Here is a 72,089-nt window from a genome sequence, read left to right as displayed (position 1 = left end):
AGCGAGATGGTGGGAGGTTAGGGTCCCCTCCTTTGTTCCTCGTAGGCATATGAGAACGTACCTCCTGGGTAGACGCAAGGGTTGTGATTTCGCCCCACTTGCTCTAGGTTGGTTAGTATAGAGGCTCCCCAGGTAGATGCAAGGGTTGTGGTTTCGCCGTATTTGCTCCAGGTTATGATGAGTTATGGATAAAGTACAAAGACATGATGAGTAAGTAATGAATGATTATGAAATATTAATGAATGATTATGGAATGATTATCAGAGATACAAGTCTCCCTGGGTAAAGTATCGTGGCTTGCCACCACGTGCTCCAGGTTGAGACTCGATACTCTGTTGACCCTACGTCGTAAGGGTGACCGGGCACGTATAAATTCCCGGGAATAGTAGCCCCCATTGAGCAAAGTTTTATATATGAAAGTATGAATTATGAATGATTTGAGAAAAAGCTATGCATAGACTCATGGGGATGCGCAACGGGAGATAATCTAAGGTTTTCGGACTTGTCGGGTTGGCTGGATAACCGACAGATGAGCCTCATCATCCATAGGACAGGCATACATCATGTGCATTCTGTTTGTTTTGTTTGCTTTGCATTACTTGGGATTGCCTACCTGAATATATATATATTATGCTAATTGTTATATTTGCTACCTGCACTACCTGTTCTCTACCTGTGCCTGAAATTGTTTGGTTATTTGTCTTTGTTAAATCATTGGTGATGGAGGAGTGGAGGAAGGGTGGACTGGTATAGTGATAAAGTTAGGTTTAAGTATGTAAGTTTAGATTTCCTTAGAACACCTACCTTTTATGGCTTCTGTTTAGAATTTAAGTTTTATAACTGAGTGTCGACATTCTAGGATTGCCTCTGGCATTCCCAGGACCTTGTATATTATATGTGTGGCACCTTTACCATGCTGAGAACATTCGGTTCTCACCCTATACTGTGTTGTTGTTTTCAGACGGGGTCGAGAGGCTCCTCACTAGACGTCTGGATTCCTGAAGCGGAGCAGTTTCTGGGTTCTTTTGCTTTGTAGCCTATGTATATATATGTATTTAGCTTTCTCTCTAAGAACCTAGTTTATTTTGTTCTTCATAGAGGTTAAAGGAGAGTTAGGGTCTTATTTTTGTATTTTGGGTATTTTGGGTATTTTGGGATACTTGTACATGTATATAAATATTCTCCGGCCAGTCTTGGCTTCGCAGGCTGAGTTAGAAGCTAGTTATGCGGTATTTCTTGGCTCTCTACTCACTCTTTCGCTTATTCATAACTATAATCTTTAGGTTTCATCACACGCAAGTTATTCCATTTCCGGAGCGTTGCGCTTTTTATTGCGCGATTTTTGTTTTACCCATTTTTCAAGACTCCTAGTTTATTATATTATTTCACTATTATATGTATGTATTTTATTTTAGCAGTCGTATCGCCTCGCCACCTCTGTTTTATATCCTAGGTGTAAAGCCCTGTGTGGTAGGGTGTTACAGAATGACTTTTTAATTTCGGACAAATTTGAGATAAATTTTGAACAACTTTTAGTAGAGGCATTGGAATATGGTATTTTATCCTAAATTTGTCTAAATTTTGTCCCAAATTTTGACACCAAATTTGTTTTGGATGGCGCCAAAATTTTTATACATATTAGCAACACATTTTGGACAAAAACTATAATTCATCCGTATTCCATCTGAATATGCGTAATAACCTCAGACGGATTTGGGACGCATTTAGAAAAATATTAATTCTATTCTAAATTTGTCTATAATTAGTCTTAAATGCTTTTACTATAACTAACCCTTTAAAGTAGCTAAATTTTTTTTTCCACAAATTTTGGACGAAAATAACATCATTTGTAAATTCCGTTTGAAAGTGCATCAGTTTTCAAACGAATTTCAAATGTTTATTAAAAAATTTTAACATTTAGTATAAAAATATTGTTTATATTTTAATTTAGTCTATGATTTGTCTCAAATATTTTTACTATTCCAAAATAAAGTTTCTTTTCGTAAAATAACCTTAATTATATATAACTTATAAAAAGGTGTATTTTTTCGTAAAATTTTAACATTTCGTATAAAAGTATTGTTTATATTTAATATTAAATTTCTAATACTAATTTTTATATACCATGTTATGTTTAATTTTTTTTTTTTTAGTTACCTCATATTATTTTTTAATTTATTTTTTTAATTATTTAGGTTATAATAATTCAAAATTTAATTTTGTAACAAATTTAAGATAAAGTGTATCTAAAAGAATCACATATATAAAAATTTAAAAATAAATTATATCCAATCTTCTAAAAAAATAGTAAAAATAAAATATAATAAAAAATTACGTAAAATAAAAAAATTATATACTTTTTCATAAGATTAAGGTATATTGAAAATTAAAAAAAAATACAAATGAATACATTTCATAGTGCACTTTTTTATACTATTCATTTTGATCTTCATCCTCATTGTTCTCGTCCTCGTCCTCGTCCTCGTCCTCGTCCATGTCTTCGTCTTCATCCCAAGTGTCTCATTATCATCATCATCATCATCATCATCATCATCATCATCTTCTTCTTCTTCTTCTTCTTCTTCTTCTTCTTCTTCTTCTTCTTCTTCTTCTTCTTCTTCTTCTTCTTCTTCTTCTTCTTCTTCTTCTTCTTCTTCTTCTTCATAATATCTTGTACTATTGGTATTCAATAAATCAACAATAATATCAATATCATTTGAGATATGATTGTTAGATTGGTTTGTGGCATCTTCTTGATATGCAGAATCCTTTGTTGTTTCAATATCAATCTCACCTCTTGCTTTAGTCTTGAATACAAACCACCATTCTGCTTTTTTCCTGGTATTGCTTATTGGATGAGGTACAAAATATACTTGGATTGCTTTATGTGCAATGATAAATGGATCATATTTACCATATCGTCGATTCTTTCGTATCTGATGATTCCATACTCTTTGTTTATCTTTGTTCCTTTGCCAATCGTGGGATCAAACCATTCACATTTAAATAGTATAACTCTTTTTAGTGGTAGTCCAGTATACTCAACTTGAATAATTTCATCAAGCTGGCCATAGAAATCATTTTCATATTCACCATAACCTGTGCCTTTGACACATATTCCATAATTCTGAGTTGACTTTCCACTTGAGTGAGATCTTGTGTGAAATTTGAAGCCATTGACTTTGTAGATAGGCCAACATTTAACAATTCTCAAAAGACCCCATGCCAAGGAATGAATATTCAAATCTGTCACATTATTTAAAGGATCATGAACCTATATTAAATAAGAACCACTATGTTAGAATACAATATGTCATCTACCAAAAAAAAGTGTACAACAAGACTATCATATTATGTTGACTTACATAATTTTTAAACCATTTTGCGAAATTCGCTTCAATAAATTGATCAATTTATTCATCACTTAAAGTATATGATCTTGGCATATGAAGTCCACAAAGATCCTATAGTACATGAATTTTAAAGAAATTAAAATTATTAATATAAAAAAAATATTATTAGCATGTAAGAATATATATAGGAAGATAAATACTCACTCAATATATGGCTTAAATGTCATCACAATTTATTAGAATATGATTCATGGCTGCACTGAATTCTTTGTCATCTAAATAATGAGTTTTGCATTTACTAGTCAAACAACCAGGCTAATTACAAATAGACAAAGTTGGTTGCATTGAATTATCACCCGCATCATTTTGCTTTGTGTCGATGCTAGTTTGGTTATAATAGTACTCACAAAAGTGAGAAATCTCCTCAATTAGGTATGATTCAACAATAGATCCTTCAACATGTGCTTTGTTCTTGACCTTTTTCTTAAGATGATGGAGAAATCTGTCATGAAAAAATTTATAGCAAAAATCAAATAACAAACAATTGACTTAATAAAATAATAAAAAAATTGAGAATAAATATAGAGGTGTGACTAAGGTACCTCTCAAAAGGATACATCTATCTATATTGCACAAGACACCAAGTAATGCTTCAAATGGCAAATGAATAGGTAGATGTTCCGTTGAGTCAAAAAATTCAAGGGGAAAAATACGTTCTAACTTTCATAGCATAATTGGAATATTTTCTTCAAGCTTATTGAGAACATCTTCTCGTAAAAATGTTGAGCACAAATCTCAGAAGAATTGACTTAACTCTGTTATTGGCTTCCATATTTGCTCTGGCAATGAACTAAAAGCAATTGGGAGTAAACGTTCTATAAATATATGACAATCATGACTTTTCATTCCATATAACTTGCTCTCCTTCATGTTAACACATCTCCCTAAATTTGAAACATATCCATCAGGCATCCTTAACTCTTTTACCCATTCACATATTGCTCTCTTTTGCTGGAGAGTAAATGTGTAATTTTTTTTGGGTTTTATAATTTTACCTCCACTTTGTTCTGACAGTTCTAAACTTTTTTGCTTGTAGTATAATGACAGATTCATTCTAGCCTTTACATTATTTTTAGTCTTATCTTTGATATCCATGGCAGTATTAAATATATTATCAAATACATTCTTCTCAATATGCATTACATCAAGGTTATGACGGATTAAATTATGACGCCAATAAGGCAAATCCCAAAATATGCTTCTTTTGGTCCAATTATGCATACTTCCATATCCTTCTATCTCAAGTTGCTCAACATCACTTATCTTATCATAATTCTGAACTTCATCCCTTATTTGCTCTCCAGTCAATCTTGACGGAGGTTCTGATCTCTCAATTCTATTCTTATAGAATGCATCCTTGTTTCTTGTAAACACGTGATTATCTGACAAGAATTGTCTATGGCAGTCAAACTATGATGGCTTTCTACCATTTTTTAATTGAAATGCCTTGGTTCATTCCATACAGTATGAACATGCTAACCTGCCTGCTGTCATCCATCCAGACAACATTCTATATGCAGAAAAATTATTAATAGTCTACAACAATGCAACTCGCATTACAAAATTTGACTTGGAATGAATATCATAAGTTAAAACACTATCTTTCCGTAGTAGTTTTAGCTCATCAATCAAGGGCTGCAGGTATACATCAATCCTAGTTTTGGGATTACGAAGACCAGGAATAATCATAGATAAAAACATGAAAGGAGTTTTCATGCACATAGAAGGAGGTAGGTTATAAGGAGTGACAATTATTGGCCAACATGAATATTATTTCCCAGATTGACCAAAAGTGGTGAATCCATCAGTACATAATCCTAGTCTGACATTGCGTGGTTCTTTAGAAAATTGTAGATGTTTTCTATCAAAATACTTCCATACTTTTGAATCCGATGGATGCTCAAGAACTCCTTTAAACCCGTGCTTAAAATGCCATCGCATGTGAAGTGCTATGTGCATTGAAGCATAAAGTCTTCTTAACCGAGGTATAAGTGGTAAATAGTGCATTCATTTCAAAAGCACTTCTTTACCCTTTTTACCTAACTTATACCTTGGAGAATGACAAAATTTACATTCTTTTCTTGGTATATCATCCTCCTTGTAATATAGCATACAACCATTAATGCAACAATCAATTTTATTTCTTTCCATGCCAAGTTTCAATACTAACTCCTTTGCTTCATAAAAATTTGAGACAAGTAAGTTATCCTTAGGTATCACTTTCTTCATAGCTTTCACGAAATCATCAAAGATTTGTTGAGATACATTCCCTTTAACTTTTATACTCAACATTTTAACTGCCATTGATAATTTTGAATGACCAACACATCCCTCAAATAATGAGCGTTGAGCAGACCGTAATAAATCATAAATTTTTTTAGTTTCTGCATTCGGAGGCTCCTCCATGTGTTCTTTAAATTGACTCATCAATTCTGGTCCAACAGCATCAACCACCATAGATTCATACGAATTTCTTATTGGCACACTAGCATGCGGAGAAGAACATGTGCCTTCTTGATTATCATGATCTACATTCAAATGCAATGGACTCTTTCCATATGAATTCCAACACCAGTATCTTGGCATGAAACCATTTTTATATAAATCTAGTGAAACCTCATCATCCGGAGTTGAGAAAACTTTATTTTTATGTTTGTTGCAAGGACATCTATTTACACCGCCTTCAAGTATAAATTGAGGTTGTTTTGTAACTGTATCAATAAAATGTCGACACCATTGATAAATTCCTATTGTAATCCTCCTTGGTTTGGTAAATTTCTATTGTACATCCACTTTCGATATTCTAGAATTTTTATATCTACATATAAAGCATATTAAAAGTTAGATTAATTAAATTATACTTCTATGAGATTACCAACTATGAGTAGAATCAATTTAATTTTATAAAATTATAATATTATATTTTGATAAATAACAAATCATCTCAAAAAAATATACCACACTTCACCGATAATTTAAATTACTATTAAAAAATTAGTATATCATACTATTAAAATGAACTATTTTGCTATAATTTTTTTGGAAAAAAACTTAAATGTATGTGTTGAAATTTATATTATGAAAAAATGACAATAATAAATAAAATATATACTAATTTTAAAAACGCATGATAAAAATTACACAAAAGTCAAATAAAAAAAATAATATTATTCTATAAAAAAATATATCGATAATAATGATAAAAAAAATTTATATGAACAATGAATAATAAAAATTCATGTAAAAAATTATATAAATATACATCAGTGAACATAAAAAAATTTTAAAAATTCTAAAAAAAATACAAAAATGTAAAAATAAGCTTACAAAAGATCTTGTCTATTAAAAGACTAACATTTTTCAAATTAAAGAGAAGAATTGACAAATTTTCACTTGCCGTGCATACAATGACTGATATTAACTGCATAATTAATAATAAGTTTTTGTTCAATTAAAAAAATATTATCTACAATAGGATCAATAATTCAATCTGTATTGATCTAATATTTAATAGAATTTCAATTATTATAAATCGATCAATTTATCATCGGGAAAAAATTTGTTTACATACAGATTTATATTTGACGTAAATTTAATGGAGAATGTTAAAAAATTAAAATTTTTATTTAATATAAAAAATATGAAAATTAAATAGTAAATAGTATTGGTTTATATATAAGATTAAAACAATAAAAAATATTAGCCACTTCGAATTTTTTTTCCAGTACTTAATTTTTTTTATTACATTACTTTCTCAAATAGTTCAATCATAAAATCTTAAAGAGATCTATTGGAACTTTGCTAAATTATACCAACTCTGGTATTATAAATCTCATCGTTTTGAATATGACAGTTCATTATTTCAAGTTTTTAACATTATTTAATTTAAAACTTAAAAAGTATTCCATCTGTATATATTTTTAAAAAGATAAAAAATAAATATTTTTTTAAAAATCAATTTAAACTTATTCTTTATAATTCTACTCTTTATTTTTTTTTCATAAAGAGACACAAATAACCTTTTATCTTAAGAATTATTAATCCAACTAAACAAGATAAATTAAATAAAGAATTAATCTTAAAATAATAATAAAATTATTAATAATAAAAAATTATAGTAATGAACATTATTAAACCACATAATGATAGTTTTTTTAAAAAAATTTATCTATATATGTAGAATTTTTTTTAGGAGATCCCTTAGCACACTAATACAGTAGCTCAAAAGAAGAATTTATCGTAATCTCTACAATAAGATTTTATATATATGTAAGTGTAGCTTCATACATTAATTTATATTATCTATTGATCAACTAATTGTGTCACGCATACAAGAATTATATAAACACGGTAAAGAATTTGGAGAAAATTTTACTTGGGATCTTAATTGAAACTTACCGACATGTGTACTAGAAGTATCTTGTACGAGTTGTGAGATGGATCAAAAACTTGCGAGTCGAGACGGTTGTTAGATTTTCTGACTCGAGTGACGGGGTGGGTACTTGCAAAGATACTCCGACACTTAAGTTAGAATAGATTTAGGAAGTATATGTGTGTAGAATGAGTAACATAACTGAGGGATCTCTGGCTCCTCTTTATATAATTTGAGACAGTTATCTTATCTTATCTTATCTTATCTTATCTTATCTATCTTATCCATTAATATAAAAGTTGTATTTGATTTTAAATATTGAACTTACTAAATATTTATTTTTTAAGATTATTATGTAACGAAAATTTAAAAACATAATTTAATTCAAATATTTTAAAATTAATATTAGATATAATTTTTTTAAATATCTATCTTTTAGAAATCAATACTCCGTAACTTATTTTTAAATATTTTCGTTATAATATTATCTTTTTTTAATTTGATAATAAAAATTAGATACAATATTAATTTGAAATGTTTTCGTTATAATTTTATCTTTTTTTAATTTGATAGTAAAAATTAGATATAATATTAATTTTAAAAGTTATTATATGTAGTTATTTTAAAGCAACTTATTTACCTTGCGCCAAAAATCAAAATTTTAATTAAAATCGCCTTTTTTGTTTCAGGGATTTCAGATTTAGAGTGCCTTCTCCCTCCTCATATCACAGCTAGGGTCAGTTCTTGATCTCCTTCTCCCTCCTTCTGCGTGCTCTGCCTCCTGCCTGTGGCCGTCGCTGATCTTCCGAGACGAACTCTAGGCAAGCTAAGCCTCGGACCTCACACCTCAGGCAACCTCCATGCTCGTGCGTCGCGCTCAATTAAGGCTACAACCCTCACTCACTCACACTGCTTTGCTCACACCGTTCTGCCTCCTGCATGTGGCCACCTCCTCCGGTCTCAGAACTCGCACCCCCGCCAGCCTCAGACACCGCACCTGAGGCAACTTCCACCCTCGTACTTAGCTAGATTGCCCTTGCCTCCTTCTTTCTGTGAATCTTCTATTAGATTCTAATTTTTATGAGTAATGATTGTTAATTTACTTTTTTCATTATTAATTTGATTGTTACTCAACTTTGTTCATTGTTAATTTAGTTGCTTATTTTTGTGCGTCCTCTGCCAGCTTGATTTGTGTTTTTTTTTTCTTTTTATTTATGCATAATTTACCTGTTTTTAATGTTAATTTCAATAATATTTCAATCTTTGTTTGCGAGTAACCAAGCAATTCAATGTGTGTATATGCTGAGACTGAGATTGAAAAGATGTATCTATGTAGATTGTGTATCATTCATCAGTTATATAAAATAATAAAAAGTAAAGATGTTGCTATATTTAGATTTATGGATCAGTGTTTAAATGATGTTGGTGGATATATTGTGTTATTCAATATTCATTTGGTAATCTCCCCAATACAACACTACAAGTGATTGGCAATGCTATAGATTGCTAATAAGTTTCTTAAACATTCTTCTAAATAACAAGTTTAAAAATTGATATAATGTTAATATGTTAGAGTAGTCTTAAAATTGTACCTTCTTTCTCTGAAACAATTAAGATTATTAAAAAATTTAGCATGATAAATCTTATATCCATTAAGATTTTATGATTTTGAAAAAAGAAAAAGGAGCTAATTAATGACTTTAATTTGCTATTTTTTTATAGTCAATAATTCAGTGTGGTCTTTATTTGTAGAAGTTTTTATAGGCAATAAATAACAAATAATTAGTAGGAATTAAAGGCTGTGGTCTTGTTTTTATTTTTTTAGTCATATAGTGTGTGTGGTCCTTATACAATTTTAAGATTTGTGAACCCCTTCATGAATTATTTAAGTTTGTTAACTTTTTTATTGTATTCTTTATATGGCTTCCTTTTAGGAAAGTGAGAGTCAGTAACAAGCTCTACGCACTACAATTCAGAGCTATTCAGGCGATTCCTAGAGGTTTAGGACAGTTTGTAATTATCGAAAAGGTAATAATTTCTCTCGAGGCAACATGCACACGTACATACTTTGGTGGAGACTACGACATAAATATGTATTCCTATGAAAAAAGGAGTAAAAAGGTATTTATAACTGGAATTTTGTTGCTAGAACACCTAACATTATATTATGTGATTATTTGATGTGATTGAATTTGGTTTTTGGCTATGAATTATAATTCTTTGATATTATTGTGATTATGGTTTAATAGTTGGATTTACTTTGATTGTGGCTGTGTTGAGATTATTGTTTTGGTTGAGTTGAGTGTTTGTGAATGAACCATGTTGCTGCCTTCTTGTTGAATTGGTAAATTAAAAACTAGGAGAGAATAATTGAGGATTCGGTGCAGATGAGGATTGAGGTTGTTATACTTGTTCCGTACACATGGATGCACGTATGAGGGTCCAAAAGAAAATTGAATTTGTATGTACACTTTTGATTGAGTGAGTAATAAGACTTTGTGTTGGAGTATGTGAAAAGCAATAGTTTCTTGAAAGGGTATTAAAATGATGCAATGAATTAATGAAATTTTCACTAGGATACGTAAGGCATGGTAACTTTACATTCCTTTCTTGTTTGTGGAGTAAGTGAACAACTATAATACTATATTTTTAACATAAATAAGTGATAAATTAATTACTAGTATTTTTTGTTTCCACTTTTTATACAATCTGTCCCTTTCACACATGAAAGCGTAAAATGACATATGATGCAGACAACTAGCAATGATGATTATAAAATTAAAACAATGAATAATAATGGAGTTTCCTTTGGTGTTTTATTTGGATGCCTAAAACTAAAAGTCATGAAGGAGAATATATATTCAAATGAAAGAGAATGGAATTTATTAGGACAATCTTGTTTATAATTTTTTTTTTTTTTACATAAACATATCATAATGTAATGTCCAGTACTTATAGATTCTTATGCAAAATACTTGGACCCGTAGATGTACCTTTCATTAGCTTTTCGCCCTATATAAATATTTTCCTAGCTATGAATGATTCAAATGCTCATATATATATATATATATATATATTAGTAGTTTAGTACTAAAGTATAGTAGTACTTTATTTTATATTCTAATTGATTATTTTGGTAGTTAAATATTATTTTATATTGTTATTATTTTAATTCTTTTGATGATGTACATATTATTGAAATTTAAATGTAATGTGTTACTAATTTTATAAATTTTTGTTGTTTTAGATATCAGGTTCTAAAAAAAATAAAAATATTTGTCAATTAAAGTACAAAAATCTGTTAGTAAGAAAGTGATTAGTGTAGATAAAACTAAGCTTTTACACCCTAAACCTACAAAATCACGAGCTACAATTCCTTCACATGTATCTAAAAAGTCTTCAACATTACCACCATCACCACAAAAATTCAAGAGAATGCTATCATCCCATGCCAATTATACACTATCACCATCACCATCACCATCACCATCACCATCACCAGCTAAATCACCATACTGTTCACTTATCCAACCTCAATCATTTGATCATGCTCCTAATATTGAACGAAATTTACATCGTGCTCACTCATCAGATAAAAATCATCAAGATGAATCTCTTACTCAAGAAGGTGAACTTGTCACTCAAGAAGGGCTCGTGAAAATAGTGCCTTTTGAAAATGAGTAAGTACAACAATCACTTTTGTGTTTTAACGTCCTCTCTATATTGCTTTTATTGTGAAATGCATGTGTAATTACTCTTTATTTGACCTGCTTATAGGTTTAATCCATGCACTACTGTTCCTTATGTAACAACTGCCATTAAAAGTAAATTTTCAGAATTTTGCCCTGCATGGGGACATGCCAGTGTTCAAATGCGAGATTTTTGGTTTACTAAATTTAAGGTAAGTATTTATTATCATTTTTTTTTGCATATTTTGATATTATACATAGTGGATAATTCATTGTATATGTTTGTTTTCTTTTATAGAAATATTGTATGTGGGATCCTCAACACAATGCAAGAGTTCGTCAAATTCTTGAGACTAAAGGGAGTGCTCGATTAAGAGGGTTGATGAAACAGGAGAGAGTCAATTATTCAAAAGACTCTAATTATGTACCAAAATATATTCCTACACCAGTTTGGCGTCAACTATTGCATTATTGGGCTACAAATCTGCATTTTAAGAACTGGTCAGCAACAAATACTGTGAATTGAGCGTCAATTGCTGGAAGTTCCATGCACACTGGTGGTTCCATATCTATGAGTGAACATGCACGCAGAATGGTAAGATAAAAATAGTTTAATTTTAGTCTTGTTTTTATTATTTGTAATGTTTTCTTATTCTTTTTTCTTTTTTGTGGATTAAAATTATGATATTATAGGAGAAAGTTACGGGAGTAAAACCTTCTATAGAGGAGGTTTATACTAAATGCCACACCAAAAAGGACAAAAATTGGATTGACGAAAGATTTGAGAAAGTCATTGTATGTGATGCTAATTTGTTTTTCTTTTGTCTTTTTCAAAAATAATTTTCATTATATGTTAGTATTTGTTCATGGCATATTGAGTTGCGATTAAAATGAATTGATTTTGTAGGGTAAATTCAAAAAGCGAAAGACATAAATTTCTCAAGTAGCTTTATCCTTGGATAATGAGGGAGATGTTGAAGCATCTAAGGAAGGCCTAGATATACCAGATGATTATACTATTTGGAACGAAGTTGTGACAAAGGAAAAAAAGAAAGCTGCTTTTGGTTTAGGTTCATTTTGTTTAGATCTCTCTTCAAAGTTGGATTCTAGAAATTGTTCAGAGACATCCAAAGACAGTCTAAATATTGAGCAAGAATTTCACATGTGGAAAGAAAAGGCAAAGGAGCAAGAAATGATCCATGAAGAGCAAAAGGTTAAGTTGAATGATGCTGAGTACAGGTTAAGTACCTGGAGGTCCAAGACTCAAAAAGTCTCTAGGGACGGGTCCTGAAAGCACCCCAACCACCTGTCCGCCATCCTCAGGCATCTGTGTCCCGTGTACACCAGCTGGTGGGCTCACAGAATCTCTATTGCGGCAGCCCCCTGCCTCCCTCTCCCTCTCCCTCCACCTCCTCTATCTCTACCTCTCCCATCCTAAAGCCGCACCTCTGGAAGCTTACCATTCTCTGGCTGATGGAGCTCTGGAGCATCCGGGTTGTGAATTGGGAGATCATCTGGCACAACCTCGCTCGGCATTAAGTGCTGATCGCCCTGGCCAACATGCTCTATGTGCGCCCACTGAAAGTACCATGTCAAATATGCTCGTGATGAGCGCAGGTTTATGGCATGATGCACCTGGAGCATATGGTCTCTGCGAGCATACCACAACTCATGCCATCCCTCTAAGAACTCAGGAGACCACTCGCTTCGGCCGAGCCTCCCATCATGCCCATGCATATCATCGTTGTTCAACGGCTTGGTTGGAATGTGCTGGAGGCCACCGAACTGACGCATGGCACGGTCAATTTGATGCCACTCGATTACGGCAAAGAGCAGGAGCGGGAATACAACTGCAGCAGAGGCTTCAGCCTCAGCGATTCCCGGTGGAATGATAGGCTGGATTTCTGGGTCAGCGTACGGCGTCCAGTCAACCTGTTCAAACACACCAACAAGCATGATATACAAGTTCAAAAGTTAATTGATACACAATTATAATCACTAAATGTTTATCACTTACATTAAGGATCCCGAGTCCATTAAGGAGACTCTTGTAAGTACGAAGCCTGTTGTCACCTCTATCATTATCTAGCTGCAATCCCGCCCACCTATAATCTCACAATAGTTAAGACACCACAAAAATATTTCAGTAACTTATGAAAAAGATGCAAAAAAAAAAAATAATTATACCTCTCAGCAAGGGAAAATTGATGCGTGACATATCCCTCCGGCCACAGCAGTGGTATGGTGATATGCCCAAGAGAGTAGCAAATTGTCGCATCCATCCAGATTCTGCTGATGATAGTCTGTGGCCCAACACATCTGGCAGTAAAGTTAGGTCAACACTGCTGAGCCCCATGATAACCTCCCATATTGATCAAGGTCCTCTAAAAGAGGCAACCACCTAATGTGCACCCGAGAGTCAGAGGCATCCGAAAACAGAATGCATCCGATCATCTGCATGATATATCTTCTGGTATAACGCATTAGACACTCCTCCGTCGGGTGCTCCTCCAACTCTCTACAAACAGTATTTTGAAACCAGGTCAGCTTGACAGTCCACTTGGTCTGTGACTGTTTATAATCGGGGCCCGGAACAACACCCAATAGCTGCTGACACAAGTCCTTAATGGATCATCCCTGATAGAACTGCTCCTACTCACCGATGTAGCCATTGAGTGGATCTCCATCAGTGACGAGTCCCAGCTAGTATGCCACGTTATGCAGGGTGATAGTCATCTCCCCACATGACAAGTAAAATGTATGGGACTCGGGCCGCCATCTCTCGATTAAAGCCGAGACTAACGGCCATCCATGCTCCCACTCCACCATGTAGTAACATGCTCGAATCCTGCACGTCTAAGATGTAACCTAATTTGTTCGGAAAAACGTCTTTATAAATTTCTCCTAGTACGCAAGACCCGAGGCGCCTAACAAATAAAATAAATTAGTAAAACAAAAAAGAGTCAACAAGTAACAACACAAATTTAAATTTCAAATATATAAACGACATGAGTTATAAAGTATACCACTCGATCAAGTCTGCCTGCAATGTGGTCTACTTGATCTAGTATATAAAGGATATCCTCGTACCCCAATAATTCTTGCTCCATGAAACTACACTCAAATAGAACAAATTAGAATAAAATAATTTTAAATTAACTAATTTTTTGTCAGACATATTCAAAATAAATCTAAATAACATAATCAAATGGTCGTAAACTATAATCTATATAAAATAATAATTTAAAATTAACTATATTATATTACTAACCACATTTGGCAATAATCAAATGAAAGGAAAAATAGAAGAACGGCATTACTAAAATTAACTGTAATTAGTTCAAACGAAACAATAATCAAAATAAATTCTTTTCTTACCTAACATCTATTCATAACCACATGATCGTTTTACATACTCTAAACTAACAACACATATATAATCATGTAAACTAAATGTATTATCTACTTATCAAACTAATTAACATAACTAATAACTTAATTTAACTTGCTAAAGAAACATATTCAAATAATAAACAATAATAAATCAATTAAAAAAAATAAACATAACAACAGAATTATTTAAAACTGACGAATTAAAGAAATTAATAACTTTAACGATGCCCAAAGAAATAACCTTGACAAGATAAGAGAGGAAGAAAGCAAATAGAGTAAAAAGGTGAAATGGAAACGTGAAAAATGAGAAAGATAACAACAATAAATTGAATAGAAAAGAAAAATAGAATAATAGAATTACTTAAAACTGGCGAACTAAATGAACCAAAAACTTTAACAATGTCCAAAAAAATAACCTTGACAAGGAAAGGGAGGATGAGAGTGAAGAGAGTTAAAAAGGTAAAATAAAAATGTGAAAAATAAAGTGGTCCCCCACCACTTTTTATATTTGAGCTAACTCAATGTGAAGCTCGTTGGGAGTACGGTAAATTCTATATAAAATTTAGAGTTCGTAAACCTTATTAAAATAATAAAGTTTTTCGAAAGTATGACGAACTTATTTCACTACTGTACAAAGTTTAGTTTGTATGCATATTATCAAAGGTGGTGGCTGTTAGGATACTCCCTTATTGTTTGGAGAATCGAAACTCCATAAAATTTTGAAAAGAAAATACCGTAAAAACTTATTTTAATCTTATATTAATTTGGTTATGGTACATGCATATTGATAGGATTATTAAATCATTAATGTATTCTTCTTGTAAAACTATAAACACATTAATGATAATTTTTAAAATATATTTTTAATAAAAGACAATTATAAAGAAGATATATAATAATTAAAATCAAGTTACCAATTAAATTTTATAATCTAAATTTAATTTGATAAATTAGTTATTTACATGATATTTTAGACAATTAAAAGTACTTTAAATATTTTGACGTAACATTATTTAAATATTGCAACTTAATTACTTGTACTTGCTTGTATATATTATATTGTTGAATGTTTATAATTAATTATGAGAACATCTCTAATATTAGTTTTAATTTTATTTTATTTTGGATCTTATAAGAATATTTGTAAGATCATATATTATAAATAGTGATTTAAAACTAAAAGTAAAATTCATTCCTCTAATACTTAATATTAGTTCAATTAGAATTTTATATTACTTTTAATTATTTTATCAACATAATTATATAAGTGGTAAAATTTTATTAGTTCTCTATCAAAATGATATCGTATTTTTAAAATGATATCACTTTCATTTCATAAATCAACTCCAATACAGATTTTAATTCTAAATTAATTTATTTTTTAAAAATATTAAAAATAATACTTTAAAAATACTCTATTGAAGATTCTGTGAGTATTCTTTTTCAATTGATATATAATCTAATTTTATGATTTAAAAAAATATAAAAAAAGAAAACTGATTTACAAAACATAAAAAAATAGAGTAAGAAAGAAAAATAAAATAAATAATGAGACAAACATATAAATATTAGTTAAAAGTTAGATATTTATAATTAATACGGTAATACTCTATTACCTACGATAGCCACAAATAATAGAATTGTTTATTATAATAATTCTCAAATTACTACAAATAATAAAAAATATTGATTTTAAATTCATTTTCAACAACTAACAACTTTAAAACAATAACAACATTTACAATACAATATAACACAAAAACAGAAACATAGTTTTGTGATAAAAAAATATTTATTTAAAAAGCAATACCACATATATGTGTGGGACTAATTTTTTTGGATATTATAAATAGAGGAGTGTAATATATTGATATTACACTAATTTAGTGTAATGCAATATGAGGATTGTTAATCTCACAAAAAATTATGATTAACGATTTTAGAAAAATACAAAAAATAAATAAAAATGAAATTAACGACTTGAAGTAATAGAAAAAAATAATATTATTATTTTAAATGCCTTTTAAACACATTAATATTAAAAGGGTTTTTTTGTCTTTTTAATAAATCTTTAAATATGTTTTTTAAAATTAATTCTCAAAAGTGGTAATTTTATTATTTTAAATTCAAATATAAATTTGTAATATTTAAAACAATCAAACAACTTTAATTTTAAAAGGACATTTGTGTATTTAAAAATTAACTTAAAATATATGTTACTTCTTTAAAATTAAATTATATTTTTAATTCAAATTAAATAATCTTAATTTTAAATGATATTTTAGTCTTTTAAAATTAATTGTAAAAGGATATTCTTATTTTATTAATTTTTTTTATCTTTTATGTTTTTATTATAATAGTTCAATATCAATTTTAAAATAAAATAGCCCAAAACAAAAATAATAAAACAAAAAATTCTTAATCCAAACAAATTTTAAATAAAAAATCATAAAATTATATTTTTTCGTTTGATTTATTACTGTCGCTACAGTTTTTAATTTTAACCTATTAAAATTTTAAATAAAAATTAATTCCAACTTAAAATGGGTTTGCCACACTAAAAAAAAATGTGTTTTGATGACCCAATATTAAAATACTACTAAATTTAACCTAAAATAAAACAAAAACCAATAAAAGAAAAAAAATTTCTCTTTCTTCGCATTTAAAAGCTTCAAATACAAACTTTTACTCTTTCTTTATTCACACACACATACACTAACCTCACCACCACTGCTAGAATTCGAACCTGTAGCTTTAATTTGAGACAAATATTTTTGTCACTACATCACATGCCTCGGCCACAAGTATGCTTCATTTAAAAATTAAAACTAGCGAGGCAGCAATCCTAGCAGAAGGAATTGGATTCTCCATTGCCTTATGAATGATGGGCCTATATATTCTCCAAAGCCCATAATTGCTTTTAATTACTCGCGAGTATCCCTCAAGGTTCTGCTCCAAAAACCTACTTTATACCTCAAACTTTTTTTCGACAGGAGAATTCCTCAAGGTTTGAAAAGAATATATTTATTTCTTAAATATTGGGCTTCATTCATTGCGTTTGTTTCTTTGTAACACGTTACCCCAGTAATAAAAAATATATATATTTGCCAACAATTATTGCTTAAAATGAGATGCGGAATAGTAGCTTACTAGCTTAGTCCCACCCTTATTCTCTCTTTGTTTGATTTGATTTGTTGTCCTAAATTTTTTTTGGTGAGTTCTATAGTACCTTTTTATTATAGTGTCTAAATTGTCTAACTTATTTTTAAAGGTAAAAAATAAAATATTTAAAACAAAAAATAAAATATTTAAAATTTATTAAATATTATCTATTTGTCTTTTTAGGTAAGTTAGGCACAATTCCAAAGGCGCTATAATATTCATCATTTTTTTTCTAACAATATCCCTTGTTTTCATTAATCAAGAATTAATTTGGGACTATGTTAAGTGTACATCAAAATTTACTACTAAAATTAGTCATTAGTATAAAATATATGTTAAAATATAAATACATATTAAAATAAATTAAATTATATATATTTATACACAAATATATTAGTGACTAATTTTAATATACATATAATATTTTTAATTAATTTATTGTGAATCAAAATTTTGTTGTATTTTTTTAAAGTTAAAAATAAAACTCAAATTTATAATTTTTAAATAAATATAAAAAATTATATCATTTAAATTATAATTTATTAGATAATAAATTATTATATATATAAAAAATAAAATTTAAATTTTTAATATTTATTTAAATAAACTAATAAACTAACTTATAAGGATTATTTGAGGTACTACTTTATTAGGTAAGAATGATATATAAAGTGGTGTCCAAATTCCAAAGTCAATAATGGCAGCTAGATATCTAGATAGTTCAGCAACCTAACTAATAAATCAGAGATCAGAGTGACCAAGTAACTGAATTCAGTTCATTCATGGCTTCGAAGGAGATTGAGAAGGAGATCCCAACATACATCACTCTGTACAAAGACGGAACAGTAGATCGGCCACGACAAACCCCATACGCGGCACCCTCTCTTGATGGAACTCCTCATGTCTCATCCAAAGACATAATCATCTCACAAAACCCATCCATCTCTGCGCGTCTCTACCTTCCAAAACCCCTTCCTCAAACCCACAAACTCCCAATCTTGGTCTACTTCCATGGCGGTGGCTTCTTCTTCGAATCCGCCTTCTCTGAACTCTACCACAACTACTTCAACACCTTCGTCTCTCGACTCCCCGTGCTAGTGGTTTCCGTCGAGTACAGACTCGCCCCGGAGCACTATCTCCCCGCCGCTTACGATGATTGCTTCGCCGCTCTTCAGTGGGTCGCTTCTCACTCCTCTAATAACACTACTGAGCCATGGCTGATCGATTACGGTGACTTCTCCAGAATCTTCATAGGCGGCGACAGTGCTGGTGGCAACATCGTGCATAACGTGGCCATGCGCGCTGGTTCTGAAGCTCTAGAAGAGGGTGGCAATGTGAATCTTCTAGGCGCTATTTATGTGCACCCTTACTTCTACAGTTCAGAGGCAATTGGATCTGAGTCTGTGAGCGAGCATGAAAAGAGTTTGGGTTATATTGTTTGGGATTTTGTTTACCCGAATGCGCCAGGTGGAATCAACAACCCTATGGTGAATCCCTTTGCTCCTGGGGCTCCCAGCTTGGCTAGCCTTGGGTGTTCTAAGATACTAGTGTGTCTCGCTGGCAATGATTCCATAAGGGACAGAGGGGTTTGGTTCTTTGAGGGTCTCAACAAGAGTGGGTGGAAAGGTAAATCGGAGCTCTTTGAAGAGGCAGGCGAGGACCATGTTTATCACATCTTCCATCCTGAAACTGAGAAAGCCAAGAAAATCACAGATCGCATGGCTTCTTTTATTTTAGATTGAGTATGTGTATTTGTATTTGTATGAGTATGTCCATTCCGCTTCTTTAATTTTTGTTTGCATTTTCCCTTTGCTTTCATTATTATCCATATGATCATGATGTTGTACTATTTGGTCCACTAAAGAATTTCTCATCATATTAATTTACTATCTACGTACCATTATTCAAATTAGTTACAGACAGAGATCGATGATTAGCTGGTTCGAACAATTGTTAAAACAGGGGTCTGCATCAGATCAACACATTAAAATATGACGAATTTTCCAATTTTGAACCAGTTTTTAACAATGAGGTAATAGCAATTTTGACCATTAGGAAGCCTGAGGAGTGAGGAGTGTCCACTCATTGGAGTTATCCGATCCGTCGGCCGAATCTTATCTTGAAAGAAAGAATATTCTCATTCACAGCTGCCCAATCCATTGAACCATTTTTGTCCCCTCCATAAAACAGTGAGGTCATTAGGGGCTGTGGGTTCTATTCTATTATATAAAAATTGAATTTCTACACTTAACGATGGAGCTGACGTGACATGTTTCTGAAAGTGTTTTTTAATTTATTTTTTTAATGTATTAAATATAAGTTATTACGATAAATTAACTATATCAACTAATTGATTTGATTAGATATTTAAATATTATATAATTTATTATAATTTATATCAATTTAATTTGGTAGTATTTTTTAATTTATTTATTTTAATATTCTGTTAGTATTTTTTAATTTATTTCTTTTAATTTATTAAACCAAATTTATTGTGTGTATTAATTAATTAATTTGATTAATTTATTAGTCATTAAAATAATAAATTTATGAATAAAATAGGCAACTGAGATATTTTCAACTAATAATTAAATCAAATCAAATCAAATAATATATATTGAGCTAAATTCAAATCATGTGAATTAAGGATTAAATTAAAATAAGATAATTTCTTACTTATTCAAGATGGGTGCAATAAATACAAATTAATTTTGTTAGATAATCATAGTTGTCTGGTCTACTATATATAGATGGCCACACAAAATTATAGAATCGTAATTTTTATCGCTCTTGTTATTTCAACTCTTCTTTTCTTCTTTTTTTTTTCTTTATGTATAATTTATTTTATATATAAATGTATCCAAAATGAGAAAGTACTGATGAGTGTTTTACTGATTGTTTATTTGATGAATATATCTTAATTTAAGCATTCTACTACTGTGGATAGAAGTTGACCTGTAGCAATTTAAAATGGCCAATGTATTTTTTTATAGTATTAAAGAGAAGAATATTTATTAAAATGAATATACCTATTGACTCGTAGTTTTTATGTTGACTCGGAAGGCCAATGAATAAATGAATATAACTATTGTAATGAATTTTTTTTCAATTGTTATATTTTTATGTCAGTCGTGTAAATTCTTTGAAGGTACAAGATAATAAAATAGGTTGATTTTAATATCATTAGAAGGTAAATTTAATGGTTCAAATAAGCACTACTAATTATATTAAAAAAGTAATTTTGTAATAATAATGTGATTTACATATTAATTTTTTTGCGTAAATTCATTTCAAAATGTAGAAATTAGACTCAATTACGCTAAAATTTTAAAGGTAATATAGAATTTGACAACAAAATTAACATTCATTAAGGAAATAAATTTATTCATGGCTATTTTCTATTTATAAATAATAACAAGACTTATGAAAAAATATTAATGTCATCATTTTTATTAATTAAATCATAATATTAGGTAGTTGATAGTTTTATAGGCAGAAATTATTAAGTAATTACGTAAAAATTAACAACCAACAAGCAATAAAAATTCAGAAAAAATTTATATGCTCTTAAATCGCATGTTCTTGATGAATATTTGTGACTGAGTAATTATTAATAGAAATTGGTTTAATATCTATTTTATATTCTATTTAAATTATAATAGTGCGTAAATATTTTTTTCAAAATAAATAATACGATTTTTTTATAAAAACAACGTTTAAATAATTGTAAAATTAGATTATATCACAGATGATGATAAATATTTTGGCATTAAATCTGCTATAAAACAAATTTTAGGAATAGAATGTTGTATTATATAATTTAGTTATATTTTTCTTATCTTCAATCTATATTATTTAGATTGGTATATTTCTAAAATGGATTATTCAATTTTTTTAAATTATTAAATCAAATTAGTTACAAACTAATTAATTAGGTTGATTATATATCTAAATATTTTATAATTTAATATAATTTAATTTATATAGATACATGACTTTTACAGTTTTATTATTTATTGTAATAAATTCTAGAGATAATTTTTGCAGTTATAATTTATTTTTTTACTTGCATATTCAACTTTTGAGAATAATTTTTTTAATTTTGTATTTATAAATAAATTATTTTCTACTTTAATAGATGAGTTTTTTTTATGATTTTTTTTTTTGCGCTTTATCAAAAATAAATTAATTTATGAAAATTTAAACTTGAATGCTTGCTATTGTTAAACTCAAACTTTAATTTATTTTCTCATATTATATAAATATTCAATTCTTTGATTAAACACATATTTGGTTACGAAATGATATTATATGTTACTTTTATATTGGCAAATTAAATTTTAGTTACTATATAAATATTATATTTTAGGTAGTTGTATATTTTTTTTGTTATTTTAAAAATTATTATATAATTTTAAGATCATTTAATTATGTTTAGTTTTTTAAAAGTATTGTCATTATTGGAGAGTAACTAATATTTGTGATAGTCTAAAATTGAGACATAAAAATACAAAATATTAATATACTGAGTTTTCGAAGTATAAATCTTGAAGTAAATATATGTATTATAATTAATGATCATAATTAAAAATCTTTATTTTATTTCAATTTGTTCAGGACATGTTTATCTTAAATTTTATTTCTTTATTAATTAGTATTTTTTGTACATTAAATTGTCATTAATTTATATAAATTAAAATGTATAACTTAAAAAAATAGATACATGTCTAAAAAATGAAAAGAATATATTTTTTTTGTTAGTAAAAAATTTATGTCGCTTTAGCTTTTTTTTTTCTTTGACATCATATCTTACATTTTTTTATAATTAAAAGTTAGAGGTAAATTATTAAACATAAATTAGTAAAAAAAATATAATACTTAATAACTTATCATAATCACATTTAAAAATATTTAAGTTATTTTGATATAATAAAAGTGATATGCTTCAAAAAATATTTATATATAATTTACTAATAAATATATGAGATATTTATCATAATTTTTATTTTTAATAAAAATATTATTGTATTAAAGTGATGCATTTTTAAAATGTATAAATGAGATTTTTATTAGAAAAAAATTACAAGATAACAAATACAACTTTATTATAATTTTATCCTTAATATTTATTTTTAATTTTACCTTTAGAGTTTCAATATGTTTCAATTATACCATTAGGGTGAACAATATTAATTATAACTAATCAATTATATTATTTGATTTGACTAAAATTAAATAAATATTAAATTATTTAATAAATAATAAATAAAAAACAAAATAAATGAATTTAATTTAAATTATTCTCTTATTATTTTCTATATCTATGAATCAGAATGTACTTTTATGTATTTTGATTAATAATATTCTTAAAGGAATTACTATTTTATTTACTAATATTTTAAATTTTTTATAATATTTTCATAAAACTTGATTAATTAATAGGTTCTTCTTCACAATGTTTTTCTTGAATTTTTTAACAAAAATATATCTTAATTTTTTTCTTCCATATATTCATTGAATATACTATTTTTTTACAGTGTATTTTTATCAACTACATGCATTATTTTTCTGTCTTTTTTACTTTTTTAATTACTTTATTATCTTATTTTTAATTATTTATTTTACTTTCCTTCCTCATATGTTTATTATATTTCACTTCATCTTAGTTTCAATTTCATAGTTAACTTTTAATTATATAAAATTCAATAGTTTCTTTTAAAACATGCTTAAATATATTATCTATTATATACAATCATTAGGATAAACAAACAAATATAAATTAAATATATAATTTAATTTTAATTTAAACTAATAAATAAATAAATTGTTAGAAAAATAGCAACCAATTTTGTTTTTAATTTTTCTATAATTTATTTAAAGGTAAAAATCTTTTTATAACTACTAACATTGCCGATAACAAAATTATATGTCTCTATTAAATAAAAAATATATATAAAATAAATAACATATACATAATTTTAAAGTTATTAATCATAGACTATGAAAAAATTTTTTAAAAAAAATCTTATGGGTCAACATGTAACTTTTTTGATATTTTTATTTTTTTTTCTAAAATTTTTCAGACTTATTAACATTTAAATTGTCTATACATCACTTCTCAAAATATTATAATTTTACAAGTTATAATATGTGGAGTGAATCACCTTTATAAACCATTTACAAACCAATTTTACGTATATCCTCCAAAATAAAAAAGGCTACGTGCATATCTCAATTTACATATCTATATAAATCAAAGTTATGGAGTTCGAATTATGTGTTTTCGTAGTAACGTACAGTGCCGAGTTATATCTTCGGATTGTAACAGTCATATCACTACTAAATCGAATGAAGGAGATTCGATTTACAATGAGCTGGATTGCTACTAAGTGAGTATAAATTGAACCTTATTGCTTCGATTTAGTAGGAGATGACATAATTCGAATTCTTTGAATTCAATTTACTTTCGAATCACAATGTCAAGTAATTCGAATCCTATAGATTCGATTTATATAGAAATATAAATAGAGACAACCAGGTAATGCGTTTTGAGTTTGGGAGATTCAAATAATTTTGGGGTGACTTTGGTTTATCAACGTAAATTAACCTAATATGTGATATTAGTTATTATTATATATATGAAAAATGTGACTTATTTATGCATTGTTTGGATTAGAAGAATTTGTAGGGAAATAAATGCTGGAGAAAAAAATGGACGAAAAAATCAATTTTTCAATGTTTGGATCAACAAAGAAATTGAATGAAAAACATAAAAGTGTATGTAGAGCTCATGTAAATTTTTTCTCTTCAAAGTTGCGAAGAAAACTGATGCAGAAGTGCAAACATGGGTAAAAATATAAAGTTACCATTTGAATTATAATTTATATATAATATATAAAAATATTAATATAATTTTACTCTATTATAATTTTTTCTCTTCTTACTTTTCCTTCCATCTAAGCAAAAGAAAATTTTTTCTCTATTTTCTTTCCATTCATTTTTTCTTCATCTAAACAACACATACAAAAATATACTTTTTTTTCCATTTTCTCTCCTCTCATTTTCTTTCTTTCCATTGTCTTTCCGCTTATTTTCCATCTTATATCCAAACAATAGCTTAGTTTTTATCCATTTATCTTCTATTAATATTGTTATAACAAGGATATATGTGACTTTATAAAAATGATATAACCTTAACTTTGATTATCTAAGAATTTATTGAGTGGCTAGAATAGCTCCACGTCACGAACCAATGAATGCTTGCAATATGGATGATCACAAAAGCAGCCGAAATGGGTATTTGTAGGGATTACTCGCATTTTGGAACTAGATGGGGACTTGTGAAATCCTCACGACCTGCCACGCGAAAATAGATGGGGACTAAGGGTGGTAAACGGGCCGAAACCCATCGGGTTGGCCCACATAACCCCCCAAAAGGCGAGTTGGGCTGGAAATTTAAGACTGCCAAACTTAAAAAGCCTGTCTACCCCGCACCGCCTAATCCATGGGATTTGGCGGGCTTCGGCGGGGCGGGACGGGGCAGACTTCCCTGCTGGGCCAAGCTTTTATTTTGTCAGGACTATTTTTTTACAAATTTTTATGATGTTATTGATCTACAAGAGGATGAAGATGATAATTGAAGATGTTCTAAGTTATATTTTGGATTATGTTTTATGTTTGATTGGTTATAAATTTGAAGATGTTTAATTATATATTTTGGACAATATTTATTTTGCTTTGGACAATGATGGTTTTATTATTTTGTTTCAATAAATTTGGTTTATAATTATGTTTATTACATATTTATAATTATAAAGACTTTAATGTGTGTGAATTTAAAAATTATAATTTTTTTATATTTTTAGAAATTATAAATTTATTAAAATTGTTGTGAAATTATATATATTGTTTAATATTTAATGGTTTATAAAAAATAGGAGAACCCGCCAACCCACTAGCGTACGATTAGGCAGGGTGGGAGAAAAATTCAGGACCGCCTTATTAGGCGAGGCGGGGCAGGCCAGCCCACCAGATGGCGGGCTTTTGGCAAGGCAGGGTGGACTTTTCTGTTTGTCACCCTAATGGAGATATGGACATAAGTACCTGCCCCATAGAACCTATTAAATATACGAGAATATAAAATTATTAATTTATCCTAATTTCTATATACATAAATCTATTTCTTGAATTTGTTAACCCTAATTTCTGCCTCCAATTCAAATTCTTCATTTTTCTTCCAGACTCATTCTTAGCCTCGATCCTCTCTCTCTAACTCACTTTCTCTACCTCTCAAGTCCGTCACTACGTTGCTCAGTATCGTCCCAAAAAATTATGTTGTGTTATTATATTGGAATATGTTTTTATGTTTTTTCTTTTTGAAATGTTATTTTTCATAACGAATATGTTATAAATTGTGTTGAATTATGTTGAATTGATTATTTTATGATTATTATATTATGTCTTTTTGTGTTAATTTTTTTCAAAAGTTTTCAAAAAATATTCGTAGATACCCAAGGAGATCTGCGTTCCCTAAAGGGTAATTAAACAGGAACTTGCAATGGCAGAGAATGAACAGGGCATCTTTTTGTAAATAGAAGTGAGGGATGGGAAGAGGGCTTCTCACACTCCCCTGAGTACTCATTACCATATCTAACTAGCAACGGGATCCAATCTGAGCCGATTTAAGAGGGGACGCGTGGATTTCATCTGCATTGGGCATTTAAGGTAATGAACCTAAGTCAGATTTGGGACCTAACAATGGATTTTAGTTTATCTTACTTGTATTGAGGTCTTACTAGGCCCAAATATATCTTGGATTAATATTTTAAGTCATTGTTATAGCAAATACTATACTATTTAATATTATAATATTTAGTATATATAAAAGTTGGATATATTTATAAGATATTTTTTAATTCAAATTAAAAAAATAATTATCTCCTTTTTAGTTTTAAATATTATTTTCTAATGTAACGAGAAAAGTGAAAATAACAATAATTACTCACAAAATTAAAATAGATAATCTTAATATATACATGATATATATCAAGGATTATTATATATGATATATATTTTTTTTCTATAATGACTATTTATATAATTTATTGAACAATTTTTTCATCTTAATATTTAATAAATTTAACATATAAAATATTATTTAACATACAAAATAAGTAATTTAAGTCATTATCTAGGATAATAAGTATAATAATTCAAATACTTATTTATTTATTAGTAGTGAAAAAATATGTAAATAATATATATTGATATTTTTTTAGTATAAAAGCAATAATAAAGGTTATGAATTAAGTTAATTACATAATTAAAAAATTATGAAAAAATTTTTAAATAATAATAAAAAATAAGATCACTATTTTCACATATTACAAAATTTATGAAAAAAAATTTGGATAGTAAATCAGTCCTCAATAGATTATATATTAATTCTGTCAAAAAAAATAAATAATTAATACATTGGATATTATTATTTACGTACTAATATATATATATATATATATATATATATATATATTATCAATTATTAAGTTTATAATTAATTTTTAATCAAATTTTTGGTATATAAAATTTAAATGATTGAAATTATTCAATGCTCAATATTTTGTATCGAACCAATTTATTTTTTATTGAAATTAAAAAAATGAGTTGTTAATCAATTCTAAATTTAAATTTAAATTTGAGTAAGAAAATAAAAAATATTTTAAATTTTATCTCACTAACCAGAATTAATTTTAAGATAAAAAATTACTTTGTACATCATATATATTGTAAAATAGTATGGTCATTTGCTATTTTTGAATGGTAAATATTGTCAAATAAAATAGTGTAAGAAATTAGAAAAAAATGTATTTACAAGTTTAGAAAATATTAATTTATTTTTCAATGGAATAAATTATATATTGAATAACAAAAGTTGTTATTGGTTTCTCTTCACACTAACTAATACTCAACGAAGATGTTTTGGTACACTATGTTACCAAGAAATATTAATCGATTGATCTAATAACTTTTGTAATGACTTAAGTTTATGAATTTGAAAATTTAGAAATCATTTCATAAAAAGTGAAGTTTTAACAAGTAACAATGCTGATCATATTGTTTTGACTTTAAGAATGAATATGATACCAACAAATAAAATTGTCTCAAGTAAATTTCAACAAAATAAAAGTCCATAAGTATTGCTATTAATGAAAAATTAATCTATTTTAAAGATAAATACAATTTTTTTTCTACGGATTTTCTAACTCAGCAAGTCGATGACTAATCCACCACATATTGATGCTCTATTTATTAAAGGTCTGTCGCTAACTGTACTAATGAATTATTATACAAACAAGGCGAGATTCGAACTCTAAATACTTGCTTAAACGGACAAATGGAATGACCATTCACCCAATCCAAATTGATTAAAACAAATATTAATTATTTTTAATATTTTTAAGTTATAAAATATTTATAATAATAATAATTATTATTATAGATATTTTTCATTAAATTTTAATAAAAAAAATTATATAATTTTATGTATTATCCTATGCAGGACACGGGAACATATACTAGTTATTTCTAATTATTGATAAACTACGATGATTAAGCACATATAATTTATGTTAGGACCACTTTGATAAAGATACTAATTTTTTTTTTAAAAAAATATTTACATGTATTAGGTTATTATTTGATATTTTTATTAAATAATTAATAATCCATTCTATTATATAAAAATCAGGTTTTTGCATTTAAGGATAAAACTGATGTGGCATGTTTTTAAAAGTGTTTTTTAACTTATTTTTTTAACTCATTAAATACAATTCATTATAATGACTTAATTATATCAACTAATTGATTTGATTAGATATTTAAGTATCATATAACTTAATATTATGTATATCAATTAATTGAATATAATTGTTATAGTATAATTAATTAATTAGGATCAATTAGCATTATTCAACATATCTGAATATTTATTATAGGATATTACGTCTTTATTATTTCAATTCTCTTATTACCTATAAATACCATTTTATATTATATCATTCTACACAACTTGAATACTTCAAACATTTTTTCTATTACTCCATCTCCCCTTTCTAACATGGTATCACAGCTATGGTATCCTCCTTGAGGAAGATAAGTTAATTTTCTTCTGGTAAAATCACCATACTTTTCATATTTTTTTCCGTGCCATTTTTTTTCCTTCTCTTTTGTTAATACTTTGATACTTTTCTGACCTCACCGATTAGCTCATCCACAACTTACTTATTCTCATGGAGAAATCATATGTTTTTCGTCACCTTCTGATAGTTTGTCATCTCTTCACACTTTGTCACTTTTTAACAGTTTTCCGGCAGTTCGCCATCTTTTCAGCAGTTTTTCGATAGTTGGTCACTCCTGTGGTAGTTCCGTCTGCGTTCTCTTCCGGCAGTTCTGTTTGCGTTCCCTTTCGACAGTTTCATCTACACTTCCTTCTGGCAGTTCCGTCTGCGTTTTCTTGTGGCAGTTCCATCTGCGCTTCCTTGTGGCAGTTTTGTCTGCGCTTCCTTTGGGCAGTTCCGTTTGCGCTTCCTTCCGACAGTGCTGTCTGCACTTCTTTTCGACAGTTCCGTCTACATCCATTCTATCAGTTTATGTATTTTTTTATTTAGATGTTTCAAATAAGTTTCAAACTCAAGTGACAACTTGAGGAGGGATGTTAAAGTATAATTAGGATCAATTAGATCAATTAGCATTATTTAACATATCTGAATATTTATTATTTTGATTCTCTTAACACCTATAAATCACCTTTTATATTGTAACATTCTATATAAATTGAATACAAACAAACATTTTCTCTACTTCTCTCTCTTAACATTTCTAATAACAATAAATATAATTTAATTTAGTTAGAAGTTTATATATATATATATATATATGATAGAATAGAATTGTAAAAATAATCTTTTTATAACTTTGGATATTTTGACTCTTTTTTTTACTCTTTACGTGTAATTTTGTTTTGCGTTAACTTTGTTTATTTAATAATAAATATACTCATGTTAATTCTATCATATAATAGTTTATTTTTCTCCTATATATTTTGATTGTATAGTTATTATTGATCTTGCTGTTTTCGTTTTCTTGAATTGTTCTTTTTTTTCATTACTTGATAATTTAAATAAAAAAGCAAAATAATTAAAAAAAAACAATGGCCAAAGACGGAAGCTAGAAGTCTAAAACAGCAACATTATTCCCCAGCATTATTATTAATACGAACTTTATGATTTCTTTTCTAACATTTTTTAATATGAATTTCGTTTCTTTTTCTTTATTATTATTAATGTTTTTATTATTTTCTTCTCTAATTATAAATCTCCTTATAATAATTCTTTGATAGATTATTTTTTTTGGTCTAATAGATTTTTTTCCTATTTTTTGTCAAAAATAATTTATATTAGAAAAAAAAGATACAAATTAAATTTTAAAATTCAAATTTAAATAAGATGTGTAAAGGATAACTATTGAACTCATTTGGTAGGTTTAAACTCTTTGTATTATCGTCATTGAAAATTTCAAATACTATTATAAAATTCTAGATATTTTTTATCTTATTATTCTTAAATTATACATTATACCATGTATTTGAAGAGTTTCATCTTTTTTAAAATAAGTGTGACATTATGTACTTTTTTGGATACAAAGGGATAATGAAGTTAAACTGAATAACAAATTTTTAGAATTTCTAGCACAATGACTAATTTTTAGTTTCAAAATAAATTTTTTACTCTATTTTTTATCTTTTATTTGATTTTTTTATAATTTTTTCTTAATTTTCTTAATTAATTATGATTCTACTAATTCATCATAAATTTATGTTTTGTAGAGAAAATTTATCAATTATAAAATACAGAAGACTTAACCAAATAATTTAAAAAATATTGATTAATCACAAAATAAAAAAGTATAAATTGTCCTTTAATTATGTTGTAAAATACAAATTAGAGCTATTTAAAATTAGTTTTTTACTATTAATGTTAACTTAAATTATAATAAGGTAAAAAGTAAAAATTATATATAATAATTTAATTGAATTATTTATACTAAAATTATTCTTTATTATATCCCATTCATTTTTATTCATTGGTGATCTTTAATTGTCTATTTTAAATAAAAATTTGAATGGATTGAATTGATTTTTTTTCAAATTAGTAATATAATTATTGTGACATTTGTTTTGCTCAGTAATATTTTTTAATTTATTTAATCTGATTAATGATCTCTTTCTTATTTTATACTAATTTAACTAATTAAAGTTAAAAAATTCAGTTATTTTAATTCTTGTAACTTTTTATTCTAATAATGAATTTCAATTAATGCATTAATATAATTTTAATATTTATATATCATTAATAATAATAATAATAATAATAATAATAATAATAATAATAATAATAATAATAATAATATCATTTTAAAGTAACGTTTTATCCCTAATATATATAATATGTCTAATTGTAGAAAATCTATTATTTTTTTTATATGATTAGATTAGACATATTTATATTCAATTTATTTAATTACTTAATTAGAATTAATTATATTAAAAGATTAGATGAAGATTATGGTAGACTAATTATATTGTTATTAATTAATTATATTAAAAGATTAAAATTATGATAAATTATTATTATTTTATTATTTTTTATTTTGATATTAATTCAAATATTTAGTTTTTTTATTATTATTTTTATTCTCTTATTCTATGTGTTTATTCCCATAAATCTTGCTAAATCAAACAAGGTATTGTATATCTTTTTTTTATTCCTCTTTTATATACACATAAAATTTATTAAATTATTTCTCTTCCATCTAATAATTTTATTTCTCTTCTATTTATATTTCTTTCTTTCAATATTTTATTAGTTCTTATTTTTTTTAAATTTTATTTTAACTTATGTATTTGTTCTTATTACACCTAATATTTTTTATTTATGTGTAATATACATTCTTATATAGATTATAGAAATATAATTTGATTCCATTAACTTGCCAATTTTTTTTTGAAAAATCTAAAGCTAAAGCTCAAAAATATATTTATAGATATTTTATTTTTTTAACTAAGAAATAAAATATTTTTTGTCATATTTATTGAAATTCTAAGTTAAATATGAATATTGATTTTTGAAATAGAATAAATATATTTTAAATTGTTTGCATCTAAAAACAATATTCTATCAATGTTAGAATTATTTAGATATATAAGTAATAATGAGTATAGAATTATTTAGGATGGATAGAAGTACATCTTTTTATTGAACAATATGAATTTAAAATATTATATTCAATTCTCAATAATCAACCTCTCATTGAACCATTGTATGTTCAAAAAATTTTTGAAAAAATAAAATAATTTTAAGCATATAATTTTTTGTAAAAATTTAATTAATTCAATATATTTATTATCGTTGATTAAAAAAGTAAATTGAAATGATAATTTAATATTTTTATACTCTTAAAATATTATTTATTTATTTTTCTAGCATTCTTTATCATCCAATGATCATATTAATATAATTTAATTTAATAAAATTGTTTATCATTATTTGATTGAATAAAAATTCTATTTTATCTGAAAATTTTAGGATTTCTCAACCTCAAGATCATCCATGTTAAATCATTAAAAGATATAACTGAGAGCGCGGAAGCGTCCCTTCATTCGAGAGCATGATTGAGATTAGAGAGCTTGGCTCTTGTGGTTCTTTGATTTTCGTCAACCAAAACCTTCTCTATCCCTGATAGGGCTGAATCACAACTCTACTATGGAAAAAGAGCTACGGAGGAATTTGATGTGTTAGAGACTAAAATCCTGAAATCATTATTTATATTTGAGCGCGACACTCATCAAACCCTAAAATTCAAATAAAATAGTATTTATGATTTTAATCTCATTTATTCAAATCAAAAGTAATAATGACTTATTTAATTCAACATTTATGACAATAAATGAGATCACCGTTATATAAGTTATTTAATGTGAAATTACTTAATTTACAATTATAATTAATATATGTATTGCCATAAATATATTAAGAAATAATAATTTTCTAACAATCTTCCACTTGGGCTATACATATATATTTTCCTGAGATAATCACATCTTATAAATTTTATGCGCACGTCTGAATGTTATTTCCCAGCTGATTACTTTAATAATTTGGTCTGTCTCATATATTAGTTATGAAATTACTGCAAATTTTATTACATTAGTATCGCAACGAAACCACAATGATCACCATACTAAAATACTCAACCACATAGATCAAATTTAGATGAGAAAATTTAGAAATTACATGCAAAATGATCTCATGCATGCCTATTTTCAACTGATCCAACTTGAATAAAAAATTTATTTTATTCGGTGACAGACTCAGATAAAACTGCAACGGCAATGCCCGGGCTCATAGCGACAGCGACCAAGTGATGAGTCTATGAAAGAAGAAGAGAAGAACTTAACAAACTCAGAGAGAGAGAGAGAGAGAGAGAGAGAGAGAGAGAGAGAGAGAGAGAGAGAGAGAGAGAGAGAGAGAGAGAGAGAGAGAGAGAGAGAGAGAGTTAGTTTACCTAGAGAAAAGGGACTCGGCAGGAGAAAGGTAGCAACGGGCTCAACAACGACGATAATGGGATAAGCAGCGATGACAACATGAGCTATGAAGGGGTAGGCGGCGATGGGCTCAGCAACAATGATGACGGGAGCTATCAGATTTTTTATGAAGAAGCCCGGAAGAAGAAGACTCTGGGTGAGGATGACTGGGTTTCTCTTGCATGGCTATAGAGTATGGACTGAAGCTGTAAATCACTGAATCTGTGATGTGAGGCAAATCCTAATTCCTAAAAAGTGTTTATATGTATATATCTAGGGCGGATACATCCTAAACCCGACCATGTCCTGTCCTAAGCAAAATCTTCCCCGACTCGGGTCAAGTTATTACCCTCCCCAACCGGGTATGGACGGGGTCAGGTACCCACGTATTCGGGTACTCCTACCAAGTGTAACCATGTATTGATGCTCTATTTATTAATGATTTACCACTAGCCAATGGATTGCTGCATACACAAGGCGAGATTTGGACGAGTGAAATGATCACTCAACAAACTCAAATTGATTAAGACAAATACTAATTATTTTAAATATTTTAATATTAAAAATTCTGAGAGTTTGATTTTACTTATAATTTTGTAAAATATTTATAATAATAATTACTATATATTTTTTATTTAATTTTTTATATAATTTTATGTATTATCCCATACAGGGTACGGAAACATACACTAGTTTCTTTTTTAATAAATCAGAACAAAATCAATTTATTATAGTAACAATAATAAACTCAATTATTCACATTATAATTATCATACCCGATTCAATCCGATCGATTTACATAATTTGAATTGAATCATGCTTAAATTTTTTGAAAAAAAGACAAATATATCCCTAATTTTTTATTTTGTAGACATTTAAATTCCTAAACATTTAAAAAAATAATTAGATCCCTGAAAAAAAAAAAAACACCCTAACCTTAACTCCTTCTCCTAGTCCAAATCGAAACCCAACCTCTCACTAATGCCTCAATCTGACTCGAAAAAGAAAAAAACCTAGCCTTCAGCATCTCCTCTCTCTCTCTGAGTCACATTCGCACGCCTTCTCTAAGTTTGTCATCACCGACGGTAGAAGTAGCCAATCCCAAAGCTGATTGTTGGAACCAAATAGAGATGGACATGTCTCCTTTAGCAATTTTAAAATGGTTATCTACTGCTTCACTGTTAACTCTTGCAAGTCTTTTTATAATTGATAATGTGGAGTTATATTTGTGCGTTGTGTGTGTGATGATCATATCCTTCAATAATCTTGCTAGCTTCTGCATATTTTTAACCATAGATATCAACATTAACGTGTACTTTGAAAGGTTGTGGTCAATTGGTCATGCATTCTTTCATAATTTTTTGGGACTTTTTTCGTCGTTGATTAAGTTTAAATTTAAAATTGAGAAAGTACGAGAAGGCAATGTAATTACTGTATATAATACATATAATAAAGGTATTTTTGAAATAAATTTTAAATAATAATTAAATTAATTAATTACAAAATTATTTTCAATTTTAAATATTAAACAAATAAAAATTTCAAACAGTTATGAACACTTTCAAACGGTTTTCTTCTCCTCCTCTTTCTCCCTCTTCATCCTCTCTCATCGGTGCCACTGAAACGGCGGGATTGCCAGCGCGAGAAGCGCTTTGCTAAAAACCAAGTTGTACCCTAACTCCAATGAGGAGCTTTTGAAGAGTGAGACGAACTGGTACGCGATGCGGTTCCCGATGCCGGACTTGATGAATCCCTTAAGAAGCCAACCTCTGTGTAAGAAGCTACTCTCCCTCTCTTTCTTCACTCTCTCTCTTTTGTTTATTTATTTTATTTTTTGAATTTTCAGTTACGGGAATGATTGTTCCTTGGAGCAAGTTGTGGTAAAAGAAGGATCATCATCATCAAGTACAAGTATAATAGTATCATAACAACGAAGAAGATACCCTCAAAAGAAAGATAATTATAAAGACCCAGCGGTAGCAACATCACAATTCTCATACACATCTTTGTATAATTCATCATCGTCAGCAGCAACAACTACTTTATTAAACCAACAAGACTTTGCAGCAGGAAAGCTCATGAATTTCTCTACTTTTTTAAGAGCTTCAATGCTTCATCAGAATAATTTTGTTTCATCACTTTTTCATCTACAAGCTTGGTGAAGAAGAAGGCGAGGCAGATGAGCCACAGGATTGGGTCGCCCAAGCCTGAGAACGCCGCAGCTAATGGAAGGGTTTTAGTGAGGATGGAGACGCCGAGTCCGAGGATGGCAGGTCGGCATGAAACGATGACAGGCGTGATGGCGGCAACAGCAGCGTCACCGGAGAAGCGATCGGAAGATCGATGCTGGATGCGCAGACCGATGCTAGGAGACAGTATGCAGCAGAAATTTTATGTATGCATGTAGATGTTTATTTTTCATGTAAATGAGATGTTTATTCTAAATGTAAATGGGATATTTTAATGTATTTGATGGTCAATTTAGGATGGTCATTTTAGTAGGTTTACGGATGGTTATTTTAATTTTTACGTAGATAATTATTTTGACTGGATTGGGTTTAGTTATATATAATTAAAATTTGTTGGATGTTCAATTTATTAGATATGCGGATGATTATTTTTATTCTTAAGTGGATGGTTATTTTTACTAAGGGTAAGTGGCGTGTGGCAAGTCAAGCAGCGAATCGCCGGTTGAAAAAGAAGAGGATATCGGAGTGAAATATTTTGGTAAATTAGAATTTTGGATGGTTATTTTTTTGAAATAATTAATTAAATTTTTTAAAAATTTAAAATTTAAAATTGAAAATTTTAAAATTTAAAATTTGAATTTAAAATTTGATGTGAAATAACTGAATAAAAGTTTTTGAATTTAGGATAATCTGTAAAAAGCTTTTTATTATTTATCCCTATTAAATTAAATAACTAACCATTGTATACATTTTTAAAATTCTTCATTGGCTCCTTAGTAAGATTCTTTAAAATTTGCTGGTTCTTGCACCTCATGCCACTAATGCCATGAGGGAGTAAAGGGTTCTCGAAATCATACAAAGAGGGTGTTAAGGTGTTAACAACGATAAGAGAAAGGAAAGGAATAAAAAAGTTTAACAAATTTTATTGACAATTTATTTTTAAAAGAGATGTATTGGAAGAGTTTAAATTATTCTTGATCATAATTCCTTCACATCAGAAAGTTGTTTAAATGCCAAAATGTTAATTAATTAATTAGCTAATTATTAACCAAATTTCAAATGATAAACCTATATGTTTCACTTAGTTTAAATTGTGATTAGCTTGCTTTAATTGTAGTATAGACTAGATAGATTAGAAATCTAAGCTATGATTGAATATAGAGCAGTAGCCGACACTAAAATTGGGGAGTGTTATTTAAATAAATTGACTAAAATTAAATTTAAAATTCGAAGGTAGCTGAAATTTAAATCACTATACTTTAATTTTAATTTATTGCTAAAAATATCACTGAACTAAATTTTTTTTATTTGTTGAAAATTATCATTGACATGAATTTGTTCTTAATTATCACTATTGAACTTTGAATAATTTGTTGAGTTAGTTTTTTATTGCTTAAAATTATCACTAAGATGAATTTTTATTGATTATCATTAGTAAATCCTGAATTTGTTGTTGGCTTGTTTAAACAATTACTTAGCTAAATATTTTTGTTACTGAAAATCATCATTGAGTTAAATTTGTTAGTGATTAAATCTTGAATTTATTGTTGTCTTGCTGAATAATTACTTGGTACATAAAAATGAATGTTAATGAAAGATCTCTACTAGAAATTATTATTTATCCTTTTTTTTTTATGATTTACTGTTTAATATCATGCTTAGTTATGCTTAGAGTAGGATAGATTTGTATGGCTGTTCATTTTTTCGATGATTTATTATTTGTTACATGTCTTTGATTACTACAAATATTAGCTAAATACATATGATTCATTAGCCAAAACATTTGAGATTGGTTAGCACCTGAATTTTTAGATAGATTTGAACTATAGATGTAATTGAGGTTGAGGAAAAACAGTTTATAGCAAGTGATGCTAATGTATGATGATTGCATATATTTTAAATGATTGTGTGACAATTTGCTAATTGCATTGACTATATTGCTTTTTTTTTTTATTCTTATAATCTTTATGGTAGTTTAAAAGTTATGATGGAATAATATTTTTTCTGGATTTGATCGGGTTATGATAGAAAAAATAAGGTTTAATTATGTAATACCCTACCACACAAAGTCTTATAATTAAGTCATAAAATTGAGGTGGCGAAATATTACGACCTCTAAAATAAAAGTATATATATGATATAATTGAAAGAAAATTTTATTTAGAAGCCTTTGAAGGAAAGTTTAAAACAAAGGGTGCAACGCTCACGTAAATGAAAAATTTGCGTACAAAGAAATGTAAGATATATATATGAATAATAAAAAGGAAGTGCCAAAAAATACAAAATATTCAAGCTCCAAACTCAACCTGCGAAGTCAAGGTTGGCTGGAGAATATTTACATAAATATACATAACCCAAAATATCCCAAACAGATAAAACAACAACATGTTTCTCCACATTGACCTCTAAGAGGGATAAAATAAAATTAAATATACAAAAGAGAATTCAAATACAGAATAATGAACATAAAAGCTCAAAATACGGAGTCCCAAGATATAACACTTCGCTTGCAGAATGAAGTCCAGACGCTTACCGAGGTGCCTCTCGACCTACATCTGAAAATTAACAATATCATATGGGATGAGAACCGGGGGTTCTCAGTATAGTTAAGGTACCCACATATATAATAAATAAGGTCTCAGAAAAGCCAGAGGCAATCCTAGAACGCCGACACTCAGATTATAAAACTTAAAAGAATAAACTGAACCATAAATTTGGTAAAACTTTCTAAGGTACCCAAGTCACAATATAACTCTAATCCTGCAGTTTACTTTTTGTTTCATTTAACTCTAACCATTTCTTTCACTTTCACCTAAAATAACATTCTATACATTTTACTGCTTATTAATAAATCATTGTTAACCAACCCTTACCACTGGTCCAACCAGTCACGGCCTACGACTTAAATCAAACCAACTCGGCCTCCGGCCCAAATAAACTCAACCTGGCATCCGTCCCATTTTCAAAACAAATCATCATTATTATCAGTCCACCACCAAAGTACTTAAAACAAAAAGACAATCACAAACACAAGCAAATACAAGGCAAATATATTTAAGGAACAGTTACAGCAAGTATCATAGTTACCAGTTATACAGAATTTATCAGATAGGCAAACCAAAATAATTATGCTCACCCAACCAAAGCAAACAAATGCAACATGATGCATGCATGTCCTACTGGCTGTGAGCTCACGTGTCGGTTAAATCGCCAAAACCCGACACATCTGGTAGCTAACCCAGACATTTGCCTCTAGGTCGCGCATCTCCAGGAAGATCATAAACGAAGGATAGTTCCTTTCTACATCGATGGAGTATGCCTTTCCACCTTCTCCTGGAGGATATACAAAGGAGAGTGTCTTTCCACATCAAATGAGTGTGCCTTTTCACCTTGCAACGAGAGAAGAATGTGGGAAAAATAATACGAAGGAGAGTGCCTTTCTACCTTCTCCACATCCCCATCACGATAAGAGAGGGGACTCTCCGTCCTCAACTTGCCATCTGAACACATTTTCAATTAACATGCAAGCGGGTTCGTACCCAAACCTTGCCATCTCGACCATTCTGGCCAAACCTAGTAATTATCAGTCTCAACATTCACCCCTCAATTCAGCCACACCTTCGCACTTTTCATTCTTAATTCGTCATGTTCTAAGCTTACTTCACTCCTAAGTTACCACATTTTCCTAACTTCATCTCATTACTAGGCATACTATTAAGATCTAGAGCTAAAAGGATGAAAATAGAGGTTTGGGGGTTTGAAATTAAGCTTTAAAACACAAAATCCATGTTTGCAGAAACAGGGACCACATGTACGCGTGGGGGTGCAATTTTTCCATCACGCGTACGCATTACCTCGTCTGCATACGCATGCATGCCAAACAGAAATGCCCATCCGACACGCATAACTTTCTCGTTTTAAAACATTTTTCATCCATTCTTTGAACGGTGTACACTTCACGGACCCAATTTTCATATGGAATAAATTTGAAATAATTTGGGAGTCTGGAAGTCAAGTTATAGCTTGCCGAAATTCGGCCAAAAATCAGTTTTTCACAAAAGTTCTTAAACCTCTATTTTTACCAAAACCAAACTCAAAATCAACATGCCATATACAAAAACAACACCCCAACATACCATTTATAGCACCACAACCTCCACATCCTACCATACTCAACCATTCCTCAATTTTAAACAATCTTATGCATCAATTTCTCAATTACACCAACAAGATTATCAATATATCACCACCTACTCATATTTATTCATATCAACATGTCAATCATTATTAACTTATCACTTAGCATCCTATTTTCATCATAAACAATAATCACCCAACAATTACTCATTCCATATCAACAATTATCGTCAATGGTACTAAGCATTTAACATACTCATGCATTTCAACCTATCCTATGGTCATCTAGCCTAAGTTTTCACAAGACATTATATATTAAATACGAGAAACCAAAACCATACCTTAGCCGATTTTTCGATAAACCGAAACACCTCAAGCATTCCCGCACCATTAGTTTCCAAGATCCCAAAACCTCACCAACGAAACCCAGCATTCGAAACTTGACCTCAAGTTTCCAAATCCTCAAATTGGCTCCATCCAACACTCAATTTCAATCTATTATCATAATTACCACTATAATCAAAATAGATCTCACTAATTTAACATATATACTAAGGATTTGAGAGTGCTTACCTGACCCATAGCTCAAACAAGCTAAACTCGACAATACCCGCAAGTTAACTCGAAACTAAAAACCAAAATCATACAAAATTCAACATAATTTTACATTGAGTTTCGAAATTGGAAAAGAGAAAATTAAAAAGAAAAATATGGCTTTCTTACCTAATTAAGTTCTAGGCTTTATAGAGCGCAATGCTGCGGTCACGCGACCGCAAATGGTGCAGCGATCGAAACTCTAGATTGAAAGTTATTGAGAATTGAAATTTGAGTGAGGGTTTTAGGTTTCCTCCTTGTTCTTCCCCCTTCCCCAGCGTGATTGTGATTGTGTTTGGGAAGCAAATGAGCTGAAGCTCATAAGTATTAATGAAATGGGTTGGGCTTTAGGCTCGTTTTGGGTTCGGTTCGTCTGGTTCGGTCTATTAGCCCTAATTTTAGGTTAAATTTTTTAAAATTAGTGTCAAAATTCTCATTTTAATTAATTCTACCTCACTAAACCATAAAATTATATTTTCTAAATTATTCACTAATTTCGTGAATTTTACCGATTAGGTTTAAAATGAACCTCAGCAGTCAACATAATCGGATCATCTTAGTAACATTATCATTTATCGGCATGAATTTTTTTGGTTGAATCGATATTCTGATCAATATTTTACTTAAACTTACTTGACTTAAGGTGTGCCTTGTACAAGCTAAAAGTGAGATACTTCAAACATATTTCTCTAATCTGGGTCTTTTCTCTTCTATACAAAAAGAAAAAAGGAATTTCATCAAATAGAATTCTGCTATATTAGTTTTATATGGTTAATGTTTTTCTTTAAATTTGATTGCAATAACATTTTCATCCATTGGTCTATAATGGGCTCAATTCTTTATGTTAAATGCAATTGTAAGTAACTTAAAAGAGGTGAAAATTATAATTTGCTATTCTTTATACTTAAGTCCTTCATAGTTGATATACACTCCATATAGCCATTCTATACATTAATATATAAATGTATTTAAAAAAGGAAGAAAAAAAAACAGACAATTGAAATTTAAAATTAAAGGTAGTATTTATACAATTGGTGGGTATCTTGACACAATCAGATGTTAAATCTTTTGTTCAACACCACATAGTACGGTAAGGTTGCTAGTTAGCTAAATTCATAAAATTATTTTAAAATAATCATGAAAAGAAACTTGTTAGTATTTTGGTTTTTAAAATAATAATTTTTTTATCATTCCATCTTTTTTTTAAATATTATAATCATATACGAATAATATAATTTATCTGTAACAGTTTTGTCCAGTAAAATTAAAGAAAAGGGTATAATTCATTTAAACATGTTGATATTGAACTAATTAAAAAAGTAATATACTCACATTACAGGAACGGATCTACTTTGGGGGTGTGGGGACAAGTACTCCCATTAAAATTTGGTTTAATTATTCTGTAGATCCTTATAGTTTTATCGAATTTTTAATTAGGTTTCTATACTTTTTTTCTTTTTAATTGAGTCCCTATACATTAATTTTTTTTTAATTTAGTTCCTACTGTCACAAATCTGTTTAAAATAACAGAATATTCTGTTAAAAAATTGAATATTCTTATAATTGGATTAAAATAATTAACGAAAAGTCTAGGGGCCAGCAACTTTAATAAATTCTGGCCAGCATGTAACCAGCAAAGCAAAGTGAGTCATTGGATGAAATCTCACACCAATCTCACACCATTAAAATCATCATTGATGGCTATTTGATAGCTACAAATCACAAAAGTTACTGATCCCCTATCACTCCTCAATAATTAATTAAGATCTCCTCCTTTTTTTAAAATACCAATATTACCCTTTTCATTTTGTCCCCAAATTAAAAAACCCTAACCAGCCCTAAGTTAGTTTCTTAGGATCCGAATTGAGTTTCTCCTCCGTCGCACTCTGCTGCCGTCTTCCGTGGCGTCGTCCTTGTCCATCGCTAGGTGGTCGTCGTTTGTCTGCGTCGTCCATAGGTGCTCTGCTCCGCTCGTCTGCCTTGCCCATTGCATCGCCTCGCCTCACCTTGTCTCACTGTGCCTCGCCTCGAATCGCTGCTGTTCAACTCCGTCTTGCTTCCTGGATTGGCTCTGCAACAACGTGTGGCTACTAAGACAGAAGAAAAAAAATATTGGAGTTGCTATTTCTTCAATGGAGTGAGCATCATAAAAGACTAAGCGATTTTATAAAGTTATTTTTTATTTTCAGATATTTTATGACAAATCTTGAAGTAACACTAACCATTGAAGACGTGAAGCTTCTCATGACAAATCTTTTTTGTTACTTCATGCCTTAATATCTGATTTCATATAATGTTATGTGATGCTTTGCGCTCCCAATTTGAGCTAGGATTAGTGGATTACTCATTGATCCCTTTATTGGGTCTGCTATGCAAGCTTCAATTAGTTTTTCTTAACCATGTTTGCTGGGTTTGTGGAGTAGGAAAGAGGCAAAACCTTTGTAGCAATGAGCAATGTGTGTTACTGCTTGTATTATTCTTCTCTTCATTTAATATATTCTTCTTTCATAAAAAGTAAATAAATAAATAAGACAAATAAAAAAGAACTCTTAATACTGGAAGCAGCATATTTTAGTATGAGTTATATATTAGTTTTGTTAAGTCCATAATAGTTATTTTAAACTCATTGCTGCACTGACTGGTATTCCTGCATCAATTCTCTGGTATGAGTTTAATAGTGGATCCGTTGCACATATTTTGCAGTTTCTTCAAAGCAGTGGTGCTGATATTTTGAATCAAGGACAGGATACCAAATATGTAAAATTCTTGATTCTTGCATTGAGTTTAGTTTTGGAACTTCATAAAGCAAAGGAAAGAGCTGTTGAATATGGTAATAAAGCCGGAACTGATGTAGCAAATGCCTTTTCTGGAATAGTTGATGGTCTTAGTCTAATAGTTGATGGTCTTAGTTTATGTGAAAAATCGGTGATTGTTTTGTACCTGCTGTGCTGAGCATTTTCTATGAGAATTCACATTTCAAAGATATTCTCGCGAAAAGTGAATTAAGGGGAAGAAGAGAAATGATTTATCCTCCTAATGGTTCTTTTTAAGCATCTTAACTAAATGATAGAAGAACCTATTGGCTTTTAAAATTTTTAGAACATTGAAATTATATACTTCTTATTTCATTTAGCATTTAGAAGGATGTTTAGGAATACTTTTAGAATGCTATATCAATATCGTTACTCGGGGAAGAAAGGAATTAAAAGTTGGTAACACAGGAATGGAAAATGTAGGTACATGGATATTTTCTTTTTCCTCACCCACCTTTATTTTTTATGGTGTACTTTGCATTATCTTTCCCATTTTATGGTCCTCCTATTATTCCAAATTATACATCATGCAACAAAAACTAACTTGTATTGCTGCTTGTTTAGGATTCTTCTTTACAACATCAGGAGGTTTGAGCAGTTTTGAGCATCCACTTAATGAGGTGAAGCCTGTCCCAAGAGTTGACAGTTCTGGTCAGGTGTGTGGTGCAAATTTTAAGGTGGACGAGGCTAAGAAGGAATTAACTAGCATGTTAAGGGTTGGGAGTGCTGCTAATTAGTCGAATAATATCTAAATATGAATTCTTTTTGAACTAAGGCTTTTATTATATGATAGACTCGGTTGAATTTTCATGTTCTAGTACTAAAAAATATATTGATGTCAGAGCCAGATCATATAATTGTCAAGCCTATACCAAACTTAGCTTGAGATGGTCTTGGAGCTACATTTCTTTCTTTTATATTAAGCCAAATGTAAAATATTACATGATGATAATGAATAATTGAATAATGGAAACTGAATTTTATATATACTTATTACTACTATTTCTGTTTTATTTTATCCATTCCTTTTTTTGTGTGTTCTTAAGATAAGGTATTTTAAAAATAAAAAAATGTATTTTTGGTACAATTTGTATATAAATAAGCAAAAGAATGATAGCATTATGAGAATATTTTTCATGCCGTAGAATCATTGAATAGGGATTATAGGAATATCTTTCATTGAATATTTATAGTTTTACTGAATTTTCAATTAGGTTCCTATACTTTTTTTATTTTCAATTATGTCCCTAAGGGTATACAAGTAATTTGAAGGTTGTGGTAGGTTTAGATAAGGGGGGGTTGAATCTATGCCTTTCCTTTGGTTACTGAAATGACCCTTTAAAACAAACTTTCTATTCTGATTCTGTTTGAACTCAGCAGCGGAAAATTTATGAGACAATTTATTTTTGTCTCATGAATATCAGAAAACAGAACACATTAGAGAAGAGAGAAGCTAACACCAGCATGTATCCTGGTTCGGTTGCCTTGTGCTATGCAACCTACGTCCAGACTCCTCCACAACTATAGAGGAATTTCCATTGTAGTTAAAAGTATTACATACACCAATTCCACAATATTGACACAATCCTTTCACACTCAAGTTCTAACCTAACTTGATATTGGCTATGCTAATACCTAACTCTTCACTCTTAGTGCTAACCCAATTAAGAAAGGGATACCTTACAGGTGCAAGATACAAGACACAGACATACTTAAAGAAATTTGAAAATAACTCTAGACTTTTCTCTCAAGTGTATCACTCAGCCTCTTTCCACTCATGGCTTTTACTTGAGCTCTCTCAATATGCCTTTTCACTCAAGAAATTACAGAAAGATAAACATTGAAAAGTAAATTACAATCTGTAAAACATGAAGGAGATTGACTTCATCAACAGCCTCTTTGCTATGTGATAAACCAGATTTACAAGCTTCTAATTTAGTTCTTCAATATTGGCCGAATGCTTCTTTGAAAGAAAACATTATCCAAGTAGAGGAACTTCTTCAGGGAACTCTTCACAGAACACAACTCACCAAACTCTGGTTTTCTCTCATTGGCTTCTGAATGAACAGCAAGACTTCTTTTATCTCCTTGCATGTTGCTTGGTTGCTCTTCCTAGGTCAACTTCTTGAGCTTTGTGCTTCACCAACCCAGCCGTTTATTTTCTCCCATTTTTACTTAAATTTGGGACTTTGCTTCTGATCTCTTTGGTTAACCGAAAGCCACAAGTCATCATGAACAAATGTTTCCAATGGCAAAGCCTTATCTCATCCCTTGAAAACCAACTTGGTCCCCAAGATATGTTTAAGACCGTGAATTTACAGCAGTGAAGAACAGACAACATCTTTCCCATGTATCTCAGAATGGATAAGCAGAATGTTGAAGATGAAGAGAAGAAGATCTAATGCATGTATAAGAAAATGGGTTACTTTTAACCTTTACTTAAGCTTGATTTGGTTTGAAATGGTTGATTAGACTTCTGCCTTTCAAGTTTAGTCTTTCTCTTTCTTGCTTCTTTGATGATCAGCTTAGGGAAGAAGCTTTCTTTCACTTTCTTTGAGTTCTAACCACAGCAGGCAAAAGTGTACGTTGAGTTGGTGAAAGCAAGTGAGAGGAAATTTGCTTGCTGAATATCAAATCAGGCTTGGATTAGATCACTTTATTTGGCCCGTTAATTTCTTATCTTTGTTTCCTTTTGGGCTTCGTTTGTGTTATCAACCCATCAGTCTTGTTTCATTTTCCATTCAATTTGGGCTGCGGTATTGAAACAATAAATAATTAGCTTCATATACAATCAACATTTAATTATTTATTTTGTCCAATTAAATAATGTTTGTCATCACAAATTAAATTAAATTAGTTAATTTCTTAACTCAACATAATTTTACAATTCACTAATATTTTTTTTTTACGTTTAACGTTAACATGGACTAAATTGAAAAAAAGAATAATGTATAGGGACCCGATTAAAAAGAAAAAAAATATATAGGAACCTAATTGAAAATTCGTTAAAACTATAGGGACCTGCAGAGTAATTAAACCTTAAAATTTTATAGAGTTATATGTAATAGATGAGATAAAAATTTATTTGTCCCCACTCAATAAATAAATTTGACCCCATTATAATTTTTTTTAATCTATCTCTATTTCCATAATGTATAGAGAAAAATCTCACTATTTTATAATAATATCATATTGATTATAAAAATAATTAAAAATTAAGTCAGTAATTTAAATTTAAGTACTAAAAGCATCATTTTTGTATGCTCTCTAAAATTTTAATTTTCTTCTCTTGTTGTTCTTTTTTTATTTTTTGTCTCCTAATAAGACTCATTAATTTCATTCTTTAATTTATTTTGATTCAATTAAAGATTTATTTTTATTTTTTTATATTTTTAATTTATTCAATTATTTTACATTTTATTTTGTAATTATATTATTGTATATTTTTTTATTACATGGTTAAATATTATTGAATAATAAAATCCATTAGTAATTTAAATTTTGAAATATAGTAATATTAACTAACAACAAAAAACAGTTAAAATAAAAAGTAACATCCAAATATACGGATATCTATTAATGTTTTTTCTTCTGAAGTTTTAGTAATAACGACATCAATTAAAAAAAATTTAATTATGAATATTATAAAGAGTTAATTTCGTAATCTTATAAGACATGAATTTTTAAATATTTATTTAGTAATATATATAAAAAATAAAATATTTAATTGTATTAACAATGAAAGAATTATTTAATCTTTTTAAAATATCAAATTTAAAAGAATAAAATTCTAAATTATATGTTATTATTTAAATTACTATATAGGTGTTTTAATTTATTAGTTAAATAACTAGAACATTAATTATATTTTATAATAATAAAATATAATTATAAAATTATTATCATATTATACATATTTTGTTCCCACTAATAAAATTTTTTGAATTCGTCACTGCTCGCATGATATATGTATGTATAAAGCTGTATGCTAAGTTGCTAATGTTTCTACGGAGATGCTTTCCGTAAAAATTTTTTAACTAACTTTCATAAAATAATTGCATAATGCTTTTAAAAATAGAAAAAAAATATTAATTAATAATATAAAATAATTTGATTCTCTAATTTAAAAACAAATAGTTTATATAATTATAGTATAATTTGTATAATTTAGGAAAGGTATAATTAGTAATAAATGAGAATATTATCTTTTTCTAATAATATAATCATATAAAATGCTACCATTAATTAATTTGAAATAATCCACACTTTTTTCGTAAGTATAATATTTTTTAAAAGTAAAAAAGAAATTATTGATTAATGTTATAATAAAGAATATCAAAATAAAATTATATCCAATACATTAGAAAATAAAATATTAATATAACTATCTAAAATAAACTAATTACGAGATTTTTATGCCTTAACACTACAAAAATTTTGGCAGATAGCGATAGAAATTTTGCGGCGATTTCATAAAATTGTCGCAAAACGGCAACCTGCGGCACATATAGCGGCGGTTATTGGTTGGGGCTACAATCAGAACTACTTTAGCGGCGGTTTTTCTCGAACCGCCGCTATATTTCAATCAGGCTTGCATTTAGCGGTGTCTTTTTGAAAACCGCCGCTATATGTACTGTCGGGTGAGTTATTGTTTTACATTTTGCAGTGGTTTTGTTTAAACCGCCGCAAAATGCGTATTACCACATATTGCAATATTTTCTTTAGTAATAACCATCTTGGTATAATTTAGTTAAGTAAACACTACTATCTTAAGCTACATATGTTTAAATGATTGTTACTTAAACTCGTAAAACTTTTTCTACATTCGTTTTATGTAAAAAAAATTCACAAGTTAAATAAGCTATATATGTTAACTAATGTGAACAAATTTACCAATAAGATTTTCTTATTTACTTTATTTGCATTTAAATTTACATTCAAACATGGATGTAAAAGAAGAAAATAAAATCATACTCTGAACTAATTAAAAATCAAACATTTTCTAAAAATAATAATTATAATATTTTCTATAAAATATTAAAAATAATAATTAAAAATATTTTCTACAAGTCATTAAAAATTCAAAACTTTATAATTTTATCAAAATTATAATTTTAAATTATAATTTTTTATTTTAATAATTTGTTGAGCATTTATTAAAATAAAAAATTTAAAATTATTTTAAATAACAATCTTAACGTGTATTCCAGATATAAGAATTCATAATAACTAAATTTAAAATTAATTAATATTTTATCAAAATTAAATATTAAATAGAATAAAAATATTTTATATGAAAACCTATCAATCATCTGCATATTATCGTGGTTAATGGATTCAATAATGTTAACTGACCAACAAAGTATAATGTTTTTGGCAAATATTTCACTAATTTTAAATATAATGTTTTAAATATTTTAGCGCTATATACATCAAAGAGACATTTGGCTTGGTGGTAACATGACATTGTTAAAGCTTTTCCTTCTTCCACGTTCTAGGTTTGAGCTCTACCTTCTTCGTTTGTGGAAAGCTTTACATAGTTGATATTCTACAGTGATCCACACGTTATGGGTCTATTGGTGGAAGCACGGGTTTAACGATTGAGTCGGTTGGACCACTGGACAGTCCGATCCAATTCTAATAACTATGAACGGAAATACTAAAATTTGGCAGCGGTTTAGAACCGCCGCAAAACAAATGTCGTTTTCGTTTATTTGCTATTTAGCGACTGCCACAAAATTAGTAGACATTTAGCGGCGGTTATTCCAGCAATTAGCTAAAACCGCCGCTAATCGTTTACCCGCGCCTCATCTTCTGACGTTTCATTAAACCGCCACTAAACGGGTCTAGAAACTGCCGCTAAGTGTCGATTTTGTTGTAGTGTAAATAAATTTTAAAATATTATTCTATTCTCAAAATTCAATTTAAAAATTATGTTTAATATATTAATTTTCTTAACTAGAGTATATTCATTTAACTATAATATTTTTAAAATTAGAGAATAAATTATTAATTAATAATATAATAATTTCATTCTTTAGTTTAATAATTAAGTACAATTGTAGTATAATTAGTATAATTTATGTTTAGTATAAATAGTATTAAATTAGAATATTTTTTTTAGATTAAACTAATCAAATCCTAATATTAAAATTAAGTTATTTAAATAATATTTATAGTATTCAATTTTAGACATTAGATATTTATACATTAGAATTATTTTTGTAACGACAACTAATGAAAATAACTTGATTAGATTGAATGTACAAAAATCACATAAACTTAGACCATCCTCTTGAGTACGATAAAAATTAACAACTAAAATATGTTTACAAAAAAAAAATAAATAAAAAAATAAGCTAAGGATATATTTGTGTATTTATAAAAAAAGATTACTAGTTATAAAAAATAAAGCTAAAAAAATTTGAGATATCATAAATAGTTATAATATTATATTATTTTACAAAATATTAATAGTGTATTATAAAATACTTTCATTTAAGTAAAAAGGTTTTTGAAAATATTTTTTTAATTTGTTAAAAACATAAAAAATTTCTTTGTTTAGAGTATATGAGATACGAAAATTAATTTGATTTGTTATAACTGATATAAAACTTATCTGTCAAAATTGATAGAATTGTTTAATATTGTATACGTCAATATTTATTTCATCTCTTGTACTATGATATATATTGAGTGAATCATATCTGATGAGGTGGAAACCAAGAATGTTTTTTTAGTATACGTCAATATTTATTTCATTTCTTGTACTATGATATATATTGAGGGAATCATATATGGTGAGGTGGAAATCAAGAATGTTTTTTTTAGTATGTTTCTAATTGCTTACACAAATTATATAAGTTAATTCTACTTTAATTTTTATATTCATCATTCATAAAAAATTGATTATGAAACCTTTAAATTCACATATTATTTAAAAAAATTATTGAATGATTAAAATTACTAACAGAATGTATAGATAATATTTATATGTTGTTGTTATATGAGAAGCAGATAAATCAGAATCTAACTATTCTTAATTTTCAAAATAATACAACAAATCCCAATTGAAGAATTTCTAGAAGTAATTACACCAAGACCATCACACCTTAAATTAGAAATTGATAAATTAAAACTTGAAATTGATAAATTAAAACTAAGTTATAGAAAAAGAAAATTGCAACATACTAAGAGGAATTGTGGCACAAGGGGCCTAAACGACTACGAGTGGAACGAAGGCGTAGGACTAACTGTGAGACGGTGACGAGACCTGGAGCGACGAGGACAGAAAAGGCACACGAACGCGACTAAGTGCTAGACCGAAGATAGTGGAAAATACCGGAGCCAAGAGAGCGATAACGAATTTGAGTGTGACACCAGAGACAGTGAGAGAGAGCGAAGTCGAGAGAGGAAGAAAACTTGGGCGCGAAAGCACGCAGTGAGCCACAGAGCTCGAGCTTGACATTGAGGGAGAAGACTTAGGATTGCTGAGCGACATCGTTTTTGGAAAAAAAAATAAAAATGACAAAAAAAGCATGATTCGGTTCGATTATGTAATGAACCGGATTGAACCGAATTTAATAATTTTTTTTTGAAACAAATGAAGCTCGGCACATGAGAGTGGAGCATAAAACAGACAGATACAAAAACAAATCTAAACACAAGGTTAACAATCCTATGTCATCTCCGACATTGCCATCAACAACCAGTAGGATCAATACCAGTCCTGTTATTGTTGAAAAACGTCCTGTTCTATATGACATCAACAGTTACCTCTTTATTTTTGAAAATCCTGTTATTGCGTTCCAACCAGACGTTACAAATAACCACAAATAACCACAAAGAACCCAGTCAGCCACCTCTTCTGCTCCTCTTTTCTATTAGGTGTTCCATTCCAACTCTCAAACAAGCCTTTAATGCTTCCTGGGATAGCCTAATCTCTATGAAAACATCTCAATCAGATGCACCACTTCTGTCACGTAAACTCACAGAACACAAACAAATGATGAACACATTTGATCTCCTTTTTACACAAGACACAAATACATATGAACAATTAATTTATTGTTATTATTATAAAAAGCTATTTTTTTTAATTTTAGCCTTTAAATTATTAAATTGGTTTATTAAATGCATCTAATTATAATTTGACACTTAAAGCATCTTTAAAAAATGTGTTTTAAAGCAACTTGAGGTAAGTATTCGCCTTTATCGTTTAGGCTGTTATTTTTCAAATGTGAAAAATTATCCCTCAAAAAACCAAGTTATCTGCAAGGCTATAGATGATAAATTTTATAGTACTTATAAGTTGGTATTTAATTTTTTTAACTTAATTGTGTAATAAATTTTTAAAAATGATTTATTTATTGTTTTAAATTAAATATTAATTTTTTATTTTTTTTAACAAATTAAACATTATTTTTTAGACATGATAGTAATCACCGGCTATAGATAGCACCCATATGGGCCATCATGATATGGGGTTGGTCATTGGAGAAAAAGTAAATAATGTTTTGTAGTTCTGTGTAAGCGTAACATAAATTCTATTAAATAATTAGAGAAGTGTTAGAGAATTAGATTTTGTGATTTATAATTATTAATTAATTACTATTAATATTTTTAATGGTATAAAATTATATTTAATAGTGTGAAATTATTTTTTTATTATTATTTAAATAGTAGCCAAATTTTAATAAAAATATTGGTTCCTTAGATTTTTTTTTTTTTACTAAACATAAGTGATTTGAATTCGTAATCTCTTAATTGAGTATGAGCTTATGAAAAGACTATATCATTTGAGTTATAAATAACTCATTGGCATCCCTTAGATTTTCTCAAAGAATTATTACACGTAAATGATATTATCTCTCTTAACTCAAATTATATTTGAATATATTTTCTTTCTTTATTTATTTTAAATTGTTTTATGAGTTAGAATGAAATTTAATTTGGTCATCTATATGTAATTAATTAATTATATATTATACCCATATATTAATTATTTATTAGACATTTTCAGTCACATTAGTATTTAGTGTATAAAATTATCTTTATTAACTATTTAATTTAATTCATATTTTCAGTATTTCTCCTTCATTTACTACTAATGCAAAAAATAAAATTAATCACTCTTATATAATTTTTTAAAATTTAACAATTATTTTAGATCAAATAAAATTTAAAAATGAACAGTTATTTTGAATTATAGCATAAATTCATTAATTATCATAAATAAGAACCAAAAGAAGAAAAATATCTTTCTTTATTAATTGTTAAAATTGACTATCATTTCCGATTCTTCTTTATTAATGAATATATAGCACAATTAGTGCCACTTTCTATTCAGTTAACAGGGAAGATTTTTGTGTCCAAAAGAAGGTATCTCCGTATGTACCTCATTAAGGAAAGAGATCAAGAAAATTTATAAAAGGGAAGAAATATTGTAAACGGAGAAAAGGTTCATGCACCAAATTAAATAACATAATCCATTCATATGATACATGAGCAGATATTCTACTTTCCAGAAATAACATTACCATGTTTTCAGAATGAATGTATTGTATTTCATTTATGTTCATCAGATCTTTCAATTAACCAAAATAACTATTATATAACAACATCAAGAAGGGTGAATATAATCATCAACTTATTATATAACCCTTAAGAGACATTGTCATAGTGACTTAGAGTGGAATAAAACATTTTGAAATGGCATCCATAGAAGGCACCAACAGCATGAAGCAAATAGTTTTACAAATCCCAACGTTCCTAAATGTCTACAACGATGGTAGCACAGAACGCCTTGGAAACATGCCGAGGGCTCCACCATGTCTCAATGACCCTGAAACCGGTGTCTCCTCCAAAGACATTGTCTTCTCCATTAACCCCCTCCTCTCTGCTCGACTCTACCTTCCCAAACTGAACGCCAATGATCAGAAAGTCCCCATCTTGGTCTACTTTCACGGCGGCGGCTTCTGCCGTGAATCAGCCTTTTCAGAACATCACCATGAATATTGCAACATCGTAGCATCCCAAGCAAATGTTTTGATTGTCTCCGTGGAACACAGAAAGGCCCCAGAGCATTATCTCCCTGCAGCGTACGAGGATTGCTGGGCTGGTCTCAAATGGGCTGCAACTCATGCCAAGGCCACCCAAAACAGCCACATTATCAGTGAACCATGGCTCATCGACCACGGGGATTTCAGCAAGATCTTCATAGGGGGTGATAGCAGCGGTGGAAACATTGTCCACAACGTTGCCATGCGTGCCGGTGTTGAGCCTTTACCTAACGGTGTCAAAATCATTGGTGCATATATGAACCACCCTTACTTTTGTGGTTCGAAGCCAGTTGGGTCGGAACCAATTGAAGGGTTCGAGAAAAGTTTGCCGTATATGGCATGGGGTATTGTGTACCCTGATGCTCCTGGTGGGATCGACAACCCCATGGTGAATCCAATGGCTCCTGGGGCACCCAGCTTGGCTACCCTTGGTTGCTCCAAGATGTTCATTTCGGTTGCCGGCGATGATGTATCGTTTAGGGATAGAACTGTTTTGTATTACGAGGCCGTCAGGGCCAGTGGCTGGAAAGGGCAAGTGCAATTGTTCGAAGAGAAAGGAGAGCAACATGTTTATTACATGTTCCATCCCCACACTGACAAAGGCAAGAGATTGATCAAGCATGTTACTGATTTTCTTAGACAATGAAAGACAATTAATTTATCAGCCATGATTATATGTACTTTGCTATCTTTAATTAATTTAGTAATAATAAATGGCACCTATTTATTTGAAGATGTTAAAATCATTTTTTTATAAAGATTTTTGTGTTAAAAAGTGTATTTTGTTTGTTTAGGGATACTTTAAAAAAAAATACTTTTTATAACAAATTAAAATTAAACCATACAATTTATAATCTAATAGAAAAATAAAATTATCTTCATGTGAAGATAATTATAAAATTTTTATGGTAGTATTCAACATAATAAAATTTTAACTATATATATATATGCCACGTTTCTGTCTTTGGTGGCAATGCAAGGCTACTACTATATTAAATTTTTTGAAAAATATGTTTTTTTTTAATGTTTGTATTTTTTTTTTCAAATATACTCTTAACATTTAATTGCATTTAATTTTATCTTTAGTATTTTTGAATTTTAGTAAAATTATTTCTAGACGTTAACCCAGTCTAAATCACTAACAAAGTTGAATGATCTTACAATGTGAGAATTTAACGTGACAAAGATTAGCAACAATAGATGTTTCCATGTTAAAAAGGTGAAATTGCATAGAGTAGTACTAGGGAGTCAATGGCTTAAGCGTACAATGTGCACAATGGACTAAATTTTTGGTTTAACATTAAAGAATAGTTTTCGACTCAGGGACATTTTTGAAACATCATATGCCGATCAGTTGAAATTTACAGACAAATGACAATACTTGTTACAGCAATACTTCCAAGCCTCAACCCCTTCCCAAAATCACCCATTCCTTTAATATGACAGCCTCAATATGGTCCCATTTTTACACAACAAATACAACAAGAAAAATATTATAATCCATCCTATAATTACAAACATAGCAACAATCTCTTATTTACAGTTGGCATAGGCTAATTTAGTCTTCAAGGTACAAATTTTCATCTTCAATCTTGCAACTTTACAATCTTCTTCTGTTGCTACCTCACAATCTGCCTAGACAAAGAAAGAGCAATCTTTCCCAATCTGCAACAACATCATCCAACACTTAATTACTACACACAAACCAAAATTTTCAATTCCACAAGAATCCAAAAACCCTAATCCCACAAAAACAGAAATTTATTACATCAAAATTTACACAATTCCAAAATCTGTATCCTGGGTTATTTGGAGTTTTCAATTTCTTCAGAACAGGAGGTTTCCCGCAATGGCACATCAGTATTCCTCAATGCCTACATCTCCTCTATACAACACAGAACTTTGGAAAACCATGACTTTTACCCAGCTTACCCGTTATTAGAGAGAGAGAGAAAGAGAGAGAGAGACCAATAAAGAAGATGAAGAAGAGAGAATACCGTTACAAAGATTTGAGAATTTAGGGTTTTGTAATGGTTTAAGTTTATTTTTTATTTTACTAAAATTAAATTTTAATTTAAAAAATAACAAGTTTGTTTGTGTTTGCCGCATCAGATTTTCACACTACCAGATCACAAGCTCCATTAGTGATTTAGATCAGGTTAACGTCTAGGGTAGTTTTGCTTAAATTTGAAAATGTTAGGAGTAAAATTGAATGCAATTAAAAGTTAGGAGTATTTTTGAAGAAAAAATATCAGTTCTGCTACGTTACCAATAGCATATCTGCCAATTTCTGCCAACTCTTATTTATAACTGTATTTTATGGAAGTGTCTTTATGGATGTGTCTAATAAAAATATTTTTTTTATGGTTGTGTTTAATAGAAGTATCTTTATAGATATATTTTCTGGATGTGTCTCTTTATATATGTATTTAAAATATAATAATTAATTATTGTTGGCAATAAATTGGCAGATAATATGTTGGTACCCTATACTTTTCCAAAATGTAAATATTACGGACAAAACACATGCTTTACCCTAAACTTTTTTTATTTGAGGTTAATAACACTTAAAGGCAAAACTAATGACGGTAAATTTTTTTTAGAGTAAAGTATCGTTTTTGTCCTCAACGTTAGGGGTAAGTCACAAAGTTGTTCCTAACGTTTCAATCGTCCTATTTAAGTTCCTAACGTTTCAAAATTGATTCAATGTTGTCCTACCGTTAGGGATCCGTTAATAGAATTGACGGTGGGACAAAATTGAGATGATTTTGAAACGTTATGGACTTAAATAGAACGAAAACGTTGGGGACAAAAATGATACATAAAAATCAATTTTAATTTTATCCTTCAATAATATCAATTTTTTACTGTACATAATATTCAATTATTTTTTAATCATATCTAAATAAATTACACTTAATCACATTACTTTCATTCGAAATAAATTTTTTTATATTTTTATATTAACTTATAACTTTAAGTGTAAAATTATAAAAAAAATAAATTTTTTAAAATGAAATTAATGTGATTAAGTGTAATTTACTTAGATGTGATTAAAAAATAATTGAATACTATGTACAGTAAAAAATTGATATTATTGAACGATAAAACTAAAATTTATTTCTATGTATCGTTTTTGTCCCTAATGTTTTCGTCATATTTAGGTCCCTAACGTTTCAAAATCGTCTCAATTTTATCCCGCCGTCAATTTTGTTAACAGATCCCTAACGGTAGCACAACATTGAGTCAATTTTAAAGCGTTAGTAACTTAAATAAGACGATTAAAACGTTATAAACAATTTTAGAACTTACCCCAAACGTTGGGGACAAAAACGATACTTTACTTTTTTTTTTTTTTTTTTACCTTTACGATGTATTACATAATTTCAACCAAGATTAATATTGAAAAAGAAAAAAAAATCAAATACAGAAAGGATATTTAAAAATTGTGCGTTTTGCAAAGAAAGAGGATGACAACGAAATTAAAATTTTTCAGTATCCAGCGCAATGTCTGATGTGATAGATTCATGTATTTGAACGCAGTTATTTTTTTTTTTTCATTTTTAGGAGATCTACTTTGCGTGAGTAAATCCCTATAGTGGTCATCGAGATTGACGTTGTGTACTAAAATTGTTTCTGAAATTTCAATTGCACCAATTATGTTCCTAAGATTGAAAAAATTGCACCATAGCAGTTTCTGACCCGTTTTCCGTTAACGACGCACTGATGTGGCTTGATGACGTGGACCTTTGGTGACATGTGTCACCTCATGGTTTGGTCACGTGTAACGGTATGATGATGTGTCGGTCAACGACACGTGACATGCTGACGTGGATGGGTATGCCACGTATCACAATGCTATTTTGCCACGTGTCAGATTATGCCACATGTCGCAATGCTATTTGTCCACGTGTCATCCACTATGGCATCGTTACATGTGCACCAAATTAGTCCCTTACTTTGCATCAAATGACTCATTTTAATCCCTGAAATTGAATGTCATGCACCAAATTAGTCATTTCATTAGTTTTTTCTCATTTTTTTTATAAATTTAAAATTCTCATTATATATTTGAATACACTAATTTTAATTTTATATTTTCACAAGTTATTTAAATACAAGTATTTTTATAAAATATTTTTAAAATATTAGTTTTAATTATACAATTTTTTTCTACAATATTTTATTAAAAAAATTATGTGACATTGATATTGATTTAATAAAGAGTGTAAGTTAAGAGTATAATAATATTCCTTAGTACAATTTTTTTTAATATTTAACATTTTAATAAATATTTTAGGAATACTTGATAAGGCACTTATTAACTAATATAAATTTATTATTCCCATCCATTTTAAGAATGTCCAATTTCCCATATAATTAACTTCTCACTAAATTAATAAGATAGATTTATACTGTCGATTATAATAATTCATTTTATCTATAACTTAGTTAGGCGGTTTTTTCATATATTACACTATTAATTAATATAAGTACTTATTGTAACCATGACTTGAACAATATTAAAACAGATACAAATAAACACAAGAGGCAATAATAAAGTTTTGGTTTTAGTTAACATGTACTCTAATGATACAAGTTAACATTATTAATTAAAAAAATTATTATAAAATATGTATAATAAAAAATTAGTATATAAAAAAATATTGAGAATTTTAAATTTATAAAAAAATAAGAAAAAACTTATGAAGGGACTAATTTGGTGCACGACATTCAATTTCAGGGACTAAAATGAGTCATTTGATGCAAAGTAAGGGATCAATTTGGTGCACATGTAACGATGACATAGTGGATGATACGTGGACAAATAGCATTATGACACGTGGCAAAATAGCATTGTGACACGTGGCATACCCATCCATGTCAGCATGCCACGTGTCGTTGACTGACACGTGTCACCAAAGGTCCACGTCATCAAGCCACGTCAGCGCGTCGTTAACGGAAAACGGGTCGGGGACTACTATGGTGCAAATTTTCCAATCTTAGGGACATAATTGATGCTATTGGAATCTTAGGGACGATTTTGGTGCATGGCGTCAATCTCGAAGATCATTATGGGGATTTACTCACTTTGCGTACCTATTTATATATATATATATATATATATATATATATATATATATATATATATATATATATATATATATATATATATATATAGGATTAAGGAGGCAAAGTCAGAAAAGTTTGAGGGAACTTTTGATATCTAGTGATCTGAGAGCGAAACCTACTCTTTTTGTGAGTATTAATTTTTGAAAGTGTATCAAAGGTTCTTTCAATTGGTTAAAATAACAAAAGAAAATATAAAAAAGAAATCAAATAAATTTGAAAATAAAATGATTGAAAATGAATGAAATGACATTTAATTTAAAGAAAGCAAAAAATTGTCTTCGATGATTGAAGGACTTTGAAATTATTAAATATAAAATATTGAATTTTAAAAGAAAACGGAGAGAGAAAACTTGTTGGAAAAATAAATTTACAAGAAAATAAAGATTACAGAAAATTTAAATTGAAAGTAAAAGACATAGAAAAAATCCTACAGAAAAAAAAGCTCTTAACAGACTCAGAAATTCGCTAGGAATATGAGTGTGCGATAGTATTTTTTGATATCAGATTCCAACCCTTGTTTCTTCTAATCTACATCTATTTATAAGAGTTTTCGACCAATCAAATTCAAATACAACTTCTACGTGTATTAATCTTTAAGTAATTGTTCTCGCTCCTTATATGACGTGAGTAACTGTTATCAATTATCTTCACTTATTACTCATCTTCGATAAGACTTATCGATCAATCTTACCTCTTTCTTTGATGAATCCTTTTTAGATGAATACTATGTCCTTTAAAAAATACCTATCAAATTTTGAGCTCGATGTCTCAAGACTTATATATTTTTTCGACTAATATTTTATTTGTTTGTTTTTTTTAAATAGGATGTGTTTACCGAGGTATTTTTGGTTGAAAATTTTGGATCCATATATAAAGAAAGATATATTTTTAGATGTTTCATGATTTTTTTTTAATTCGGTAGGATAATGATCAATTTGTTGTAGATTTAAATTTTATTTAAAAATTTATTGCTGACCAATAAATTGTTGCATATACAAGATAAAATTTGGATTCACTGATATTTACTTAAACAAACGAGTAAGGTGACCACACGATTAATCCAAGTGAATTAAAGAATGATATAGTTGCTATTGAAAAAATGAACCTTATTGATAAAGTGAAAGTTGCAGTAAGTTTTATGATGATTACTTTAACAATTAAATTTAAAAACCAAAACTAAGCAGGAAAAACAATCCCTTTGGTCACATGTCTCAATTCATTTGGCTGTCCATTTATAGCTACTATAGCCAGCGAATTAGTGTAGCCCCCCCCCCCCCCCCCCCCCCCCCACCACACACAGACGGCACCGTAATTCATATTCTTTATTGACTTGATCGATCTATATTCTATCCAAGAAGGAAAGAGGACAAGCGTTTGACGAAATTGAAGGCAGCGTGAGATAGAGGATTGTGGATATGATAAACATGGTCCTCTTGAGTCTCCTCGTAAAGATCCAATTCTCCAAGCCAGCCACTATTCTTGACAGCATCGTAGTACCAAATTCCTCTGTCCCTTAACTTGTCTTTGCCGGCAACACAGATCAGTATCTTAGAGCATCCAAGTCCAGCCAAGGTTGGTGCCCCATCCGCCATTGGATTGATCATAGGGCAATCAATCCCACCAGGGGCACAAGGGAACACGAAGTTCCAAACTTTAAGCATGTAGTCAGGGGTAGCAATAGCCTGTTCTGACCCGATTGGTTGTGAACCATAGAAGAATGGATGGGAAAGAAAAGCACCCAACACTTTGACAGAAGCAGGTAAAGTCTCAGAGCCAGCACGCATAAGCATGTTGTGAACGATGTTCCCGCCAGCGCTATCACCTCCTAGGAAAACTCTGCTGAAGTCACCGTGGTTGATCAACCATGGCTCCTTGTTGGGTGGGTTTGGAGAGGAATAATGAGCGGCAACCCATTGAAGAGAAGCCCAACAGTCATGATATGCTGCTGGGAGAGGGTGTTCCGGTGCGAGCCTGTATTCTACAGAGACAACTATGACATCAACTTGGGAGACAAAGCAGTTGAAGTGAGAGTGGTAGGATTGAGAGAAAGCGGATTCAAATAAGAATCCACCGCCATGGAAGTAGACCAAGATGGGGAGTTTGTTGTTGTGAGTGTGTTTTGGAAGGTAAAGGCGAGCGGAGATGGAGGGTTCGTGTGAGATGAGTGTGTCTTTGGAGGAGACAGTGAGTTGTGGGTCGTCAAGGGAGGGTGGCACGAACGGGGATTCTCTGAGGCGTTCCACGGTGCCATCCTTGTACACCCTCACCACAGTGGGAATCTCTGCGGCTATCTCTTTGCTGTTGTTGGCCGTAGATGAAGCCATGTTTGAGACACACACAAAGAGAAGAGAGGTCTATTTATTCTTTTCTTCTGTGCGTGAATGAAATTGAAGTGATGATCAAATAAAATATAAAGAGAAGATGGGGAATACTTCTTAACGTTTATGTAATTCATGTATGCTTAAAACGTCAAATGTGGAGTGCGGACATATATAATGACTCTCATCTTCATCTAGAGCACTTAAAAATGAAAATAAAAGAGAAATGCTTGTCCTTGTGATTTGTGACAGCAAACTACTACAGCGATTTGAATCCATAATTTTCAATAAAGCCAAGGTGAAGCTACACGCCATCATCGGCAAATCCTAAGCCAGATCAAAATTTTGTATTTAGATTTTCTAAATTTTAAATTTTTTTTAGAAGGTAAAATGTGATCTTTCACTATTTATTTTATAAGATCGAACCCAAAAAAATAAAAAAAATATGAGAGAGAAACTATCAAAAAATAAGAGATCACATTTTATCCTCTAAAATAAAAATTTAAAATTTAAAAGATTTAAATTTCAAAATATTAGTATAAGCCTCATAATATAATATATTATATTATATTATATATATATATATAACTGCCGGATTTTCCTCGGTCGCTGGGTGCAGTCCAATTTGTCTTTTTTAAAAAACATAAAAAATAAAAAAGCAACTTTTAATGTCGATAATTTTATTCAGTGTAAGCTGAACTATTTATTTTGGCTACATTTATTTCATTGTCTCCTTTGTATTATACAATACAATTTGCACCTTTTGTTTGTATAATTTAAGTCATTTCTTCAGGAAAAAAAGTTATTTATTCCATGGTGTCAATTATTTTCTTCTTTCACCCACCATACTTATCTATTGCTCTCTTTTATTTATTTTTTTCTACAGATATTTTGTTAAATTATCATGTTCGTATCTCGAACACATTTTGGACATAATATTTATTTGATATATATGTCTGTTGTGTTTAAACGTGTTTTAATAAAAAATAGAAAATTCTTCACCAAATACATTTGAGCATACCTAAATATATAACATCATGTGTCAGCGTGTTCAATCTTATTCTTAACATGTATTCTTGAAATGAGTTTAGAAATAATATATATTATTATTTATTAAAACAAAAAATATTTTGAATACTTTATATAATTAAAAAAGACATTAAAAATTTATTTTATATTATAATATCAATAAAATATCAAAATATCATTATATTTTATCAAAAAATACTTTATATTTTCTAGAATAAATAGTCATTTCTGACCATGAAAGATTCGAATGCTGACAAAACTAATCATAAAAAATTGAAACTAAAATTATACTCATATAAGATAAGTTTTATTTAACAAAAATGACCAATCATTAAATTTTTATTTATAATTCCGTAAATACCCCCCTTCTCTTTTTCTCTTCATTTCTCGTCTTCCTTCCAAAATCACCACCACCTTCCAAAACCACCACCACCACAATTTTAAAATCTACCATTCCACTAGATCTACCCATCTTCTTCCTCATTCTCCAAACAAACAAAACAACAAACACTTTCTCTGCGCTTGTTCATGTTGCTATTATTAGATTCTGCCTTGATTTTATAATTGGTTAAATGATACCTTTAGGATTTGATGTAGTGTATAAATTTCAATAACCTGCTTTTGAGCATACTCTGACAATGTGTATATGCTATTTAGGATGTCTGTTTGACATATATAGTATAAATGTTCATGAGCATACTTTTAGAGATTCGAAGCATTGGATTTGAGATATTAAAACTGATCACCTTAATATCGATTGTTTGGTGTGGACAAGAACCAAAGAGCATCTCGTGGATGTGAGCAAGGTGTTATGGAAATAACGAGGAGCTGTTCTCGCTTACTTTTTGTAAAGCGATCGAAATTTTCGAGGGCAAAAATTTTTATTAGGGGGATAGGATGGATGTAAACTCCCGGTAATTAATAAGTAGTTAACCAATAAATTAATTATTATTAAAGAAATTAAAAAATTAAAATTGATGATTTAGAAGAGGAGAAATAATTAAAATACAATTTTTTACACTAATTTTAAAGTTTTTGGTCCAAAAACGGGCTAACGGACTAAACCGGTTGGACCGGACCTAAGGCCCACCATATAAATATAGGGTTAACTACCAAAAATGCTCCCAAATTATTCAAACGCTGACAAAAATGCAGCTGAATTTTACTATCGACAAAAATGCTTTTAAATAATTTTAAAATGCGACAAAAATGTCCAACAGTAAATATATATTTTGAAAAAATGCCTTAAAGATTAAATTTTGATGTGAATTTTTGCAAGCATAATTAAAAAAATGAGATATTATTATTCTTAAAATTTGGTGATTTTTTTCTAAATATATATTTTTTTGTGATTTTTTAAAAAATATTATTGGTTGTTAACAAAAAATTACAAAAAATATACCTACTTAACGAAAAATCACCAAATTTTAAGGAAAATAATATCTCATTTTTCTAATCATACTTGCAAAAAATTTATCAAAAAATTCAATCTCTAATATATTTTTTGAGAAATACATATTTAATGTTAGAAAATCTTGCAAAAAAAAACTAACATTCAATATATATTTCTCAAAAAATACATTAGAGATTGAATTTTGATGCAATTTTTTGCAAGTATGATTAGAAAAATGAGATATTATTATTCTTAAAATTTAGTGATTTTTTCTTAAGTATATATTGTTTTGTAATTTTTTAAAAGTATTATTGATTGTTAACAAAAAAATTATAAAAAAATATATACTTAATGAAAAATTACCAAATTTTAAGTATATTAATATCTTATTTTTATAATCATGCTTGCAAAAAATTACATCAAAATTCTATCTCTAAAGTACTTTTTGAAAATATATATTTACTGTTGGGTATTTTTGTTGTGTTTTTAAATTATTTGAAGGCATTTTTGTCGATAGTAAGATTCGAGTGTATTTTTGTTAGCGTTTAAATAATTCGAGAGTATTTTTGGTGGTCAACCTCATAAATATAAGAATTTAGCCTTTTCTTCCTCATTCTTTCATTTGAAGCACGCTGAACTTTGATTTGGGGGAGGAGAATCAAAAACAAACCCTAACCCCTTATTCCACTTTCAATTTCAAATCCTTGTAACTTTCTATCCAGAATTTCAATTGATGAGCCGTCAGCGGCCATGCGTTCGTCTCAGAATTCTCTACAAACTACTCCCAACAATTTGGTAAGGAATTTGTTATTGTGTGTCCATTTTTCTGTTTCCCCATTTTTCACGAATTTGGATTTTAGTATTGAGAGATTTTGTGATTTTGATGGTTTAGGGATACTCTAGCGGTGGATAATTGTTGGGTTTTACTCCAATTTTAAGTGGATAAGGTAAGAAACTACTTAACCCTCTATAAATCATTAATTAGCAAATCATATGTTAATTATAGTGAATTTGGATTGTATTAGATTGAATTGGGTGATTCGGAATAAAATTGGTGAATATTGGAAGCTTGTAATTGAATCCTGGGAGCTGAAAATTCAATTGGTGAGGAGTTGGAGCTTTGGAGCTTGAGGAACGGTGGATAATTGAGGTGTTCCGAGTTTAGGGAGGAATCGGCCAAAGTATGATTTTGGTTTCTCGTAGATAATATATAATGTTTCGTGAAAACGTAGGCTAGTTGACCATAGGATAAGTTGAATATTGTGAGATTGCTAATGTTAGTAGTTTTGGTGAAATATTGAGTTTGCTATAAGTTTGAGATGATGATTGGTGAGAATGATGACTTTGAGTTATAATTATTGAGGTATTGATGAATTGCATTATTTTGGTTAAGAATTGTTGGAATGGAATTGCTGAGATTAAGAATTGGTATGTTGTAGAAGGTATGGATTAATTGGAAAACTGTGTTGAACGTGTTTAACGTTGTCTTGGAGTGTAAAACATTGGTTTGAGTTGAGGTTGTTGGTAAAATAGAAGTTTTGGAGATTTTTGTAAAAATTTGATTTTTGACCAAACTTTGGTCGGCCATAACTTGGCTTCCGCACTCTCAATTTCTTTCAAACTTATCTCAAACGAAAATTGGATCCGTGAAGTGTAAGAACCGGAGTTTTTTTATGCAAAACCGTTTTAATAAAATAATAATTTTTAATTACTCGAAATAGGTTAAAAAATGTAAAAATGTTCTTTTTAAAATACAAAGGTGAAATTTGAATCCAATAAATTTTTCTGAGTTGGAAAATGTATTTTTTGTGAAAGATTTTTGTAAAAATGTGTACCGGTGCTTAAGCTGACAGTACCAGCTTTAGACTATCCGGTACCGTGTTTTAAGAAAATAAGATTTCAAAAATTTGATTTAATATTTTGGAAGAGAAAAAATAAATTAGAATCGAAAATTGGACACTAATCTTAAAGGTTTTGGCCCAAAGTAGGCCAAAACAGACTAAAACTGCTAACGGGTTGGATCGGGCACAAACCAGGCCCAAGATGCAACATATATATGTGTGTTTAAAGGTTTTGGCCCAAAGTAGGCCAAAACAGACTAAAACTGCTAACGGGTTGGATCGGGCACAAACCAGGCCCAAGATGCAACATATATATGTGTGTTTAATGAGCTTTAAGCTCATTTTGATGGAGAGAGAGAGAGAGAGAGAGAGAGAGAGAGAGAGAGAGAGAGAGAGAGAGAGAGAGAGAGAGAGAGAGAGAGAGAGAGAGAGAGAGAGAGAGAGAGAGAGAGAGAGAGAGAGAGGTGATGGTGGAGGGTGAAACCCCATTGTCACTATTCATCATCACCTTCCGGGAGCCATAACTTGAGCTACGAAGCTGCCATTGACGAGCCGTTTGCGGCCACACGAAGCTCTCGTCGAGCTCTTCGTTTCTATCTAGGAAAATCTGGTAAGAACTCGAAACTTGCACTCCAGTTTTCTGCCCTAACATTTCTGTATTTTTTGGTTTGGTTTTTGAGAAAGTTTTGTGATTTTGTTTGTTTAGGGGTGATCTAGCATTGGAATATTATTGGATTTTGCCTCTAATCTTGTTGGATAAGGTAAGGTTTCACTAAACTCTTGTGTTTAGTTGTTTTTTGAATCTTAGGTTTTGATTTTGATATATGTATGATGTTAGATTGAGTTTTGGAGTTTGTTGGAGTGATGCTTGGTGGTTTTGAGCTTGGTGGCTATGCTTGGTGTTTTGAGTTATGTGGGAATCGGCAAATGTTTGGTTTTGATTTTCTTTATGTAATATGTAATATTTCTCAAAGCTTAGGCAAGTTGACTTTAAGATAGGTTTGAATGATGTGATTGTATGATTAATTGTATATAAATGCTATGCTTGATGATGGTTTGGATGGAGGTTGAATGAGTTTGAATGTGATGACATATATGTTATTAGATGATGATTATTGATGAGTTATGTTAGTGGGTGTTGAGGTTTGAAAATGGATGTTGATGATGATTTTTTACTGTTGGTTATTTTGGTTCATGTTGAAAGTTAATGAGTAAGGAGGTTTGATGAATTGAATGGATTGGTGAGAATTGTGAATAATGATTATGAGTGTTGATTAATGATTGAATTGGAAATTATGGATTTGTAGTGATTTATGGTGTAATGGTTGAGTGAATTAGGTGTGGAATTGATGGAAATGATATGAAATAGTAAGTTGTTGTGTGTGGTGGTGGTTTATGAGGGTTAAGTAGGCTTTGATTTGGTTTTAAATTGAGAGTTGTGGTAAAATTGAGTTTTTAGTGTTTTTGGTAAAAATGGGTTTTAGGCCAACTTTGGCGGATCATATCTTGAGCTATAATTTTTTGAAATTCATTAAATTTTATATCAAATTAAAGATAATTCAAAGAGTTTTAAAACGGTATAGATTTTGTAGAAATTTGAATTTTGTAGAGAAAGATATGATCGTTAGAAGTTGGTGTTAAAAATTTGAATTCTGTGATGTTGCAGAATTTGTGATTTCTGGTTTGTGTGCGTACGCACACTGCTGTGCGCGTGCTCTGACCAGTGGCTATATTTGGACTTGTGCGTATGCACAGCCCTGTGCGCACGCACACCCTGTGAATTTTTGAAAACGTGCGTACACACACTGGTGCTCACGCATACATAGGGATATGCCTACTGTTGAGAGCGATTGCACACTTTGGTGCACACACACACCCTATGAATTTTGCAAGTTGTGCGTACGCACAACATCATGCGCACGCACAAGCTAGGAAAAATCTTTTGCGCATGCTACGCACAACCCTATGCGTATGCACATTGCCCTGTTTTTCAATGAAAATCTTGTTTTTAACTATTTTACCGTCCCGGCAAGCTTGCAAACTTTCGTAACACTTGTTTAAAACCTTTTTGTCAGTTTTAGGATCTTGAATTAAGGGAGAAAATAATAAGTGAATAAAAATGGGTATTTAAGTTATGAGTTTTGAACCGGTGACATAGGTTTAGAAGGTTTGTGTAATTTCTAGCTTGATTGGGTGAATGCTGAGTTGTGAAGTTTATGGTTGAAGAGATTACTGAGAAATGAGAATGTTTATGATGAATTTGAAAAGTTAGAAACCGGTGATGGGATGGTTATGATGAGTTGAGAACTCAGAAAGAAATAATGCAATTGTTGGATTATATGAAAGTGTGTGGGGCCTATATCCCTGGCATGACAGATTTCTCTTCTGCATGAGTGTGCGGGGTCTATATCCCTGGCCTAGCAGATTTATCTGCTGCATGAGTAGTTGTTGTTGTTTCCTTCTCTGCTGCATGAAGTGTGCGGGGCCTATATCCCTGGCGTGGCAGACTCCCTGCTGCATGAGTGTGCATGGCACTATATCTCTAGCGTAACATATTTCTCTGCTGCATGAGTGTCCAGGCACTATATCTCTGGCGTGGCAGAAAAGACTACATCCGGGAGGATGTGTCGGGTTGGCATTTACGGATCGACAAGTGATATCACGAGCCAATAGGACAGGCATTCATCATATGCATCTTCTATATGCTTGTTTTCTTTGCTTAACTTCAGTATGCCTAAATGAATCACATGTCTACTTGTTATTTGATTACTTTTTGTATATGTATATTACTTGTGCTTTACTTTTATGCATTATTTGTGTCTTCTGCTGGGATTGAGGAGGCTCGGTAGGCGGTGGCGACGGGATCGCACGGAGGTTAGGTTGGCGAAGGCTGTGGGATACAGCGGTGTGATTAGTATTAGTTAGAATTCCCCTAAGTTTAGATAACCCTGTTTATGGTTTAAGTTCTTTATTTATTTTTTTTTCTTTTGTTAAACTTGAATATCGGTATCGATGTGAAGTTCTAAGATTTCCTTTGGCGTCCTAGAACCTTACATCTTATATATTGGGTACTGTTACCATACTGAGAACCTCCGGTTCTCATACCATATGTTGTTGTTGATTTTCAGATGCAGGTCGTAATTCACCTCAGTGAGATTGCAGATATGGTGACAGAGCGGAGTATGGTTTCTCCCTTGTTCATTTCTGTTTTATTTTGTTATAGTATTTTCTCTCTCACCCTTTGTATTTATATAACCTTGTTGTCTTAGAGGCTTTATTTCTGGTACGTCATGATCATACTAGAAACTGAGTGCTACCAACTTGTCTACCTAATTATTATTTATTATTTATTATATGAGCCTAATTCGTTGTTAAAAGCATAGTTATTTTACGAGGTACTTTTTTTTAAAACGTTTGGATTAAAAACAGAATCATTTATAATCAATCCACAAATAGTAATAGATAAAACATTTATAAACAACCATATATAAATATATCACAAGCAGTTGATATCATTCCGTGATCCAGCCTTTATTAGAGTATAGCCTTTTAGTTAGAACACACCTAGATATAGCTAAATAATATCTATATACATATATATACATACAACATTCCAGGTCCTGACCTGTTCAAGAAGTCCCTAAGCTGGCGCCCAGGCTAGCCTAGACTCTATACTCACCTAGTCCCTCTAAACTACTAAAGCGAGGGAAAGTACGTTCTAGGTCTTCAAAACTCAAGTCAAGTGGAACGTCATCAAAAGGTGGAAGGTCGTCTACTACTCCTCTGCACGATCATATGTTATCAAAGAGCGTCTCTCAAGTACTTCATCGAGTGGCCACATAACAGCAACATCGTACGGAGGACTTAGGCTAAAGTTTGTAGATAAGCAGGGTGCAGACGTTGGCTGGCCTCACAGTATATACATATAAACAGGTAACGGAGTTCACTCTAGACTCAGAAGACTACCTAGAGTGGAATCCTCTTTGCAGAACAGTCATCAGCAAACTACGGAAGGGTACTCATGCTTCCATCTGAAGGGGGAAGGGAGAGAGAAGGGGTAAGAACTAGGGAGTTCTTAGTAGGGCCGGGGTTATTAGTTAAGTTCATTAATTTGTGTCGCTTAGCAGACATATAGAAGAATATAGAGACGCAGTAAACAGAAGACAGATGAATAGAGAAAATAGAGTAAACTGAAAACAGATCACGAACAGAAGAATATAAGAAAGTAAAACACAAACACAGAGAAGAGAATACAAACAAGGAAAACATACATTCATACAACAATCATAACAGAGGAAATGCACAACCAAGTATGATGCATGTTTGTCCTATGCAGGCCATGAGCTCACGTGTCGGTTTACACCCTGCATCCCGACATTACCTAGGAACTAGTCCTAGATATGGCTTTATCTCTGTAGGTGAACTTCGGCCTACAGAAACAGCACTCCCATAAGTGAACTTCGGCTTACAGGAATAGTTCAATCACAACATAACAACTTTCTATAGGTGAACTTCGGCCTATAGAAATGGCACCTCTGTAAGTGAACTTCGGCTTACAGAAATGGCGCTCCTGTAAGTGAACTTCGGCTTACAGGAATAATATAAACACAACACAACAACACTTTCTGTAGGTGAACTTCGGCCTACAGAAGCAACACCCTGAGCTACACAATTGATATTCACTGTAGGTGAACTTCGACCTACAGGAATAACAACTTACTGTAGGTGAACTTGGGCCTACAAGACCTCTAGGGCCAATGGAAAAGCAACAGATGAACATACAACAGAACATCATTCCGCAAGGGTTAACTCTTTATTCTTATACTCTTCTCCTCTATTCTCTTTGTTATATTACTCTTTTCTTATTGCCTTTTTGCTCTGCTCTGATTACTCTGTTCTCTGTGTCTCTCTACTCTGCTCTGATTTCTCTATTTAACATATGTATTTAAAGCTTATGTAAATTTCGGTATGAATAGTTAGTCTGTCCTAAGTATAGGTTCATTAACTCTATACTGAAACAGTTTAACTTTTCATATAATACCTAATCCTAGTCGCAACTCAAGGACTAACTATGTTGCCCTAGTTCGTTTGCTAATTTCTGTCTATTTTTCTGTCATTAGAACTTTACAGACTTTTCCTTGATTTTTATCTCTTCTTTAACTTTTTATCTTTCCTTTATCTTTGCCTCACTAATATGTTTTTACCACTCCCTAAGTGTTTTATGAAGGTAATTATGAGATTCTGCGCTTAAAGTTGTCTTTCTAAATCTTTTACAAAAAACTGCATTTTCCGTAATATTTTATTATTTTTATTAAAATATTATTTTTAATTAAATATTATTATTTAATATTTTATTATTATTTATTATTTTATTAATATATTTTCGAAAATTACACCACTTTAACTTTTAACCTTTAAAATTCACTTTTTACCGCCCGTAACTTTTAATATTTCTACTTTAACCACCCTAACTTTCAGAAATTACCAAATAACCCCTCAAACACCAAAATATTTACTTCCTTTCCCTTTTTAAGATCTAAAAGGTTTTATTCAACGTTCTTCATCACACTCAAAGTGTTCTTCATGTTCTTCATAAATTCTTTCTCTGTTTTTACCTATTTTTCAGTCTTTTCAGCAACCGATTTTTATCATAATTCATAATAAATTTCCAGCCACTAAAACCCCATATTTTCCACATGATTTCAACACAAATTGAACCTAAATTTAAGCCAAGGGTTTTGTTTTTCCAGCTGCTCCAAGAACATGAACTCAACCTTGAATTTCATCAAATTTCATCAAAATTTTACCAAATTTTCACCAAGTATCAATCATATATGCAACCAATTTTTAGCACAGCTGGTGCACGAAATTGTGATCATCAACAATGGCGCCAAAGGACTTGGAGCTCTTAAACGTGAATCACACTTTGTCACAATTCCGCACAACTAACCAGCAAGTGCACTGAGTCGTCCAAGTAATACCTTACGTGAGTAAGGGTCGATCCCACGGAGATTGTCGGCTTGAAGCAAGGTATGGTCACCTTGTAAATCTCAGTCAGGTGAATTCAGATGGTGATGGAGAATTGATAATTAAAAGATAAATAAAACATAAAATAAAGATAGAGATACTTATGTAATTCTTTGGTTGGAATTTCAGATAAGCGTATGAAGATGCTTTGTTCCTCCTGAACCTCTGCTTTCTTATTGCCTTCTTCCAATCATTCATACTTCTTTCCATGGCAAGCTTTATGTTGGGCATCACCGTTGTCAATGGCTACTTCCCGTCCTCTCAGTGAAAATGTTCTACGCACGTTGTCACTGCACGGCTAATCATCTATCGATTCTCGATCATGTTGGAATAGGATCCATTGATCCTTTTGCGTCTGTCACACGCCCAACAATCGCGAGTTTGAAGCTCGTCACAGTCATCCCTTCCCAAATCCTACTCATAATACCACAGACAAGGTTTAGACATTCCGGATCTCAGGAATGGCCGCCAATAATTCTAGCCTATATCACGAAGGTTCTAATCTTAGATTAGAAACCCAAGAGATACACATTCAAGCTTGTTTGCATGTAGAACGGAAGTGGTTTTCAGTCACGCGTTCATAGGTGAGAATGGTGATGAGTGTCACATAATCATCACATTCATCATGTTCTTGGGTGCGAATGAATATCTTGGAGAAGAAATAGACTTGAGTTGAATAGAAAAACAATAGTACTTTGTATTAATTCATGAAGAACAGCAGAGCTCCACACCTTAATCTATGGTGTGTAGAAACTCCACCGTTGAAAATACAAAAGTGATAATGGTGGTCATTGGCTTCGTCCCCAGAGAGGGAATCCGAAGAACCAAGATGAAAATACAACAGTAAAAGGTCCTATTTATAGAGAACTAGTAGCCTAGGGTTTA

The 72,089-nt window shown here is 29.8% G+C and overlaps 3 protein-coding genes across 3 annotated transcripts; 2 read left to right on the top strand and 1 right to left on the bottom strand.

Moving 5' to 3' along the window:
• The first annotated feature begins 18,653 nt into the window (after window positions 1-18,653).
• On the top strand, window positions 18,654-19,911 carry LOC112749891 (2-hydroxyisoflavanone dehydratase). The gene has a single exon (XM_025798315.2). The coding sequence runs from the start codon at window positions 18,812-18,814 to the stop codon at window positions 19,769-19,771; it is 960 nt and encodes a 319-aa protein (XP_025654100.1). The 5' UTR covers window positions 18,654-18,811; the 3' UTR covers window positions 19,772-19,911.
• Window positions 19,912-53,081: 33,170 nt separating this feature from the next.
• Window positions 53,082-54,196, top strand: LOC112749890 (2-hydroxyisoflavanone dehydratase). The gene has a single exon (XM_025798314.3). It carries the CDS (start codon window positions 53,114-53,116, stop codon window positions 54,107-54,109), a length of 996 nt encoding a protein of 331 aa, XP_025654099.1. The 5' UTR covers window positions 53,082-53,113; the 3' UTR covers window positions 54,110-54,196.
• Window positions 54,197-59,899: 5,703 nt separating this feature from the next.
• LOC112749888 (2-hydroxyisoflavanone dehydratase) lies at window positions 59,900-61,138 on the bottom strand. The gene has a single exon (XM_025798313.3). It carries the CDS (start codon window positions 60,918-60,920, stop codon window positions 59,943-59,945), a length of 978 nt encoding a protein of 325 aa, XP_025654098.1. The 5' UTR covers window positions 60,921-61,138; the 3' UTR covers window positions 59,900-59,942.
• Window positions 61,139-72,089: the final 10,951 nt, after the last annotated feature.

The sequence above is a fragment of the Arachis hypogaea genome, chromosome 15, assembly GCF_003086295.3.
Source record: "Arachis hypogaea cultivar Tifrunner chromosome 15, arahy.Tifrunner.gnm2.J5K5, whole genome shotgun sequence".
Classification (NCBI taxonomy): Eukaryota; Viridiplantae; Streptophyta; class Magnoliopsida; order Fabales; family Fabaceae; genus Arachis; species Arachis hypogaea.
This window is presented reverse-complemented; position numbering and strand designations above follow the sequence as displayed.

Excerpts from the sequence above, each read along its gene's own strand:
- LOC112749891 (XM_025798315.2), top strand. The coding sequence starts at position 18,812 with ATGGCTTCGAAGGAGATTGAGAAGGAGATCCCAACATACATCACTCTG.
- LOC112749890 (XM_025798314.3), top strand. The coding sequence starts at position 53,114 with ATGGCATCCATAGAAGGCACCAACAGCATGAAGCAAATAGTTTTACAA.
- LOC112749888 (XM_025798313.3), bottom strand. The coding sequence starts at position 60,920 with ATGGCTTCATCTACGGCCAACAACAGCAAAGAGATAGCCGCAGAGATT.